Source organism: Protopterus annectens, chromosome 2.part0 (genome assembly GCF_019279795.1).
Source record: "Protopterus annectens isolate FY-2018-M chromosome 2.part0, PAN1.0, whole genome shotgun sequence".
Taxonomy (NCBI): domain Eukaryota; kingdom Metazoa; phylum Chordata; order Ceratodontiformes; family Protopteridae; genus Protopterus; species Protopterus annectens.
In genome coordinates this window covers 1563526371-1563598459 of record NC_056728.1, presented here as the reverse complement: position 1 = coordinate 1563598459, position 72089 = coordinate 1563526371, and positions in this window count along the sequence as shown.

Here is a 72089-nt window from a genome sequence, read left to right as displayed (position 1 = left end):
CGCCACAGTGGAACTCCGGTTCACAGCAGATTTTTATGGCGCCAAGTTGCCAGCCTGACACCCAACCTTCAGCGAAGGCACACCTATTCACAGATGTCTTTTGGAGGCCACTCGACCATGGGGGGAACATGCAGACTCCACACAGAAGGCACTCCAGCTGAGAATCAAACAGGAGAGTCTCTTGCTGTGAGGCAGCAACACTACCGCTGTACCAGCATTGACTGCAATTGCTAAAAACAAAAAAAACAAGCTTTACAAGAGACAGACCTGAAATACAGGACAAAATCACAGATATTCTGAAAATTCAGGGACAATCAAAAGTTGTGGGTATTACATTACAGCAGTCCCTCTCATGTAAAATGCCAGTACTACATATTTTATACTTCATAAAAGATAACCTGTTTACATAAAAATAAGGGGAGGGGGTGTACACTGAGAATTTTTTTTAATGGAAGTGGACATCTGACAGCCATCCTGATTCTTTTGTGAAAAATTCCTATCACATTTACAATTAAATGTATATATCTTCTGAGTCTAAAGGGAATATTATTCCATAACTGAATCTTGAAAAGTGTTATACAAGCAACAAACTGCATTTTTTTCTGTTACTAGCCTTTATTTTTGGTTTAAGATACTCTGATCTGGTGTCACTTCCCTGGCTTTATGTTGTAGCAATAGACTTCTAATCTGAACCGGATCAGGCACTGCTTTGTAGAACAGAAAGACGCCATGCCTAAATACCTTCTCAGTAACCAGTAGAAAAAAGGAATGTACTGAAAATTCCCAAAGACCATGGTGGTGGTGCTGTGGTAGCATTGTCGCCTCACAATAAGATGTTGCCCTGTTCGATTCTCAGCTAAAGCATCTCCTGTGTGGAGACATGCTTGAATGAGTGTACCTTCGTTGAAGGTTGTACATCAGGGCTGGCAACTCGGTATGTAAAAAAGTCTACTGCCAATCATTAGCGGACCAGAGTTTTGCTGTGGCGACCCCTAACCAGGAAAAGCCGAAAGATGCAACAACAACTGAAAATTTTCAAAGAATTTTTGAAAAGTTCAACTTTTCCAACTGTGTGATTTTTCATGTATGAAATCATAGTACCACTTTAAGTTGCTTTGGTGATGGCTTATTCAAAGTATGCAAAATATAGCCCTGTATTCCATAATGGGTTGGATCATTAAGATATAATGAGCAACAAGAATTTCCCCTGAAATGGCTAGTCATACCTTTTAAAATTAGATGGGCTGCAGAATATGTTAGTCTGATATTTTCAGATAGATACCTGTCAAAGTGTTAATTGTTGTCTACTATTTTCCCTAGATCTTTTAGAACTGTGCAATTTCTATGGTTTGATCCCTTATCTGTAATCATACCTGATGTCTGTTTTGCTGTGATTCATAATGTTAATTTTACTGGCATTAAATGCAAGATCATTAATATTGCATCAAATGTGCATTTTTTAACTAGATTGCAGAAATTCTGCATCTTCTGTTGAAGGAATTATGTAACCGACTTTGCACTCTTCTGCACAGCTAGTTATTTGTTGCCCATTTCCCACTTTTATATTCAAGAAGAATAGTCCAAAACCAAGTTGTTCCAGTAGACACCCCTATGGAACATGAGTGGTGACCCTGATCAGTATAATGACGAATCACCAACTTTAATTTGTTGTATTCTGTTTAATCAGTCCTTTACCTATTAGATTACATATGCATTGACACAACAAATTTAATTTGCCAGCTATTCCTTTATTCAGGAATGTGTTGATTGCATTAGCAAGATCAGCTTAAACAATATATATATATATATATATATATATATATATATATATATATATATATTGTCAATCCTACATCATGGCTGTTCTTAACTGTTTGAAGAATAACATACAAAATTTGAAAAGCAACCCCATACTGTTTCATATCTAACATAAATAGATCTCCTGTGACTGTTTTGGGTAAGTTCTATTATGAATCTCTTTCCATCCTGCTGCATAGAACATTGGTAAGGTTGACGGGTCCTAAATTGCTTTGATGTGATGTGACTCACTTAATTTGTGAATAGGTGAACATAAAACCTGGTAATATAGATCAGAGACTTGTCCACATACCACAACATTAACACTACTGACAAGACTTGGCTAGGCTTTCCTAGGTTCTACATGGGCAAGTTTGTGGTATGTCAATTGATTTAATGGAATTTGAGTTTTTACTTTTATTTGTGACATCAGTTGTCATGTCTATACATATGTAAGGGATGTCTCATCTTATTTACAATGCATATACATGAGGATACAACTCATATACATATACAACTCATACATAAAACGCATATACATATATAACTCATGTACACGTTTTTGATTATTCCAACATCTGCACTATTTTTGAAGGTGCATTCACTATTTTTTGTATTTGGATGACTGCATCATTTTTAGTGAATACATATTAAATTTGTAAGTTTTCATTTCTATTTTCTGGCATAGTTATATTATACTTTGATACTGATTTCAGCTTTTGAAAGCAAATTTAGTTCTTAGTAAGATCTGAAAGATGTATTAGAAAAAGTTAGGCAGAGCGTGCACTTTCTGTACTCTATACTTAGTTTTATGAATAGGGTACTTTTTGAAAACTAACTAGTACATTTTTCTGTTGTATATCTTATTTCATGATTCCACTATTTTTAATTTATTTGCAAGTGCTCTTACTGAACACTCATTCCTCTACATAACTATCTCTTACTCACTACCTTACTCATTAACTTGTCTATACTTTTCATTCTAATAATAATTCTAAACTACTTTCTGCTTATCCATACCCCTTAATTCATATATTTCTTTCACCATTCCCCTATGAAAAACTCAAAAACCCCTACCCCCAAAACTACAACTCCACATTTTCCCATAACTAAAACCCACTGCCAAAAAAAACAAACCCCAACCCAAAAAATCCAAAAAAAAAACAAAACCAAAACAACTAAAAACACAAAAAAACTACAAAAAGAAATATGAAACAAAACTACTATTCAAATAAACTCCAAATACAAAATCTAAAAACATCCAAAACAATCAGAATCCCACCTCCATCCACTCAACCACCAACCCCCCCACTACTCTCCCATCCTTGGTCAACTCCCAATAACCCACCTCTAAACCAATATAGCCTGTAAATAGCCACATACCTCTGAAACATAATACCCCATAACTGCACCCCAACATTAGACAATGGTCAACGACACCAAGTCTGCCACAATGAGATCTTTAACCAGACCAGGTAAATAAAGACTAGTACTTATGGGAAAGATAGTAAACATTAGCACAGATACAGAATACCTATAATCTCACAAAACAACTTAACATATAAGATAACCCTATATTACTAAATCTGAATACCAACTACTAAAAATACTAGCTCTAAAAAATCTACCAAATAACTAATTCTCACAATCATTAATTGTCACCAACACTCCTAACTCTACAATTCATTCTACATTAGAGAAACCACCTACATCATTAGCATACCATTGTCCACAGAATTGTATAACCTAACCCCTGTTGGCGTGTTAAGTCCAACTGGGATCAATGTCCCAGCACACCAACCACCCATCCTGTTAACCTACATGGATTCTAGATAATAATATCATCTACCAAACCAGATGGTAATTCACCAATACAAAAATATATACTATACTGGTCAGTACTCAAATAGTCATCACTAAGAATATCCTAATGATACAAAATTTCAAGTACTTTTAATATGATTACAGTCTATCAAATCCAAGAAAACTTTGAACCAAAAAAATTCTCAAAAGCTAAAAAACATGTAAAAACTCAAATAAAAAACTTTCACCCTGCCAATTAAAAGTAAAACAATTAAATTCATTCATTTAAAGCTTTGAACCTAAAGCCCCATCCCCATTTATAACTCAACTAGCACCTTCTACAACATAAGACACCAAAACCAAAATAACAACTAGAGACAAAGCGTAACATAAATGGTGCACTACCAAACTACATACAACCAAAATAAAAAAAAAAGAACTAGAAAAAAAACTACACCTACAAACAACAAAAAAATAGAAAACCTAATCAAAAAAAAAACAATAAAAAACACAAAAAAAAATCAAAAACATATCATAAACAGACTTCTCCAAATAAATAAATCAAAGCAACACATAAACATCAGAATACTCAATAACTACCCAACCCCAGGACAAACTTCCAACAAACAAACAACTCAACCCAACCTTCCCAGAAACCATAACCATATCTCCAAATAATCATTTCACATAAACTTAACTTCTAAACAACAAACCCTCCCTCCACTTCTATCATAACCACCAGCCACACTCTTCCTTCTACCAAACCCTCCCACCTTTATCTTCAAAACTTTCCAAAAACTGCCAAAGATCCACCCTTTGAGCTTCGATCTTCTTCTGGCTGAATACCTGCACCTATCTCAAGATGTCGTGAGCAACCTAACTCACTCCCCATTCCCTAATCGTAAAAAACCCTAATATATTCCCCTCAATAGAACCAATACAAAGGCCTCATCCACAACTACCCTAAATATTCCATCATACACTCCACAGAACAACTACTATACCTATACTATGCATACACAACCAACTAATGCCATATGCCAAAATAATCCCAAAAAAACTAATCAAGACTCTCCAACCCCAAACTACTCACAGACTCTCAACATGGATTCAGACCCCATCATTACAACCAAACTCCACTCCTCTCTTTTTTAAAAATATCCTACTTTACTCTTTAATAAAAAACTAAAAAAACCCTCCTTGTCTCTTGCTGGAAAGCCTTATATCTAATAAAACCAGTATGGTAAATACTCACTTTTTAACTACTAGTTATAAAACCCTGTATCTAGACTGGTAGACACAGTACTGTGAGAGACAAAACCAATACTCAGCTACACCCTCAGCAAAAAACACTAACAGTTACCACAAAGGTTCATTAATGTTCCTCCCCAGTTTTCTATCTCATAGTTCTTCATCCTTTCCTCTCCTCACAAATCATTTCATCATTCAAGACCTGCATCTTCAACAACAGATACTCATAATTATAATGACTAAATCCAATCTATAATCTCATGCTACCACCTGTCTTGCAAATCTGCCACCAACCCCATCCTAATTCCACAAATCCGAAAACCAAAACCAACCACTTTCTGAAAAAACAACTTCAAAACCCAACCAGATCTCTTCTCAAAAACCAATACTGAAAATCTCACTATAAAACCCTCAAAATCCAATCCAATAAAAAGACCATCATCTCCCCAGACATTGATGACCAAACTCAGTAATAATTATGCACAATCAATATCAAATAACAATATCAGTCAACAAGAAAACTGGAACCTCCTATAAAAATAAAAAAGCCCCTTTTTTCATACCTTATGGCCTGGCAGCCCTGCCCTCTTCTCCCCTTCCCTACTCCACACTCCCTACTCCTGTCCTCACCTCCCTTCCATCCTCACTATCAAATCTGGATCTCATCTCCTCTCCCAGCTATCTATACACAGGCCCACACCCCCAGCCACACCACTACCAGAACACCACAAAACACCCACCTGAAAAAGAAAAGGGATGACCCAATTCCCCCACCAGAAATGCCAGTCCCAACTCACTCTCCAGCAAACCAAAACAAAACAAGAATACCCTAAAAGCACTAAAAACTAAACTCTCTACTAAAATCTACTAAGCTGCTCCACCCAGCAACAGACCTTGTCTCAAAAACTAAATCTCTCATCAACCTGGTGGTGCACGCACTATTTGCCAACACACTGAAAAAATATGGAAATCACGCTTCAAATAACTCTCAACATCACGCTTGCAACTTCTAAGTCAAAACAAAATAAAACACTGGCTATGTCCTTGCTGGCTATGTCCTTTGCTCTGTGCAGACTAGCTCTGTGCCATTAACTAAAAAATAAAACAATAAGCTAAGATGATAAGTACTTTGTATACTGTATAAAAGTAATATGTATGTCTAACTCTATGTTATTATATTGCCTACACCGTATCTGCTAATATGTTTAATGTTTTACATGTTGTATTAATAGTAGAAATAGTAATGCTTGTGTGTGTGTGTGTATGTATATTTTTGTTGTTTTCTTTTCGTCATTCAGCTTATTTACTGTACCCAATCAATGTAACTCTGTTGTGGGAGCTTTCTCCCCAGGCCTGAAAAAAAAAGGACATGTATCCAGTCAGACCATCCCGGTTAACAAATGTAAAATAAATAAATAAATAAATAATAAATAAGTGCAGAATTTAATAGTATCATAAAACTAACCGAAAGCCTAAGCAATAGTATTTGTGTCATTGACAATAATGATCTACTCTGGTTTCAAAAATCCATAATTTATTCCATTATAATTTCCATTGTAAAAGTCTAGGAAGGATGCTTTGTTAATAATTCAGTTTGATTTTACTCTTAGGATAAAGACAATGGCATCAAAATCTGTGTTGATTATGAAGGGTATAACCATGGGTGGGGTTGGAAAGATCTCACATGTGGCAGTCTGATGTCTAAGATACTGCCCTCTTGTTATTGGAGTTCTTAGAATTTTTCCACATTTTTATTAAAATAATCAATTAATATTTGAGCATACTTATTTGATGTTGAATAGTTTTAATGTCTAGTTAATCAAAATCCCTCATGAAGTTTTACTTTTATTGACATTTGTATTCTGAGTTTAGTCAGGAAAATCTGTAGGGGCATTGATAATATACAGTAGCTTCCTATAATATTGTATTATATTATATTATATTATATTATATTACATTATATTATATTATATTATATTATATTATATTATACTAGATTACAATATAAGATGCAAGAGACTCAGGTATGCATTCATGACATGAGCATTGCTTATAAACTGGAATTTATGACAGCAGCACTGAAATTATATGGGAAATAAATGAGGGTTGGTAACAAACCAATTTGTCCAGGGACATCTTCAGAGGGGGGCTAGATAAATATAGTAGTGGGAATTAAGAGGGTAGAGGGGGATGAAAGGGTTAAATGGAAATGAGGGATGTCTTGGTGGAAATGAGGTAAGGGTAAGGAGGGGCTTAAGGGATTTACGCAAGTTTAACTGGGTAAGTAATCGCATTTTGGCCTGAACTTGCTACTGCAAGTAGCACATCTGTGACAACTTGTAGGTACTCTAGTGCAGGTAGACTTTAGACTGCTTTTGGTTTGTAGGTAACTTTCTTTTTCTTCTTCTCTGTTTGTTTGGGTTTGTGAATCATGGCTGGTCTTTGGTTGTAAATGCATGGTGTGAGTTGGTGTTTGTGTACATGAGTTTTGTGCCTGGCTTTGTTGGTCGGGGTGGAGATTTGATGTGGAGTGGTTACAAGGTCTTTCCTGGTGTCTGTGGTGCAGTTTGCTCATTGTTGATTTTTGGAGTGGGCTTTGGTAGTAGGATGAGGCCTTTCAGACAGGGTAATTCTGGTGACTGATATGTTTGGAGTACAGCTAGGGCTTGCATCGGTGGTTGTATTCCTGTGTAGCTGAAATGATAGGGTACAACTGGGGCATGCATCAGTGATTGCTTTCCTGTCTCAGTTGTATGAGCAAGGTACTTGTTGAGTTACTGTGGGTAGTTGGATTGTTTCTTTTGGTGAGGAGTTTCATTTTCTTATACTTTCAGTTGGGTTTGGGTTTCACTGTTGGGGACAGTTTACCATGCCCATTTTATGAGGTATTTTCATCAAGCTGAAGCTGTGAGTGGTTTTCACAGGCTCTGAGTGAGTTGGTTTGATGATTGTTGCCACGCAAGCGTGGTGACACTGACGGTCAGAGGAGTGAGGCCATCATGTCTCTCAGCTGTCCAGATTTCTGCAGTGTCCAGATTTTGACTCATATTTTGTTCAGTTCCTTGAAATTTGTGGGTTTTGAGGATTGAAGTTAATAAATGACAGACATTCAGTTTCAGTTAAATTGTATGAAGATACTCGTTGCTGGGGGTGCCATCATGTTGTGCTGTTGCCTTTCTAAGCTCATAAAGCAATATTTAAATGTGTCTCTATTTTTTCGGCCTTTGTACCCTCATTTTGTAAGGCCTTGTCTGGATTTCTTGCTCTAAGAGGTAGAGCGGTATGGTGGCCATACTTTTGGACTGTGCAGCTAGTGCAGGAGACCAGGGTTTCGACTCATGTGTTGTCCTGTTGGTCATGGAGTTGTGGCCTTTTTAGCAGAGTATTGGCAGATCTGGGAGGAATGGGGTTGGGATGTGTGGCAGATGGTTGGGAGGGAGGACTTCTTGGTTCTGGTGGGTCAATGCACAGGAGTGTCCTGTGCCTTCTCATCATGGATGTAGGGGAAAATTATAGTGATGGTGAGCACATGCACACTATGAAATTTTCTGAATGGTGGGTGCCTCTGTCTCCTCATTGTCTATAACTTTGTCTTGACTGAGTTTAGAGCCATGCCTCTCAGGTGTCCAGATTTTCATGGAGTGTCCAGATTTTTGCCTCATGTTTTAGTCTATTCTCCGTGGGATGTGTGGTTTTCTGGCAGATCATGGAGATGGTCTGAAGACTGCAGTGGTGACATGTTTTTGGGTTTCAGACTTTGAATCCTGCAGACAGGGTGTGTTGAAACAGGCCCTGTTGCTCAGGCAGCTTGGCAACTTTCTAGGTTTACAGGTGCAATATTGAAATATGTCCCTGTTTCAGACCTTTAATATGGAAGGCAGCAGTGGAGGTTGAAAGCTATTTGTAATTCTAACCACTAAAAGGATTTGTTTTACACTTTGAATGGGTAAAACTCTACTTGTTTAGAGTTCTGCTGACAGTGAATATCATCATTTTTGACTTTGTAGTGTGACTTTTCAACAGTTGTTTGTATTTGCCCCCATGTTGTTAGCTTTGTCTGATTTCTTCTAAGAGGTCAAGAGGTATTTTTGAGCTTTTATTTTATGTGAGTACATGAATATGCAAATTAGGTGAATAATTTTGGATTTATGTGTTTCTAGGGAAGGTGAAACCTGTGAATATGTAAATTAGGTGAATTTCTTAATTTTTTTTTTAATTCCATGTTTCAAGGGAAGCCCAGGATGAGATGGTTTTCACGGTGGTCTTCTGGCAGACTAGTGGCAAATCACTGAAGGTTGAAGGTACGTTCATAGGTTCATAGGTTCATAGGTGTGTACTAGGTTAATGGCCCTGGAGTCTTTACAAGCCTAGCCCAACAAATTGCCCTGGTGCTGTGCCACCCAATGTTAGTTCGCACTGCCTCTATCTAGTAAGGCAACTGGAGTGATCCCTGGGGTGAACTTTCTGTTACCCATCTACTTGTCGAGATTTCTCTTCCAGCAAGATGCTCTGCTTAACATGAGTGGGAAGCTTATTCTAGAGTACAGGCAGTCTCTGGGTGATGAACCTGTCCCTCCAGCATGTTCTGTTGATTGTGGTAATGAGATTGTCATCTCTGGAGCATGTGGCATAGGGGGATTGGGATTTCTTTAGGTATAGCATTTCAAGTAGGGCTGCATTGGACATGTCTTTGTAAGTCAAGCAGAGATCACCTCTTAAGAAGACGATAAGAAACAGAGAACAGCTGAAGTTTCTTGAGTCTGTTCATGTAGGACATGTGTTTAAGTCCTAGGATCCTTTTTGTGAGGTAGTTTTGTGGTCTCTCCAGCTGTTGTAGGTGTCTGGGCAGGTACATGCCTAATGGGGCATTATATTCGATGATTGGTCTAATCAGGGATGAGTAGAGAGGGATGATGACCTCTTCCTTCCTGGATGCGAAACCTTTGGTTATGAGATGTGCCACATAAAAGGACTTTCTGATCACAGTGGCAATGTGGTGGTCAAAGGTGAGGTTGATGTCAACCTGGGTGCCCAGATCTCTTATGGCCCCTTCAGTGTTTAGTGGGCTCCCATGAATCTGGTAATTAGTGAGAACTGAGTTTTTTCCGAAGGGAATGATAATGCATTTTTTGGCGTTACGCTTAAGGCCATGGTTTTGACACCAGTCATTGGTCTCAGTGAGGTCCTTTTGTAGGATGTCTGCATCACTTGTGGAGTTAATAATGAATCCTAGCTTGCAGTCATCAGTGAACTTGGTCAGCCATTGGCTCTCTGTGTTGGCCTGGACTTCTGAGAAGTAGATGCCAAACAGAAAAGGAAGGGCCCAGGACCAAGCCCTGTGGGACTCCATTCATGACTGGTCGACAGTCTGACCTGGAGTCTGCAACTTTCACTCTGTGGGTCCTGTCTGTGAGCCAACTTGCAGCCCACCTAGTGATATAAGATTGATGCCTAGCTTGGTGAGTTTATCAATGACACCTGAGTGGGGAATGGTATCGAAGGCCTTGGCCAGGTCAAGGTAGGCTGTATGTATTGCCTTACCCTCATCCACAGCCTTGTTGACTGCCTCGAAGAAGTCAACCAGGTTCAGCAGGCAGGATCTCCCCTTGACAAAGCCAAACTGCGTGGGGTCAAGAGTTTGGAGACTGCCTATATCTTTGTTAAGCAGTTCCATGATGATGCGCTCCATAGTTTTACATACCAGACTTGTCAGGCTAATGAGGCTATAGTTTCCAGTAGTTGATCTGCCTTTATGGAGAGGAATGACTGTAGCAGTGCACCATTTGTTAGGGACAAAGCCTGAGCCATTATGTAGTAATGACAAGCATCTTGTTTAGATTTAAGGTGTGAGACCTGTTATGCTACCAACTGTCTGTTGCTGAGAGGTATGTGTTTCCTCATATTTTGAAACATTCTCATAAATTGCGGCTTTTCTGAAGTATTGGAAAGTCATTGAGGGATGAAGTCAGATAAAAGTGATGGACATTTGAGTGCAGGCTGCATGATCATCGAAGATTCATGCTACTGAGGGACCTGCTATGCTATCAACCCTCTGAAAGGGCAATGTTTGAAGGCTGTCCCTTTTTTCCATTGTACCCCCCTGGTTGGTGGCTTTGTCCAGATGTATTGTCCTAGTAGGTTGAGAGGTACAATTTTATGGCTATTTTAGTAAGCAGACCTGGTTACTGTCCAGGAGTTGTAGAATGGGCAGATTTTCTCTCATACTTTACGTCTGTCCTTCATCAAGCTTGGGGGTGGGGTTCCTGTGTTTGAGTCCCTAGACCTGACAGCTTAATGCAGATGTTTAGGTTTGGTGTGGTGGTACTGTGTTTGCCTCATAGACACCAGGTTTGACTTCCATCCTTGACTGGGGGCTCTTTGGGAGGTAGTAGCAATACTTTCTAAATTGTCTCTGCAGGGTAGTATGGAAGGACATTTGTTTAATGGGTGTATAACAATATTATCTTGTTAAATTCCTTATAGAGCTCAGACATTCTGAATTACCATAAGAAAGTGATGTAACATACTTGGGTTGGTAGCTCACTTTACATTCTGCATGTTAATTGATGTGATGTAAACACATGGGTTCAGTTATGGCTGCTTGTGGCATAACGCCATCTTTTGTGGTTGTGTCTTCCCTAGCTGGCTTTGAAAAGATTTGTTGGGGGATATGGCAGTGCCTGGTTATTGAGGATAAGGGTGGTGGGTTAGTGTAACTGCTGTGTGGTTACTAACTGAGGTAGGCCCTTGGCAGCACCTAATGTTGTCATTAAGAAATTTTAGTCTATGTGTGTGCAGAGGATTCACAGCTTTCTTTTCTTTTGCAGATGGGTAAGCGCAGAGTGGGTATCAGTTGCTGACCAGAAGGGAGTAGATTTGGAAGGTGATGGATTCTGCTGGGCTGTATGTGCCAGTTGCTGGAGTAGTGCACAGTGAGGTCAAAGTGGAAGGTGATGGATTCTGCTGGGCTGTATGTGCCATTTGCTGGAGTGGTGCACAGTGAGGTCACAGATGGGGGAGCGCAGAGTGAGCAACACTCAGTGAACTGAAGGAAGTTGTTTTGGAAGGTAATGGATTCTGCTGGGGAGGGTATTCCTGTTGCTGGAGTGGTACACAATGAGGTCGAAGATAATTTACCTTTTTCAGTGCTCATTAAGACATGTCAGAGTTGCTGCAGTTTGGAGTAGTGTGGGGGCAAGTGAGGAGGATGAGGTATGTTGGGGCCAGGGTAAAGCAGGGTTGAGGATTATTTGGGGGAGTTTGGTGTTCCTACAGGTTGGGTGGAGTCACAACAATCATAAGATAATAGGAAGTTATTAAGCTACTGGCTCTAGAGCTCTTACAAGCTAGCCAAGTTCAACCTGTATTTCTACGTGCAGCACCTACTGCACTTGTTCAAGGGGATATGGTTGGAATCCCTGGGGTGAATTTGTGGCTACCCATCCAGTTGTTCAAATTGTGTTTGGAGAAGACCAATGAGGTGTTTTGTTTGACAAGAACTGGGAGTTTGTTCCAAAGGTGTGGTATCTTCTGGGAGACAACTCTGTTCTTCAAACAGTTCTGCTAATGTCACATATCAGGCTAAGGTCTTTAGAGCAAGTAACACATGTACCATTTGACTTGCTCTTTGGGCTGATAGGAGGTGGTTTGGTATATGTATGACATGAGTAGGTAGGGTTGAGAGCACTGTAGGTATGCAGGTGTTTTGGGGGATATGTGAGGAACTGGATATTTAATTGGCTATGCAGACGTTAGAAGGCTTAAGCAACGCATTGTTCTGGGATTCGTTGCAGATATAGGCCATGCTTTATTTACTTAACAGATGCAAAGGTAGCATATGGAAAGAAAAGCTTTAAGGGGAAAGCCAAGGACAAACAGTGGATTAAGGATGTTCTCCAGAGGTTGCATGTTGGCCAGTTTACTCAGGTCATTCATGGGTGAGGGTTACTAAGTTGGTGCATTGTTTTTACCATTGTGGGGCTTTTGAAGCATTTTGTTGGGATGGTCTTTTGGCTGATGGATGAGTTGTTTATGGGGATTTGCATTTGTTTACAAATGTGGCAGGAGGTGTTGGGTTGGGGGACATGATTTGGGGGGACTGGTTTGTGGGATGGCAGGGAGAAAGGATGATTGGGTGATGTTGAATATTTGGAGTTTCAATTTAATCTGGCGTAGGTGGTTTAGCAGGAGTTGTTGGGGATTAGGATTCATTTTCATCTGTTTAATATGGCAGTGGTATGAGTTGTGTTCATGCTGGCTGCTAGATGAGGTGTGTCAGGTAGCATTAGGATTAAAGACTTGCTGCAGGCATTTGGAGCACCTTTTATAAAGAAGGCTTATGGTAGCACATTGACAGATTATTTAAATTTGTGTTGTAGCTGTCTGTGGAAAGGAGTTTGGTGGTAATATTTAGTTATTTGTCAGGCTTAACAAGGTAAAGAAGTTCAGTAAGTCAAGGAGGATTTAGCTGTGCCTAGTATAGTTGTGCAGGTGACAAGGTTATGTGAACTTACGAAGCCCGGTTCAGTGGTTCATTGGTTGGAAGGGTTGGGGTAAGTTTGATTGCATGAAGATTGGCATACATTGGCTATTAACAAGATAGGTTTTGTTGCAGGGCTGGCATTGGAAAATGGAGGTGCATTGGGCTCCATTTCATGTGGCATTTATTTTATGGATGTATTGAAGTCATTCAGAAGGTGGTTTGTTGGTCATCAAATGTTATGATAGTCATTAAATGTATTCTTGCTTATACTGAGTGATGGCAGGATTGCTATTAGATTGATTTTGGAAAGGAAATCTCATTTTGGTCATTATATATAGTGGGTGGTTAACTAGGTCTGCAGTTAGGCATGATGGTATGCAATTGCCCTTGCATGGTTTCATGTGGCATTGGGTCTAAGTGTTCTGGTGGTACATTTGTCAGGTAATGACCTGGGAATCATTACAAAGCTATGATTGTTAGTTAGCATAAGTGAGACTTTAGTTAATATACAGGGGTGATGTAAGGATTGGGTTATTACTTTTGCATTGCAGAGTGATCACTGGTTTAATTTTGGCTTCTTTGGCTATTTATGTGACAGGGTTTTGGGAGGTGATGGTATTGATCCAGTTTGGTTAGAGAGGAATGTTGATTTAATGCCTTTTAATGAGTGGTTAGGTTGTTGGAAATTTGTTAGGAGAGGGAAGGAACAGCTTGGTCAGTCTGGTGGGTGGAGAAGAGGGGCAGGCTTGCCCAATTCTGTTCCCCCTCTGGTCTTGGATGTTCATTTCAGTGACTTGGGAAAGGGAAGTGAACAGTTGGACACTGCTTGATGAGTAAAATAAGGGGGCGGAGGTAAGGATGCTGCTTATTTGGTTGGATGTGTAACTCAATAAATGGTAAATAAAGTGAGTGATGGGACGCTGCTTCATGAGTAAAGTAAACGAGTGGAGGTTGGACACTGCTTACTGGGTCAGGATGAGCGAGGTCACGCTGTCCTGGTTAACATTACATCACTATTTATGCTGTAATTAATATCAACTATACTATGTTTCAGTTGTAATTAATAAATATTGGTTAACAAAGTTATGTTTATAGAAGTTTAATAATGGTTATCAAATGTCATTTGGTGTGATGTGTTTATTGAAGGGGACTGGGACAACTGCAATGTGAGAAGTGTTTTGGAAGTTCTTTTTTGAGGCACTTAGTATAATGATACACAGGATATAAGTACATAATACTTTAAAATGATTGAAATCTGATGTATGGCATTTGCTCCAGTGTATTTTCATGTCAGGATACATGCTGCTTTCCTGGGGGATTCCTGTCAGTTATAAATGAAACATACAGAAGCACTCTGTTAGCATTGGAGTCAGATGACATTGTAATGTTAAGTGCTTGCAGTACTGCTATGAATATGTTAATGACATAGTGCAGGTTATTACTTATAACATCACAACTTTAACTGGCTGAATTTGGACTTGTAGTATGTATATATGAATATGTGTGCTGTGTTAACACACATGTTTTTGCACTCAGTTCGATTTATTTGTGATGAAAGCAGACATGCTTTCACTTCTGTGTTGTTTGGCTGATAAGTGGATCAAAGTTTAGGTATATGACTTTGGCATGTTGTTTTAGGTAAATGAATTATAAAGCATCAGGGACTCAGACAGAGGAAGGACAGTTTTAGCCATGAAGAGAACAGCAACCTCATGGCAGCCCTTAGATATATGACCAATGCTTTTTTGGAAAACAGGGGGTCCAAACAAGTTGAGATGGCAAAGTCACGGAACCAGATTGTTATGGATCGAAATGCTTTTGGTGGAATTGACTGCACAATCACATTTTGCAAGGAAAAAGTCCAGTGATATCGTAGGATGTGCAAGGTCGAAGGCAAAGCAGGATACAATTGCCAGTAGATGTACTTGGGCGCCCTCCAACAATCATTCCATTAACACTTGATCAGAAATTCCTCCTGTCTATTTGTGAGGAAGATTATGAGACAAATGAGAACAGCTCTGAAATAATCAGCAGTGGTGAGGACACTGGCTCTTATTCATATCTGCAGTATCAAAAGACATCTGCTCGAGAAAGTTGGTTTCACAATAGTAGCATATACATATGTACACAAAAGAAGGATACATTGCAATGACTAAATGTAATGCATGGCAATTACTATTAACAGGGGAACCCTCCAGTACTATCTGGGTATTGATGAACACAGCATGCATGGTAACTGTCTTCCAAAATACATTACACAGCATTCAGTAGTGTACTCCACCATTGGAGTAGCTGTGAAGTTAATTAATTCTTTACAGGAGCAACAACAGAAATAAACACTTCCACTATACCAATACATTTTGAGAATATCTGCAGCAAATGCATGATGATGATGATGATGATGCTGATGATGATCATAACATACTTATATTTATTAGACAGTTTGAGGACAGTGGCATGCAGTCACCAAGTTTAATGGTAGGATCTTAAATCCCACAACGTGTTAGTAACATTGCAGGAAGTGACACTGGATCAGAAAGTCAAGCACATGCCAACATTACACTACAGGCTGTACAGGATGAAAACCCATGCATCACTACAAAAGTATCTCCAAACCTCCTGGAGCACCTTATGAATGATGGCAGAAATTCAGATGCAGCAGTGTCAAGAGTGACACCTTTGCAAATGGGTGCCAAGTGCAGGCATTTTTCACAGCTACCCCAAGAAACACTTAAAGCATTGTCTGCCTAGAAACAAATGTCTCCAGCAGCAAATGTGCCCACGTACTTACTTTTCACCCAAACTACCCTCCTATATAAAATCACCATCACTTGACAGCAGTATACACAGTCCCCATATATGACTAATGATAAGAGTCCTCCCTCATGATTGCCAGCATTCCATGGGAATGGTAGAGAGAAAGGATAATGCCATGATCACACTGATCCTTGCTGCAGTTACACACCAAGCAGTCATGTTGCCACCATTTGTACACTGGTGAAAAATTACCATACTCAAATAGGAGTTTGTTTTGTAAAAGGAGAAGGACAGGGTACTGTCCAGACACATGGAGGCATATCACTTTGCAATGCAATTGCTTTGCATGAAAGTAGTGGTAGACTGAGGAGAGCAAACACAATAGAATTTGTTCAGAACAAGTCAGCATTTATCAACATGTAGTACGACCTCTCATTCAAGGTCCTGGTTCCACAGCACTGTGAGATCACTGTTTGTAAGATCACCTGCTTAAGTAGGTCATGACCTCACAGCAAGTCAACATCCAGCTCACATGACAGCTCCTCCTCAGGATCACATGCAGCCTCACTTAACTTATCTTTAGAAATTGTTGTGTGTGACACATTTGACCTAACATTGCGGTGATTCAGGCTACATCAGTCATGCAATTACAACTGCAGTTCTACACAGAGATGTCAATGTTTGACTGTAAAGGTAATGAGGTTTTAATAAAAAAAAATGCAGAATTCATGAGTGCAGACAGTAATGTTTTACTAAGCATCTGCATATGTTTTAATTTCAATAATAATATTGCTTACAAGTAAACAAAATATTTGGAAAGAAAGATATGTCATACCATTCAAATTGCACTGATAGACACCATTAGGGCCCTACCATTATCATGACTTTCAATTCAGCAACATTACAGCTGGCAAACACCCATAACCTGCAACTTAAAAAATAAAAAAAGGGTATGTGATTATTCTGCCATTATAGTAACACTGTTCCACTTCACCCTCACAACTGCACAAATGATCAGTCCCTGAGGGCACAACTTATTATGTATGAGAAAATGAATAATCTGATGTGAGTAAATTAAGAAATAGATAATTTGTCATTTGTAACATGTAACAACCTGAGGAAACATTGCGTAATACTAACAGCCTGTGAAACATTTTCCATTAAAGTGCAAAGTAGGAAATCATGCTAAATAATGAAATAACATTTTATATTCTGTTTACAACCTCATTAGAATCAGTACATGCATAATGAAGTACACCACCTAAGCAGAAAGTTTTGTGCAAATCAGATAAAAATGCAATTATTCCTGACATCATACCATATGACATCACTGAATAGGTGTCAGTGAGCACTTAAGCATGACATTTAACAATAATAATATGAATCCGTGGAATAAATAACATTAACTAAAGATGTCAGGGAATTTCTGATGAGCATTGACAGTAGATTATGCACTACACAGCATAGCTCACATATAACACTGCATGTATCATGGACAGATGCAGTCTGTAAAATGACTCAGGGGGCTCCAACACCCAAACACCTACTACCCTGATACTAATCCATCCCATATCTGGGGAGTTAAGACATAATATTGTCATATCCTGGGTGTTATTGACTAGACTTGTAAAGGCTCTTCTGACATTAGCCTAGTAATCACCTATGAACATATGAACCTATAAATGTCATGGTCCACAGTTTTGGCATAGATGCCACCTATTTACCTCCACCAGTAGTGTGCTGTGCATGAGCAAGCCACATGAGGTCTCTTACTACTGCTGCCAGCTGGTCATTATTAGTCTAAGTGGGACTAGAAATGGGAGCTGCAGTGACAGCATGGGTCACTTCACCACCAGAATGGCCCATGACCATCATGCATAGTCTGTGCTCGGTACTGTGGTGACACTGAGAAATAGATGTACTGATTCACACATGCCAAGAGTACATCCAAAATCTGTTGAAGTTTCCTTGAAGCAGATGCATGTGAAATATACAACATGCCCCCTGTCTGCCCGTGGAAGGACCCTGTGGCAGGTATAGTGAGGGCTATACATACCTTAGTATCTACAGAGATAGAAAGGCACACATCCCACTGGTACTCTTATGGGGGTCATATATGTTCACTAGGCCCTTATAATAATCCTGCCACTCTGAATCTGTCAAGCATTTCCTCAATATATTAATATGTTATTCTCTGCCTTCTTGGCCCCTGAGTGCTGCTGGGTACAAGCAGTTTTGGCTTAGACAAGGCAAGCAACTCACACCTGGAAAATAGTAGGCTAGCAGCAAAAGATGGCATCACTGCAGACTGAAAAGTAAATAGAAAAATCACAATTTCATCTTTTAATACAAATCTGCACAGAAGATGGAAATGCATCAGTTTATGACTGGGAATCGCAAACAGGTATGAGATGTTCTTTTTAGCATCTGTGGTTTCACATCATTTCTCATCTTTATTTCTGCATTTGCATCAGTACATTCATGGCCATTATGCATTGGCATGAATGACTTCTATGGATCATGCCTTTGATGAGCTTGTTTGCAAACCACACCAATTACCTGTTTGCATGGCATGATGACTATGAATACCACCCATAGTCTTAAGAGGCAACAGGTACTAGGTGTTTGTAGAAGTTGTAGAAGTAAGTAAATGGTAACAATAAAACTTATTATAGGTTCATAAGCCAATAATACAATATCAGTCTACAGACGCTTGCAAGCCTAGCCAATAACCAGAGGTAAGAAGCAAACCCTGTACTTAGCATCTGGGAGGTAAAGACTTTAACCATTATACCAACTCAACCTTGATTAAGTGTTGCAGTTTGAGTTAGGGCAGGATAATTCCTAAACAGTGTGAGATAAGCAGAGTGAGTGAATGTTCACAGGGATAGACAGTGCATTACAATAGGATCATAGGATCATAGGAAGTTACTAGGCTTTTGGCCGTGAGGCCCTTATAAGCCTAGTCAAGAGTTTAGCCTATGTTTAGACATGTCAGCACCTGATGCCCCTGTCCATCAGGGACATGGGTGGAATTCCAGGGGTGTATTTTCTGTTTGCCATCCAGTTATATAGGTTGCCCTTAAAAAGGGGTAAAGAGGTTCTCTGCTTGACATGGACAGGCAGTCTATTCCACAGATGGGGGAGTCTCTGGGAGACAAATCTGTCCCACCAACAAGTCCTGTTGATGTCACAGACCAGTTTGAGGCCACGCATGTGGGTTACTTGAGTGGAGCTTGACTTGCAGATATGCAGCAGTCCTATCAAGGCAGGGTCTGAGATCACCTTGTATGCCAGACAGAGGTCACCTCTGAGGAGTCTGTATGAAACAGAGTAGAGGGCTAGGGCTTTTAGCCTATCTGTGTGTGGTAGATGTCTGAGGCCCTGGATTCTCCTGGTGAGGAACCTCTGTGGTCTCTCCAGCTGCTGCACTTTGTAAGGTACATGCCGAAAGGGGCATTGTACTCAATAATGAGCCTTATAAGGGAATAATATGGGGATTTTATGGCTTTCTTGTCCCTGGATGAGATACCCTTATTTATGAGGTGGGCCATGTAGAAGGCTTTTCATACAATGGAAGCAAAATGGTGGTCAGAAGTCAGGTTGTTATCAACCTGGCTGCCCAAATCCCTCACACTGATTGCGTGCTTAGGACATTGTTATTAATGTGATAATTTGTGGGGATATTACTCTCCCCAAAGGGGATGATGACACATTTTTTTGGTATTCATCTTGAGGCCATGTTTCTGGCACCAGTCATTTGTCTGGGTGAGACCCGCTTGGAGGATATCCACATCACTAGGGGAATTGATGACAGCACTCAACTTGCAGTCATCTGCAAACTTGGTCAGGCATTGCCCACTGGTTTTGGCCTGTACCTCAGAAAAGTATATCCCAAATAACAGAGGCCCCAAGATTGAACCCTGGGGTATGCCACTTGTTACAGGTCTACTGCTTGAGGTGGCTTCCCCTATTTTGACTAGGTGGGTTCTATCAGTGAGCCAGTTTGCTACCTATCTGGTAACATATGGATTGATGTCTAATTGAGAAAGTTTATCTATTATGCCTGAGTGGGGAATAGTGTTGAAGGTTTGGCCAGGTCAAGGTAGGTGATGTGCACCACTATCCCCCCGTCCATGGCTTTGGTGACTGTCTCAGAAGAAGTCAACCAAATTTAACAGAAATGACCAACCCTTGATGAAACCAAACTGTGTGGGATCGAGTTTTTGGAGGTTGCCAATGTCCTTGTTAATGAGGTCCATGATAATCTGCTCCATGGCCTTGCAGATCAGGCTAGTTAGGTTGATGCGTCTATAATTTCTTGGATCGGTGGATGTACCGCTTTTATACAAAGGGATGACAGTGGCTGCCCTCCACTCAGCTGGGATGAAGCCAGCACTCAGGCTTTGGTTGAATAGAGTGCTTAATGGTGCTGCAAGTTCCTGCCTGAGTTCATGTAGGATGCAACCTGGGATGTTATCAGGTCCCATGGAGGCTGTATTTTTTGCCTTTGAGAGAGCAGTGATCACCTGTATCCTAGCTATAAGGGGAAGGGGGAAGGTACTGGGGATGTCCAGATTTACTGATGGGGGAACAGAGGGGTGAAGTTTTTGCTGAATCTGTCAGCCAGCAAGTTTGCTATATCTACGGCATTTGTATATGTGGTGTCCTTGACCACCAGTTCTAAACAGATCTGGGTGCTTCCTTTGAGGTTGCAGACATATGTAAAGAAGGCCTTATGACTGTCTCTAGTAGATGTGGTCAATTTGGACTCGAAGTTTGCTTTTGAGGATTTCACTACTACTCATTTGTTTGTTCAGGCCAAAGTGACATTGCTTCCAACTGGGCACCTGCTCCTTCTTGATCTTGGACAGCAATTTTTTTCTTTTGTTATAGAGTTTATTTATTGCAGATATCCACCAAAGAGGTTTACTCCTCCTTATGGATAATGATTTAGTCCTGTTGGGTATTCCTGATTCCATGCATCTATATAAATGCTCATATAGTGCTTTGGTGTAGTTTTGGATATTGGTGCCAGTTCCTAGAGAGGGGGAGAGGGCTGTGAAGCTGTTTATACCATCCCTTAGGAGGCTGTATTTAGTTCTGGAGAAGTTTTTATGTCTGACCTTAACTAGAGGGGGTTTGGGGAGACAGTGACATTAAAAATGACCACTTTATGGTTGGATCTTACCAGGGAGGATGATACTGTAGGGATGCTGCAGTGGTTTCTCATGTTGGTTAATACCAAGTCCAAGATATTATTACCTGTTGGGGGGTATCAACTAGCTGTTACAAAGCATTTGCATTGGCAAAATCGAGGAATCTCTGAGAATTTGTGTTTTGTCACGAGTAGTTCTTCCAATCTATGCCTGGGTAGTTAAAGTCACCAAGGATCAGGGTAAATGGTTGAATATTGATAGATTTGAACAAGTCCAGATAAGCAGATTGGGCATCTTAAGTCAGATTTGGGGGTCAGTAGCTAGCTATGATTTGAATAAGGGTCTTGTCAATGGTTAACTGCACCTGGAGTGTCTCCTGTGCATCATACTGTTTGACTAGCCTGGAGGTGTGTATGTCTTTAATATATATTGAACTTCCACCTCCTTTGGCTTTACAGCCCACAGTTTGGGGTATGGATGTATGATAGGATGAGTAACCAGGTAAGGCTGGGGTGCTTTCCATAGCTTTGTACCAGGTTTCTGTGACTGCACAGATGTCAGCATTTTCCTGGGTTAAGAATGCTTGCAATGAGTGCGGTTTCATGTATAGACTCCTAGCATTTAGCAGCATAACCTTTCATTTGTTTTGTTGAAATTTTTATGTTGGTAGTTTTAACCTCATCACTTTTCCTAAAAAAGGCACTATGGGGGAGGCAACAGCCTTTGCCAGAAGCCTGAAGCCCAGGTGAGACAGATGCAGGCCATCTCTAGCAAAGCATTGTCATCTGTCGATCATATCTTCCCAGGCTGTCAGGTAATAGATCCCCCTGGAATGACACCAGAAACTAAGCCAATTGTTAAAGTCAATAAAGAAATTTTGAAAGACATTAAGAAGAGTCACCTTATAAAACCTTTAATATAAAGGGAATCTCATCTATAAAAATAGAGACAGTATTAATATTTTATTCAACTTGAGGAGACTGACTGTCAATAGAAAAAAGGCGATGTGATGCATGTTAATGGGCCAATAAAGGACTTACAATGCAGCCTGCTTAAGCTTTTATCTGATGCTAACAAGTTACTGATGAAGTATACATTGCTGAAATAATTTTATAGTGTCACTGTTGAGTAGTACTCCCATGCAGATTAAGCTAATTTGTAACATTTTAACAACAAGTTTCTGGCATAAGTTATAGGTGTAAGGAATTTAACAATGCTAGATAACATACGGAGCCCACACAACTGCAATTAAAGCAGCAAATGCTTACATTGCATGAGCTGCAGCAGTTAAACTGAAGCCATGTTTGACCACCAGAGTACTGTAAATGCAGTTACGCAAATCTACAGATTTTAGTAGAACTCATACCAAAATTGATTGTAGCACTTACATCTATCAATGGCAAATTATAATTAATCACTCATATACAAAACCAGAAGGCTCATCAGTAGATAACAGTGCATAGTTCTGTCTGTTTTCTGTTCTACTGAAAGATTAGATACACTTATATTTAAATTCTGCAGAGAAATCTTCACAGCCTTATCAAAGAATTAGTATCAGATGCAGAGATAATGCCTTAATCAGATTAATCCTATATTTCAGATATGAGGACATACTAAGGCTAGAACTGTGAGCTGTTAACATGATTTACAGCTTAAATAGAGAGCATTTTTGATGATCTGTGTAGATTATGCACGTCCAAGCTGCTGATTACAATGATACAGTCATAAAGGAGTGTATGTGGCATAAAACAAGGACAAGGTTTTCCCACTCATAGCTCTTATGCATGTTGTAGCAGTTAGAAATGCTAACAATGTTAGGGCTTTATTTCTATAGCAAGGTCTTCAGCACCACTTCAGCGACAAAAAGCTCATCAGGTTTAGTTATAATACAAGCACTTAATCTTCCATCGCATGAACATCCTGAAAAATGAATTAATCAAAAGTTTTATTTGAAACAAAGGACGTGGAATGAGTTGTCATTTGACCACATGATCCACTTGGTATAAAAGCTGAAAGAAACTTCTCTGATGGCTTGGTGGTTAACTACTGTAACTATGGTGTATAGGGTCCTGGGTTTGAGACCTGCATGGCTGTTTATTTTTAACTACCTATCTATATCAAATAAAGCTCCACATTAGCACTCTTCAAGAAAAATCTTGATGATTGGATGGGAAATGGGAAATTCACCCTGGGGATCACCTCTGTGGCTCTGCTCAACAGTGGCACAGGAAAATAATTTTCTTGGGTGGCAAAAGCCAGGGTACCTTTTTGGCTGGGCTTGTTTAGGCCCCAGGGCCGATAGCCTAGTACCTACCTATGAAATAGAAAAAGTGTTAACTGAATCTTTGCTGTAAAATTTTAAGCATTTAAAGGTTCATCACTTGCAAATTAGCTAATCCATCCAGAAATATCACCTTGCTTTATGCCTTGTTTACTGCACTTTAAATACTTGGATTACTTCTTTATACGTTTTCATGCTTCTTGATCTTTAGAGGCCAACATTTTATTGCCGTGTTTTAGCTATAGCTGGCAATTATTTTCATATTTCTATTTCTTCTACTGTTTTGTAATTTGACACCTTGACTAGGACATATAGCTGCTCTTTCCATCATGCCCTGTATCTTTCCATTAATGAGTCTTCATTTAGCTGTCTCAGTGACCCAGAGGCAGAGATCTGTCTGTGTCACTGGCATGTCAGTTTTAGAATGGCATGTTGGAAGGGTTCGAACTTAAAAAGGCTCACGTATTGGTGCAGATATCAAAAAGTAGAAATAAAAGTTAAGGCTTGGAATGTGCAGTTCCTCAGAGTTTTATTATTCAAAACATTAAAACCAAATGGTCTAGCAGTTTTGTTCCTACTAATGGGACTTCTTCAGAACCATTATCACAAGCTAAAAAACTGTATTTAAATAGTCAAAGTAATGGCTGCATGGACACATGCTGGTGTGGTTTGATATGTTGGAAGGGTTGAATGGGACAGGGAACAATGAGTGGCCATTGGTCAGGTCTCCTTTCCTGAGGGGTGAGTGCAGTGTCCACCATTACAGCACATGTTCTGGTGATTGTCACAGACCTTGCAGGCTGCAATATGTAAAGAAGGGGCATGGAAAACATACAGTGAATGACATGCAGGCGTGTGCATCACACACACTCATGTCACTGCAAGTTATTGCCTCTTATAGGGATTCTGGACAGCCATCACTGAAAGATGCGTTTAGCACATACTTATCTCCATATTTATTTATTTATTTATTTATTTATTTATTTATTTATTTATCTATCATTTGTTTACCAGGAAAGTCCAACTGAGCCCACCGAGTGCCCATTTTCAGCAGAGGCCTGGGTAGAAAAGTTCCAGTTTATATCCCAAAAAGCATTTTGGAAATATTATACATAAGATTATTGCAAAAGACATTTTACATTACAAATTTATAACGACATATTACATTAAATGTAATACAGCAATACAATATTTTTGAAAAATAGTCACCATAAAACGCTGTCAAAAATGGCAATGTCCAGCTGATACAATCCAAACGGATAAGCCGATACTTCTTGATACACACTCACTGCTCTTAATCACTGAAATATGGTCAAAGGCAAGACGCCTCGAGCACTCCTCCTCTGCAGGGAAGTATAAATGTCCAGTCACCAGAATAAATTCCACTTTACTGCTCCAACACAGGAAATCGCAGTCACCAAACTCCGGTTAGGTAAAAACACAGCTTTATTTACAAAAAGTGGCGCTTTGCGTTAGGCTTTCAAACTTTACAAAGCTACTACTGGTAAAAATCATTTAAATAATCCTTCCTGCTCGATGATAGGTAGGTTCATTATCAGAGCTTAAAGCGCCACTGACAAACATACAACAGATTTATTCCACAGCAACTATATGTACAGGTATATATAATATGTATATGCAGTACATGAATACTTTTTCTTAAAACAGTGTTTCATACTTTAAAACATGTAGGATAGTACATACTATACAAATATAATAAAATTTGTTAAAACATAAGGACTACAAAAACATATACATATCCTTGTCTCTAAAATGTATATAAAAGACATCTATGCAGATACACTCAAATTTCATTTAGGTCTATAAATTCTTCTGCCCTTCAAGACTGATTTAATATGAACTTTATCATTAATACCAGGTGAGTCATCAGCTCTACATCTGATGATCCACCTGAGTTCACATTCAAGTGTGCTGTTACAATTTGTGTTGGTGTTAAAGTAATACGTATACCCAGTAACTGGATGTACAAATGTTTCTTCTTCATTAATAAAGTTACAGTGTTTGCACGTACCACAGGGTATTGTGTTCTTATTCATTCCTAATATAGGTAGTTTATTCCGTCCTAACTTCGGTTTACACAGTAATCTCTTTAAGTTAGGTTTATTCCTGAAGGTGATCCTAGGTCTCGGTCCCACTATCCTAGCAATCTCACTGTCAGACAGCAGGATGTCCCAACTCTTACCAAACATAGCTCTAACCTCCTTTGTGTCTCTAGTATACGACATAATAGGCCTAACTTCCATCATTTTAGGTTCTGAGGTTTCTTCGATGTAACCAGTATTGTCAGAAAAGTATGGTCTAGCCTTAGTTGTCCGTAACTGATTAACTTCCGCTATAACCTTTTCTATTAACTCTCGATCATACCCCCTTTCCACAAACCTTTTCCTTAATTCTTCTATTTCTTTATAATAATATTCATCCATAGGGTTATACCTGGATGCTCTTATGAATTGACCTTTTAGTATGTTATAAAAAATATATGCAGGATGCATACTTCCTCTATTAAGTAGTGTATTTCGATGGCATAACTTGCGATGGACAGATGTATTTAAAAGTCCATTATCGAGTTTAAAAATATCTACATCAAGATAGGAGACCCTATCCCTAGAATGATTCATGGTGAATTTTAAAAATTCTGTAGAAGAATTCATAAGGCCCATAAAGCTGTTCAACATATCTATGTCTCCAAACCAGAGAAAGAAGAGGTCATCCACGAATCTACGGTATAGCCCCACAAATTCCTTAAACATGGTTGACCTATGGAGAAAACGATTCTCCCAAGCAGCAATGACTAGGTTGGCGTAGCTATTGGCACGTGATGTGCCCATAGCCACGCCATCCTTTTGTAAATAGACTTGTTGACCATGAACGAATACATTGTTCGATAGTATCATCTCAAGATATAGAGTAATCAACTCTATTTTATCTGCCTGAAAATCAGAATGTTGACGTAAATATTCTTGAATATAAGCAATGCCCAAATCATTGGGTATCACCGTAAATAGACTAACAATGTCCATTGTAACCAAAAAATATTGTTTCTCATCCCCCATACCATTGGTGTATGTATACAGGTCTAGTAAAAATTGTTTACTATCTCTTAATATGTATTCATTTCTGTCAACCAATGGTCTCAAGGTTGACTCTACATAGATGGATATTGGCTCTGTAACCCATCCTTGCCCGGCTACGATCGGTCTCAAGGGTGGGTCTGTACAACAGTATGTATCTTGGTTAGCCCCTGTATAACTGGAATAATTGGATTTTCCACTTTGAAGTAATAGTATAATTCCTCAGTAATACTTGAGGACATAAGAAGATCATCTAGCGTGTAATACACATCAAATACTTTCTGTGCAACTATCCCCTGGTCAATTCTAACATAGAACTTGTCATCACTCAATAGTTGGGTCATTCGTTCGTTATAGTCAGTTGTATCCATCAAAACAATAGGGCCCCCCTTGTCAGCTGGTCTAATTGTAAGTGTGTCATCCACTCTCAGACCCTTTAATGCTTGTCTTTGTTTGTAGTTCAAATTCTGTCTATACTTCATACGTTTATTTGTATTAAAATAGTTATGTATGTCATTTTCCATAACTTTACCAAACACATCTATCACCGGGTGCAGTGGGGGTATGTAGGTACTATTAGATTTAAACCGTGGTACTTGATTATCATTTTCATTTACACCAAAATCTAACTTCAATTGTATCTTCCTCATAAACATTTTGGTATCAATCACTAAATCTGCTACATCATCACCACAGGTGGGTATGAAACTGAGGCCTTTATTCAAGACATACTCTTCATCCTCATTTAAAGCTCTACTAGAGAGGTTAACTATTAGTGTGGAGTTCTCTCCCACATCTTTTTCAATGTAGGCCCATTGTAATCCTCTGTTGACCCCTTCCTTTTGTGTCTGCCTGCTTGTTGAGCGTTGTCGCTCCATATATTGCCCTTGTGCAATCGGGAAAGGGACATTAACTTTCTGTGTTAATTCATTATTAGGTTTACTCCCTAAAATAACTTTCGGTCTAACTACCATCTGATGAGAGTTCTCTGTGTTCTGTTCATCAGATGATACACCCACTACATCCTCCCTTCTCTCTACTGATATTACTGGGCTCTGTATGTTCCTAGATATGAAAGTATTACTCTCTACCTCCAGTGGAATAACTCTCCCTTCTAGTTGTTGTTCCTGTACTTCTTTTGTCATATCTACATTAACTGACTGTGGGGTATTAGTATTGACTACTTGTGTGGTACTCTTGTAAGTGGTTATATCCTTAGGATAATTCCTTCCTGAGTGTACCACAGATGTTTGTTCTGGCCCCCTCCTGGTATGGGAAAAGGAACTACCACGGTGGTTCAGTGCTGTGTATGGACCACTCCTATTCTGTTCCCTGGGCCAAGTAAATACTTGGTTACTGGAGAAATCCCTCACATCCCGACAGATTTTCACTTTTTTCTGTTCAATCAAGCGTTTCTCAAGTAAAGAAACGTCATCAATCACTCGTTCCACTCTATTATACATTTGTTCATTAATACATTTCTTATTTACATTCAGGAAGCATTCATTAACTTGATTCTTCAACATTTCTTCCTCAGGTGTATGGTAATCAATTAATAATTTCATGTAACTATAACTTAAATCAATGGTTAATTGCTGCCATTTAAAAAGGAGGTCAGGGAACCTATTCCCTGAAGTGGGCATTTTTAAAATACGAAGCCCACGAGGTACAATTTTCTTTACAAGGCATGCTTCAAAATATTGTCATTGTACCTGCAGCTTTTTAAGCTTCATAAAAGCAACTTCTAGTTCTTGTAAGTCCTCCGTTATATTTATAGAAGAGTCAGTAGTTTCCATGTTATCAGCTGTTTGCAAATTCGGTTGATAGTCCAAGAGAGCGTTCACATCTCCGGTTAAACAAGCTTGAAAACGGGAAACACCCTTGCTGGTTGTTTCCTTCTCCATTCTCTTATAGGGATTCTGGACAGCCATCACTGAAAGATGCTTTTAGCACATACTTATCTCCATATTTATTTATTTATTTATTTATTTATCTATCATTTGTTTACCAGGAAAGTCCAACTGAGCCCACCGAGTGCCCATTTTCAGCAGAGGCCTGGGTAGAAAAGTTCCAGTTTATATCCCAAAAAGCATTTTAGAAATATTATAGATAAGATTATTGCAAAAGACATTTTACATTACAAATTTATAACGACATATTACATTAAATGTAATACAGCAATACAATATTTTTGTTTACATTTTCTGCATGAACAGTGATCTTGAAATGAAGGAGATGGATAGGAGATGTTTAGAAGGATGTGTTTATCTGTCATATTTAAAAAATCTGAGTGTCCAGCAGAGTAAAAGTAGATATATGTTAAATGTGTTATTACATAGATACAGGAAAGGTCAGAAGGTAGTCTACCTTTGAGAAAAATTAGATTATATGGCAAAATAGTTGTTATAAGAAAACCAGATAAGAATGACAGGCTAGAGGTGGAGGGAGAAGGGGCATGTGTGGTAGGGAGAGGGGAATTTTACTGCTGGGGTCATGTTAGAGCCCTTACTCTCTGACCCTAGGTTTTAGCAGACATAAGATTCTTCCTTAAAAAAAGTCAGGAGGCCCAGTCATGGAATGAAGCTGTGCAAAGACTCAGTGCAGGTAGGAAAGGGGCAGGATAAGAAACCAGAGGGTAGTAAATACTCGGTGATGAATGAAAAGATACAAAAAAATAAGTAGGCAAGAAAATAAATAGTGTATTTATTTTAGGGTCCCATCAGTTCTTTATATTTTTTACTCTTCCCATCTTCTAATGGTAAATGCAGTTGTAAGTGTTTACCCATAGCCCACAGCCATTTGTGCACATCCATTTGTATTTATCTGAAGGCATTAGGCTTTCTGCTTTACTAGTCTTCCTTTTTTTATTTTGTTTTATTTCACATAAACAACTACATTTCTCTTTAAGTTACGCCTAATTCCCTTTATTGTGTTAGTCTACTTATCCATAGTGCCTAAGCAATTAAGGCCCACATCCCTAACACAAATAGATGGCATGATGGCATGCCTTCACAAAATGTATTTGTGGAATTTACTGAGGCATCGGGCATCTTGGCTGCTATTTTATGAATATGCCATGTCATTTTAACCTTTACTGCTTGTTATTGCAATTAAAAAATGCACTGAAAAGTCAAGCCATCTAAATGACTTTAATGCTCTGGTAGAAAGATATGAGAACATTCTATAGCAGCCTCTAATTTTAATATACACACACACACACATATATATATATATATATATATATATATATATATATATATAAATATATATGCGTGTGTATGTGTGTTTGTGTGTGTATATATATATATATATATATATATATATATATATATATATATATATATACATATATATATATATATATATATATATATATATATATATATATATATATGTGTGTGTGTGTGTGTGTGTGTGTGTGTATAATAAACTGGGCAACTCCTCTAGAAGGTCTGATTGGCTTTCTGATGAGAAGCACTGGAAATCTGAGCAAAGATGTCACAAAACCTTTCACTAGCTCCCTCCAAGAACCACATGCTTTCTATAGCATAATTAACCAGACTTGTTTAATTAATAGAACAATGATGATCCAGAGATAAGCTGAATGTAAAAAAATACCACTGCTGTTGAAGGGTCCTTTTTTTTAAAACAAGAAACATTGTTATGAAATTATCACATATGACATAAGGCAATCATATATTTATATAAATGAATACAAACCATATTAACATCATTTTAGTTGCAAACATTATACATCACAAACCATATTGACATAACTGTAGTTGCAAACATTATACATCACTTATAATCTATCCAGTCATTTGGCAAGCATTACATAGCTCATTCATATCCTGTCTTCTTTTAAACCTTGTTCCTTCTTTTCATATATTGTTCCCACATTTCCCATTTTTCTTATGTACTTTGGTGCTACCCTTTTCTAAAGATCACAATTCCAGTTATTTTATCTCTGTTACTGTATTCACTAATTCTAGTAAAGTTGGTTTAGAATTTTATTTCTATTTTCTAGTAATTGCTTTTTTGGGCAGCCACCATAATTAGACCCAACACTGCCTTACTATTTCAATGCAATTTTGATTTTGTATCACAGTTCAAAAAATAACTTCCTTAGTTACACCAATTTGTTCACCCAGTATCTCTGGCAGAGCAATCTACATGGAATCTTTAAAGTCTGTCAACTCATTACACTCCCAAAAAATATGTCCCAGTTACTTCTTTCTTCCCCATCACACCTCCAACATTTGCTGTCTACCTAATGAAAAATTCTTTGGAGTCTACTTGGGGCTTAAAATACATATGTAAACACTTCCAAGCAAAGATCGTAAATCTTCTAGACTTTGTTGCATATTTGGGAGACATACATATACTCCCCATTGTTTCTTTGTGAATTGCTTACCAAGTCTCTCTTCCCAATCCTTTCTAACCTCCTAAGATTGCTTCTTATAGTTATCATGCAATATTTTGTATTCTCTACTAATTATTTATTTTAAACAGCAGCTTCACTTCAAGATTCTACTAAAGGCTTTACCAGTGCTTGTCTTTTGCTCAGGATCTCCCTATTTCTTTCTCTTTGCCTATACACTGATATCAATCCTTGAACGGAAGGCAATCTTTGTCCTGCAGTCCACATAAATTCTTGGCCTCTTTGCGTTCTATTACGCAGAGAAACCATTTGACAGAGTAAGCTGGGATTTTATGAGTAGGGCAGTTTAAACATTTATATTCCTTGACACAATGATAAGGTTAATTAGGAGGATATGTGTGGGAATGGGGGTGAAAATTAATGTGTGGGGAGGTCCTTTCTGATGAGTTCTATTTGAACAGAGGAACCAGGCAGGGATGTCCTCTTTTCCATTTATTATTTACATTATATTTAGCATCACTGGCAAAGAAAATAAGGGACTCAGAAATTCAAAGATATAATTTGTGCAGTAATCGAGAAAAGTTGACTTCATTTGCAGATATTTTTTTTAACTGATGCAACCAGAAAAGGACATGCCAGTATTGTAGCATTCTGAGAAAGTTTCAAGTCTTCTTGACATACAAAATTAATGAAGTTAAATACAGACAATAATTTTAAACTATGTACCCACACACAAACTGGTTCAGTGATATCCAAATTTACGGGGACATGATAAAATAAAGTACTTAGGAGTATGAGTTTAAAGAGATTCTGTTATAGCAGCTAAGGGTATGTGTGAAGAGACTAAAAGGATAATACAAAACACTTAAACACTGGAATTTCTGTTTAATGAATATAGATAGCAGGATACAAGCAACATGTTTTTAGTTCCTTTAGTTTTATACACAGGTCAGACATATTTTTATCAACAAGAGGAGAAGTAGTGGTTAGCAGTTAATACATAGTTGAAGGATTTTGCCTGGGGGGAAGAGGGCAACGGTCAAGTGGGATAAATTGATCATTCCAGTAGAACAAGATGGTTTGGCTTTCCTGATTTGAAAGGGTATTTAGAACTATACAGTTAATGCTCCTGTACATAACACAAGCAGAAACCTATAATTCAAAGTGGATATGGATGATGATGAAATGGAGAAGCTCAAGAAATAAAGAGAGACTGGGATTTTGCATGCATATCGCTAGGAAGAATAACAATAACCATGCATAATATTATATTCATAAAATAGCAGAAAGCATTCTAAAAAGTAAGCCAAAATGGGAATGGAGAAAGGATATTTTACTAATAGGGATGACTGCAATTTGGGGTGCAGAGAACAAGCAAGAGGGGGCTAGACTTTACTGGAGAAAACTGGAAAATGAACCAAGGTGTTGGGATCAAATAATTAGAGAGGGGAAGGTAATAGAATGGGAAGAGACCAATAACACATTTGGACTGCAGGTGAGAGATTGCCTTTCCTATCAATGACTGATAGAGTATAGGCAAAGATAAAGGAATAAGGATATCCCAAGTGAAGAACTTGCTTTGATTTTAGTGGAATCTAGAAGAGATAATTAGTAGGTCATATAAAATATTGCATTATAACTATATGAATCAATCAGAGGAGGTTTGAAAGGATTGGGAAGAGAGACTGGATAAGCAATTCACAAACAAACAATGGAAGAATATATGTATGTCCACCAAATATGCAACAAACTCTAGAAGATTTAGGAAACAAACAATGGAAGAATATATGTATGTCCACCAAATATGCAACAAACTCTAGAAGATTTAGGAGTTTTGCTTATAAGTATTTGCATAGGTATTTTTATAGCCCAAGCAGAATCCAAAATTTTCCAATAGTAGATTGCAAAGGTTGAAAGATAGAATTGGGGACATAATTTTAGGGAGTGTAATGAGATACCAGACTTTAAAAGTTCCCTGCAGACTAATCTGTTAAAAATACTGGGTGAGCAAATTGGCGCAACTAAGGAATTTGTTTTTTTTGAGCTGTGATACAGAATCAGAATTTCCTAGACATAGTAAGGCCTTGCTGAGTTTAATTTTGGTGGGTGCCAAAAAAGCATTTACTAGAAAATGGAAACCAATATTTAAACCAACCTTACTAGATGTAATAAATGTAGTAAGAGATATAAAAGAACTGGAACTGGGATCTTTAGATTAGTATTCTATCTTTAGATATTAGTATTGTATAAGTGGACGGTGATAATATCATTTGAGTGAGAGAGAAGGGTATAGGATTAGTTCTATTTAGACTGCTTGTTTTTAACTGGTGTATCTTATAGCTTTATAAGTTAGGAATACAGGGAATGCATGAGAGGGGTAATGTGGTGGCTGGGGCAGTTAGAAAAAGAGAAAGATGAGAAGTGGTGTTTAAGGGGGCGGGATGTGAAGAGGAGTGTACCAATTCAAGTGCAGGAGAGAAAGCTTATAAGGATGTAATGGTTTCAGTGAAGGAAGGGGAAAAGTTGTTGATAGGAAATAAGACATTTGTGCTTTAATAGAGATCTTAACCTGGTGATGAGCATTAATGTGTCCAGGACAATTAATTTATTGTTTGAGATGGATTTTATAGTTTGCACATTTGTTAGTCATTTTTACTTGTGTAGGGATGGTGTTCCAGAGCTTGGAAATGTAACAGGAGTATAGTGAGTCCAGTGATTATTTGTTTTAGTAGTACTTAGTAGAAACTTAGCACCAGAGCAGAAGTCCCTTGTGGGAGTGTAGGGCAATAATATGTTTTTTAATGCAGGGCATTGCTCAAGGACCTATAACAGTTTGCATGCCATAACTAGCTGAGAGTATGTTATGTAGTTGTTAAGCTTTATCTAGTTCAGATGCTTTAAGGCTTGGCAGTGGTGAGATCAGTGTGACGTACTGGTAGTAAATGTATCTAATTTGTTGTAACAGGAGGCTTGTTTTGATTTTAGTACAGAACTTAGGATTGTAAGGGCTGGTAAGGCATATAAGAGGGTTGGAAGCAAATAGGATGAGACTATGGGGTTTTCTTGCTTGGTCTGTGAAGAACTGTTTGGTCCTGTAAAGTAAGCTGCAAAGTTTCTGGTGCACCTTTTTAATTGTTTGAAGAATATGTTTATCAAATTTAAGATTGTCATCTACTACAATGCCCGGTACTTCAGTATGAGGTACTACCTCAGTTTTAGTATTATTTGCAGATGCAATGAAGAAAGATTACTTTTGAATGAGATAATGTTTTGGGGTAAAGAGCATTGGTTTTGTTTTATTGGGATTGAGGAGCAGGTTTGAATTTTTCACCCAGGTTTTGATTGAAGAAAAATAAATTTGGGTGATTTCTGGTAGTTTGGATATTGTGGGGCTGTACATATTAAAGCTGAATCATCCACATATTACACAGTATTTGCTTGGTCTTTGGCAGTGCAAAGCTTGCTTATAAAAAATATTAAGCCAAAGGTGTTTTAGTATAGAGCCCTGATGGACACCTATGCTAAATGGGAGAGAGGAGGAGAGGTCCTGTTGCCATTTGACTGCTTCTTGCCTTCCAAATAGATAACTAAGGATCCATGTAAGGAAGGACTGACAGAGACCTATAGAAGGGAGATCAGTGAATAAATGTTGGTGTGATACAGGGTCAAAGGCTTTTGGATAAGTCTAGGAACATGGCTGACCCTAGGTTACCATTGTTCTTAAGTTGGTTTATAGTGTTGGTGAAGTAAAGGTGAGTGATGGTTATGTTGTGGTGGGGTATGAAACCATGGGGCATTTCAGACAGTAAATTATTTGAATTTAAGTGATGTAAAAGCTGAGCATTACTACATTTTTAAGAATTTTGATGGAGTGGAAAATATTGCATTTGGCATGTATTTATTACTCTCTGTTATGTGCCATATTTGTGTAAAGGTATAATAAAGGATTTATTTCCAGCTGGAATAAACATATTTTCTGAATATAGATGTATTAATTAAGAGAAAGAATAGAAAAGCAATTGCATTTTCAGCCATTTTTAAGTAGCCTGAGGGGATTTAATCAGCAGCTCGGGTGGCTGGTTTTAGCTTATGTAGGAGTTTTTAATGATGGCGCTAGGTACTGGGCTGAAGTCAAATAGCTGAGAACTTTAGTAGAGGCTGCTGGTACTGACATAGTAGTGGATTTGTTAATGTTTGTGAGGGACAATATAACCTGTATAAAATAGTTGTTAAACTGTGTCGAAATTGAATCAGTAGTATTTTTGGAAGTAAGGGTGGAGGTGGTAGTTGGCCTGGATGTAGAAGTTTGTTTATAGATGTCCAGAAGAGTTTTGGGTTGTTTTAATTTTTATTTTGGAAGAAGTTATAAAAGGTTTGCTTGTCATGTCTTATTTGGTATTTTGTCCTATTCCTCAGTTGCCTAAAAAGTTGAAATTTATTTTGTGTTCTATTTTTGAGCCATTTTCTAGGCTTTGTTACACTGTAGCATCAATTTCTTAGTTTCTTTTGCTAGCCATGGTGCAGGATTAGATTTGACACATTTGGTACATACTGGGGCACAATTATTGAGAATTTTTAGGAATATCTCATTGAAGTGTGCAACAGCAAAGACTGAGGGCATAAAGTTTAGTATTTTCCAGTTATATTGTAAATTTTTGATAAAGTTTCTTTGTCACTTTCCACTTTAATAAAACAACCACACACTTTTGATGACCTTTATTCTTGAACATAATAAATGCATGAACATTATTAAACATAAATTCATTTCAATGGAGAATGAAACATTAAATGATCATCCGTAAGGGCAGAGTACCACCACTCACCCTTGGAATAAGCAGCGTCCCCCATTTGCTCACTTATCCTCACACTTTCAAGGCAGCATTCTTCCACTCACCTTCAACCCAACACCTCTTTCCAAACCAAACCACCAAGTTCAAACAGCATCCACTGACACTCTTCCACTGCTCCAAAGTTCTTCCACAAATTATCCACCAGAGGGTGAACAGAAGAGGGGCAAGCCTGTCCCTCTTCTCCACCTGATCCCCAATCACAAACCCCCACATCCTTGCAAATACCATAACCAATGAGGGAGGCATGGGAGGGCAGCAAAATCATGCCAACATGTGGATATTCTCAGTCAATTCCCCACCTCAAAAGATTTAAAGACCCTCCCTCTCCCTACCTCACTTCCACCCTCCCTTCCTCCAACACTTACCTGACCCTTTCTTGCCTAATCCCTTCTAGCTTATTTAACCAAACATTCTACCTACCTTCCTTTAACACCCATTTCCACCCCCTCAAAGATGTCCCATAACAAATTTGTGTGTTCCAAACTTTATTTGTCATGTTCCACTTTAAAAAACAACCACACACCAAAAAGAGTTTTGACAACCTTTATTCTTGAACATAACAAATGCATCAACTTTATTAAACATAACTTAATTTCAATGGAGAGTGAAACATCAAATGATCATCCGTAAGGGCAGAGTACCATCACTCATCCTTGGAATAAGTAGCATCCCCCATTTGCTCACTTATCCTCACACTTTCAAGGCAGCTTTCTTCCACTCACCTTCAACCCAACACCTCTTTCCAAACCAAACCACCAAGTCCAAACAGCATCCACTGACACTTTTCCACTGCTCCAAAGTCCTTCCACAAATTATCCACCAGAGGGGGAACAGAAGAGGGGCAAGCCTGTCCCTCTTCTCCACCTGATCCCCAATCACAAAACCCCACATCCTTGCAAATACCATAACCAATGAGGGAGGCATTGAAGGGCAACAAAATCATGCCAACATGTGGATATCCTCAGTCAATTCCCCACCTCAAAAGACTTAAAGACCCTCCCTCTCCCTACCTCACTTCCACACTCCCTTGCTCCAACACTTACCTGACCCTTTCTTGCCTAATCCCTTCTAGCTTATTTAACCAAACATTCTACCTACCTTCCTTTAACACCCATTTCCACCCCCTCAAAGATGTCCCATAACAAATTTGTGTGTTCCAAATTTTATTTGTCATGTTCCACTTTAAAAAAACAACCACACACCAAAAAGACTTTTGACAACCTTTATTCTTGAATCAACTTTATTAAACATAACGTTATTTCAATGGAGAGTGAAACATTAAATGATCATCGGTAAGGGCGGTGTACCACTACTCACCCTTGGAATAATCAGAGTCCCCATTTGCATGCTTATCCTTACACTTTTAAGGCAGCATTCGTCTGCTCACCTTCAACCCAACACCTCTTTGAAAACCAAACCACCAAGTCCAAACAGCATCCACTGATGCTATTCCACCACTCCAAAGTCCTTCCACAAATTATCCACCAGAGGGGGAACAGAAGAGGGGCAAGCTATCCCTCATCTCTGCCCACCAGCCCAAAAGGCTGTTCCCCCTCACTTCCTCCAATCCATAAACAAACCCTCCAAAAACAACCCAAGATTCACATTAAATAAGTCAAGACCAAAATAACTAAGGTGAACTCCATCTGCCATGAACCACATAAGGATCCTTATCAGTGAACTCATTGTGCTGTATAGTACTCACCCCCATTCCCCCCAACTGCTTTGACAGTGCAAAGTTTACAAATTTCCGTGCCATCTCTACTGCTGAAAAATTTCTAGCCTCCCTCCACACTAATTAAGGAATAATCTCTGACCACACCAAACATAAGGATGGATAAAGCTTCCTCAAAGCCAATACATCCTCACATATTTGATAAACTAACTGCCTCTTTGGTGTCGTGTACAACTCATTACCTCCTAAGTGTACTAACACAATTTGAGGCAACCCCAGTTAAATCTGTCACATCGTAAATACCTGTAGCAACTGACTCCACTTCAGCCCTCTAATGCCATGCCAGATTACCTTTGAACCGAACTGATGTAATCCCACATCAGTTCCATTGGACCTAACCGCCACCTGCCTTGCAGCCCAATACACATAAGAGTGGCCCAAGATGATAATCTTTCTCCCTGAAAAAAAAAATTAAGCATGGAATAAGAAAACAACCACCCTCATCTACTATAACCCAAAAATGTGCTGGAAGACCAGTGCCCCACCCTTTAAATAACCTCAGTTGAGCTACCCCTTTTTGCCAGATCTGATGCCCTCCCCATACAAAAAGAATGAGTAGAAAATTTATCTCCCTCCAGGCCCATACTACAAAGGGCTCTTCTCATGACCAAATTCAACTGCTCCCCCCGTTAACACCCTACCTCCTACTGACCTGAAAACTATGGCATGTGATCTCCCTTCTTTAACTAAACTCAGTCACCAGACCCATGCTACTGGGCACATCTCCACCTGCCTATCTTCCCCTAGCACTACTGTTGTCCTCTCCCGCTTGATCAGACTTTGATGACCGTAACCTAATATGAACTGCCCCTGGCACCAACATAACATCCTCCCATACCAATGACCCCAACAGCTCCGAAACCCGAAAAGCTCCAAAATACATCCAAACACTCAGCATTCCCCAAAATCGTAATCTTCCGAATCACCAAAAATCTTATCCAGATCCTGCAACAACACCTTTAAAATTCCCTTCGTCAATGGCCATCGCCTATCCATATTCAGTCCTTCCTCCCTGACCCATCCTTTCAACACTCAACCAACTGTCCAAGATTTAGGAAACTCCTCCAGTCTTGCCATCCAAGCAAACATTCCAATAGCAGCCAAAACCACTCTCACCAACCTCACTGGCCTCCTCTGAGCTCTCATCACTGCTAAGTATCACAGCAGAAATTCCTCCAACTACACACAATCCTCCTCTGATAGTTGAGCAACAAAGTTATCAAAATAATGCTAAACCCTACCATAAGCCTTCCTGGTGGACATCGCTCATGACTGCTGAATCAACCTGTGGATCACTGTTGACCAATTCACCAAACCTTCTCTGGTACCACCATGGGGACCCCTGCTGCCATTGGAGCCACCTGCCAAAACCTGGAAAACTGAAAATGAGACAGGCTGTCAGCAGTCTCATTCTTCACCCCTGGGACATGCACCCCTGTAAAAGGAAAATTAATCAACAAGCTCTGCAGTGCTAGTTTATGCAATACCCTCACTAATCATTCAGATTTAGCCATCTTAGTTTGTAAAATTCTCACAACTACAATATTGTCAAGAGTTAAAAACCACCCTCCTGCCTCTCAAACAATCCTGCCACACCACCAATGGTGCCCAGATTGGCATCAGTTCCAAAAAGGCAACATCCTACTTCCATTCCTCTGGCCACTGGGGCAGCCGTGGCACTGCAAACCATTGGCCTGCAAAGAATGGTCCCATACCCAGGCCCCCAGCTGCATCCATAAACAGTTGCAAGTCATCCTGGCCTACCCAGTCTGTTTGCCAAAGCGTGACTACATTAAATTGATGTAAAAACTGTAACCACAAAGTTAAAGCCTCACATGTTAGCTTACTAACTCTCACCCAATGGTGCTTACCATTACCCCCTTTCAAAAGAAAGGCCACCGATCTGCAAAATGTCCAACCCGGATGCACTGCCTTACAAGCAAAATTCAACAAGTCCAACAGCTCCATAGCATCCCCTCACCAGAACCTTGTCCCTAGACCTCATCCATGCTATTCTCTCTTGTAGCCTTGCTACCTTCTCTCTCAGCAGGTGAAACAATCCTAGACCCACTTCCACACTCAACCCCAAAAAATCTAAAACCTTTGTTGGGCCCTCCAACTTATAAGTAGCTGATGGTACACCCAACTTATCACACATCCCCAAAAACTCCCACAATGCCACAGCCGCCCCTTCCTTCCCTTCACCCACTAACAAGAAGTCATCTAAGTTATACACTGTGCTTTGTTTCTTCACCCGCTGCTGACATATCCAATGTAGGGCCAAGCTAAACTTCTCAAAAGTGGAACAAACTACGGCATATCCCATGGGCATAGCTGTGTCAAAATAAAACTGATCTCCCACTAGCATGGCCAACAAAGGCTGATCTTCCTCCCACACTGGTAAAAGGCAAAAGGTGGACTCAATGTCCACCTTCACCAGCCAAGGGTCCTCAAAATTTCTAATTATGTGGACCAGATCATCCAATGATGCATAAGTAACCTTAACCTCCTCCCCGGGATAAAATCATTGACAGACTTACCTTCTGGATAAGATAAATGGTGTATCAAGTGGATCTCACATGGTCTCTTTTTGGGAACCAAACCCAAAGGGGACACCTTGAAATGGGTAAATGGAGGTCTATCAAATGGGCCTAGTAGCCTGCCCACCTGACGCTCCTTCTCAACCAACTCGCCCAAAAATGTCTTCCTTCCCCCACACTGACTTCAGATTCTTTCCGATCTTACCATCCCCAACCAAGCTTGACTTAATCAAAAATCACCTTGTAAAACCCTCAATCAGTTCCCAGGCCACTGTTGTCTGCAGATACCATGACAGTAGGTCCCACAGGACATTCACTTTAATAGGTGAATGATTCCACCGGGCATCCCCTTGCCCCCTGAAAGGACCCTCCCCTCTGGGCATGAAAATTGTCCCTGCCCTGTAACCCTTGAAACCCCTTGTAAGCCCCACCTAACCCTCTCTGCCCAGGGAAGGATGACGTCTGACCCCCAAGTGGACTCTCACCCCTACCGCATTGCACCACTGAGTGACCACCCATACACTTCGAACAAGCATGGGAGAATCTGCATGCTGTCCAAGCACATCTCCCCGAGTTGAAAGCCCAACAACGTCTGTTACCCCGTTCTGTGAATTTATTACCTTTATTGTCCCAACCAGAAATGTCCATCATGGTGAACAGTCAGATATCAAGGTGTCTCACCTCGCATCACATAGCCCTATCGACTGCCTTCCTCTTGCAGAATTTCTGGTCATACAAAATACAAGCGTTGCCTGTCTGTAACCTTTGAACCTCCCATATTGTCAAAAAATAAGCCGAAAGTGGGAGGGCCAAAGTACTATCCTTTTCCAACCATACTGCCATGTAATATATAAACCCCAGAGCCCAATTCTTCAACATTCTCTGCCAAAGCTTCCCCATACACCTGCAACCTAGGGCTATCAAGGCTGCCAGTAAGTCTTTCCCATTCTCCGTCTTGGCTTCCAGCAGGTACTGAACCCCATCTGCATTAACTAACTCAAAAATGTCCACATACCCACCCTTCCAAATCTTCTCCTTTACTGTAAGAGGTATGTGGGGAGTCAAAAGGACTGCTGCACCCACCTGTCCCCAGTGCCTGTATGGCCAGCCAATCCCCTGGTTGTGACCCAAAGGTTGACCCTACCTCCTCTAAACTGGGGTTGATGTCTTCCTCTAGTAATAAAAGCCTACTACCCATGCTAAAGTCTTGTCCCACCAATGTCTGAAGGCCTACACTGCCACCCCAGGAATCCTGGGAACACATTGGCAATCCACTAACCCTGTCACCCTATCTCTGGCTTCCCCCCTCTGCTACTTCAACTTCAACCTTCCTCCCAACAAGGACTGTAGGATCATTACCTGTCAGAGCAGCAAGTGTTGACTCAGGTGTTACAACTTCTGTTGACCTCTCCTCAGTTGGGTGCTGCTGGCATGGACTCTTGCCTCTGGCCGCTTGTTTACCCTTTGCTGCTTGTCACCTTTTCCGAGTGTTAGGACCCTGCATGCTGGTCTTTGCTGTGTCCCCATTCAGTATATCCCAGAACAGATCATCTGCTTGGGCTATGATGCACGCACACCTCTGCTGCAATGCCTGGATACCTGCCATGTTGCTTGTTGGCACCTGAAACAGTCAGCCACACAGACATCAAGGAGTAAAAGAAAAATAAAATGTACTCCCAAAAATTATTTCTGTCAAGTCTTGAACCCAGGACCTTATGCACAACAGTCACAGCAACATACCAGTCCCCATATGAGCTGTCTAACACTAACTTGTATTGCTAGACCCAGTGACTGCAGTGCATTAATGACTGAGAGAGACCCAAAAAGAAATAAACACTATGATTGGGGGCAGACATGAGGGCATGTAAATGAAAGCTACCCAAAGAGTCGCAATAGCCACCCCCTCAATAACATACTCTGATAAAACACCACATTAGCTACACTCCCTTTTAGATGTGCTACTCTTTTGCCTGATGCTACTAATACCTATAAACTGGCTCACCCACCTCTGCACACGGAAACCTTTCCAGGTACAGAGTGTGTGCGAATATTTCCACAACTCAGGCTAAAACAGTAGTTTCATGAATGTTAGACTTACCTTAATTTCAAAGAGGGTCCTGCTCCTCTACCCGGTCCTAAAATTAAAAGGGGGGCATCACACTCATGCACCACAGCTCTCCTGTTGTTTTTTTTTTTTTGCTTCCCTGGTCATTTATCTTCAGCCTGTCCACATGTGTGGCAAAGACCATTACTGGCCTTGGAGAAGTTCACAGAAACCATCACAGCAACCTTCCTCAGCCCACTGCCACCAACGAGCATCGGACAAGCCACATGGTGGGCCAATGGTGCATCTGCCCAACAAATGCATCGACCACTAGCCACCAGACCAAGCCAATTCAGGCCCAAAGGATTCTGCAGACATGCAGACACAATGAAAGCCACCAACAAAAACAGAAAAGCATCAGGCATGCCACATGCTGGGTCAGCAGGCATCCTGGGTCTGAAAACAACCCCCCAGGAACATGGACTCAATGTCCAACTTCACCAGTGAAGGGTCCTCAAAATTCCTAATTTTGCAGACCGCATCATCCAGTGATGCATAAGTAACCATAAACTCCTCCCCTGGGATAAAATCACTGACAGACTGGAATCATATAGATGTTAGCAACATAAGCAATTTTTCCTATTACCATGGTGTTCAACGTGTGCTTTTTTCTATATGAAAATCTATATAATTTAAAAAAAATAATCATATCTTTTACTCCTATTGTTCTCTGCATTCATTCTTTCCAAATGTTATTCTTAATATATGTATATATTTTCATTGAACTCAACACCTCCTATCATACCTTCAAAACCAAATCCTTTACTTTTCTCCTTATTTAAACTTAAACCAATTTTTTTAAAAAAATGATACTTCATTTTTCATTTACTTTTTGCATCCATACTTTACTTTTAACAATTAATACAATACCAGCCACATAATTATACATTATTGGCAATTGTACTTCCTTAATCATTTTGTATCCATCACTACTTGACATTTTGTTAACTTCCTTCACTATTACATTCATAACTAATTAGAAAATTACACTACTAGCTGGGCAGCCCTGCTTTATTCCACATTCTATTTTTATTTCTTCCAAAATCCAGTAATTTACATTTAGTTTCACATAGTTCCTTTCATAAACAAATTTTATTACTTATAATATTTTAACTTACATTATATGCCTACAAAAGTCTCCATAATGATTTATATTGAATGCTATCATAAGCTTTAGTTATATCCCCTATCAGAACATTTGCTTCTACATTTTTATTTATACTCTCATCAATTATTTCTCCTATTATCCATAACTCTTGACTTCCTTTTCCTTTTCTTCCAAATATATTTTGGTCATATATTCTATCCATTTTTTCTGTAACATTTTTGTTATTATTCTCATAAAAATGTATAATCTGTATTATTCAATGTTATAGGTTTTCCTTTTTTAAATATACATTTTAAAACTCCTGTACATATCTCTTTCTCTTTAATTCCAGTTTCTAACCATTCATTCATAACTTCGATAAAAATATTTTTTTGCCACTCTTTCATTTCTTTATACATACCATATTCAATTCCATCCAGCCTTGTTGCAGAATTCATGTTAATATCCTTTAGAATTTCATTCAACTTTTTCATGGTTATTTTTTGTTCTAAATACCCATTATCTTCCTTATTTAATTTTTCACCTTTATAATTTTTTTCTATGTTTTCTTCTCTATTAACAAACAATTCCAATACATATTCTTTAATTATTTCATATATTCCTTCTTGCTGTCTTATTTGCTTACCTTCCTTATTTTTTAATTATCTTATTATTTTCCTTCTTTTACTGAAATATGTTGCTACCTCTTCTTTCTTTCCTTGTAAACAATATTTTTGCTTATATAGCAAGTTGTTAATTTTAATTTGATTAATTCTATATATTTTTCTTTTTTTATAAAAGGAATTTTTCTTCTCAAATAAGTCTTTAAATGTTTCTTGACTTAATATGCTATATCTCTCTTTTTTCTTCTTTTCTTCCTTATACATTCTAAAAAAACTTTTTTATGTTTTTCTTTAAAATTAAACCACCAAACAGTCCAATTATCATAAAACTCCCTCATACTCCCATGATTTTTCCATAATTCCACAATTTTTTTTTCTTCTAAATCTAATTCATTTTTGATAATTCTCTTTATTCCTTTTCCTATTCTTATATATTCTTCATTTTTCTGTACTTGAGTCCATACTGCCACATAATCTGAAAATCCAGCATACTTAACTCCTTTTTTTATAACTTTGAAACTATCAGATTTAAAAAAAAATAATCAATTGCTGTCCTAATTTCATTCCTTTTATAGATCCAGTGGTTATTCTCCCATATACCTAACTTTCCACTTCTCATAATTTCTTTAGCCATTTTAACACCACAATTGTTCTTATTTTTCTTTTAAATTACATTTAAAATCACCCACCACTATAATGTCCATATTTACAGAAACATATTCAAGAATATTTTTAAACATTTCTCTCTTTTTTCTTACATATGCATATAAAGCTATAATTCTATACAAATATTTTTCCATCTCACATCTATTACTGTAGTTCAGCCTAGTTCTACTATGGTTACATCTAATATTTGAATGCTTTCTTGACATAATATACCTATGCCCGAGCATGTTTCTTTCCCCATGTTCCAAACTACCACACCATTCCAAAATTTTTCAGTGTGTGTTCTATCTTCCTATGTTAATAATCTGATATCTTCTAAAACAATAATATGTGCATCTACTGCAGCACACCATTGTACTATACCTATTCTCCTTTTAAGATTTTTCATTCTGTTCACATTTACAGTTAGTATAATAAAATGTTTACCCCTTTCCTTTCTTATTTTCTCTAAGCATTATATTTTTGAATTTTCTTTTCCTTTCTTTAACTCTATATATAAATAATAACTGTGAGCATTCATTGACATACTCAGCAGTTGCATCTTACCATACCTGAACACATCCCAAGGTTTCATCTCAGAGAGAGGTATATCAGCCATTGACATCACAGAAAGAAGCATATCTGATAGGTCATGAACACACTTGAAGGGATTAAATCACTGCCTACTGCAATGGTTATGACTCCCCTGTGATACCTAACAAAATTGTGCCCGTTACTGTGCCTCGTCTACAGCTTTTGCCTAAGCCACTCCTGTCTGTCACAACTGTCTGACAGGCAGACCTAACCAGACTCAAACTCCTGCTGATCATATTCCACACTCTACATTGCTGTGCAGTAATTGCGTCTGCACAGCAGACAGTAATGGGAGTTGTCATAAAGATTACACATCAAAGTGTGAAGTAAGAAAAGCTTTTGATGCTCATTTACCCAATACAAATTATTCTGAGGGATCAAAGGGATGTAGTAATGTTACTGTCCACAGAAATGTTGTTTAGCCATATCATTGTTGGTTGGGTAAGGTACTCTTGTCCAATATTATTGTTATGTACAGGTTCAATCCCAGATTTGAACCGCTGCCTATTTGGGTAGACATGTTACACAAGTCAGTATTAACTGCAAGCACCATAGGAGAACTTTCACTGCAAACATCAAAGAAACACCTATTTTATTGGCATGCAATCCCGAATGTATCAAAACAGTTTTGCTAGAAATACAATGTTATATGTATCACATCATTGCACTTGTATTATGTTGTCCTTGGCTAGAGACAAACAGCAAATAAAAAACAATGCAATTGTCAGTGACAAAATGAACAGAAAAAGACCTCTCTTACTATACATATACACACCAGATATGTAGGTGATACCACACTTACCTACATATACATTCACACACACACACACACACACACACACACACACACACACACACACACACACACACACACACACACACACACACACACACACACACTCTGACACAACTGAGTAAATGGAGTAATGTCTGGGTTTGAACCAACTACCTTACTAAAATCACAAGTTAGAGGATATGATATGAATTGCAAGATTGTTGCACACAAGATATTTGGGTTCTCTATCAGAAGCCTGAAATTGTGGCTTTGCTATTGTTAGCCCTGTGGTGTTAGGTCACATGTATGCAGTAGTGACAAAAATTAGGTGTGTTTTCAGGATTTTGAGTTTCAGGATTTTGGGTTTTCAGGATTTTGAGTTTTCAGGCTTTTGGTTTCAGGATTTTGATTTTCAAGCTTATAGTGTTTCAGGCTTCTGATAGGGAACCGATATTTGCTTGTATGCATGACAGCTCACATTTGAAAGTATGACATCATCATTGGCTTCATAGGGTGATATGTGTGTGTGCTATAGAGACTGGAAGTGGTGGGACAGCACACTACCATTGAAAAGTTACACTATCTATGGGTGAAGCCATTCCTACTTAGACTGAGAGAAATGCACACATTCACAGTAGTCACCCATTCCAGAGCTCAGTCCACCTACCTATGCAGTTACACAATCTAGAGTACACATTATCAGCCACAGGCCATATTCACCTGGCACTGGACACACACATGCATTCACACTAGTTCAACACTGTCAGATTCAAAACACCTATCTATTTAGTTATACATTGCCGAGTACACAGTACAGAGTACACAGTATCACCCATGAGTGCCACAGGGCATGTCTGACTTCAACACTCAGAGTGCACTTTTGTGAAGATTACCTCGTCAGTGCATTGCATTGAAGATGTTTGTTACAAAAGTGGAAGAAACTGTAATGTATGCATTAGTGGAAGTGTACACATCAGATGCATTGATGAAGCTGGGCCTATGTAGCATTAACACACACTCACAGACACACAAGTAAGTCACTGCTATATTCATACACTTCCTTATCTAAATATGCAATCTAGAGTACATTGCATCAATCACAAGCACTACAGGAGAAGTCTGACTTTAAATGTTGGATGCTTTAGTTTTGAAAGGCTTACCGAATAAGTGTATTGCAGAGAAGCTAGTGTGCATCACAGGTTTGGGTGAAAAGGAATGTGCCTTGACAAGAAGTAATAGCAACGTCTTGATCACAAGTAATTACATACTACTCAGATAACTCATCTATCCTGCCATTCATATACACTGCAGTAGTGTGAGTGCCATGCAGCTGTTTCACAATGCAGAGTATTGATGACATTCACACTTGTGAAGCATTAAACTGCCAACCGGGTATTCCTCAGTGTTCAGCTCAGGATGCATGCACGCAATCAGCAATGATTTGGTGTGTGATTTTTAATATTTCCACATGCCTGGACAATGTGCAATGTAAATACAAACATACAGGTCAAAATTATGATAGTTCACTGATTATTACAACTGAGTAAGAATGTATGAAAAGGTCCCACCCCACTGTGTATCATTTTGAAGTCTAAATGTGTTGAAGGGCAGACATATCTTTATATAATCTAGTGTTTATACAGCATCACAATTGACTCCTCATATCTTGAATATAACAACCCACTAGAATATACCAAAGTAATACAAGCTACTCACAATACTTTCTTTTTGTCAAAATCATTTCTTAAGAGCAAGCTGACAAGCTTATTTGTGTGGTTGATGGCAAAGTATTAGTGCATGTGTGATTACATTTTGAGGTTTTGATCTTAGAACAAGAATTAATAGTAGTTGTACCAAATGTCTTATACTTATTTATGGGACTGTATAAGTATTTATGGACTGATTATGAAACACATAAGGGACCAAACATGTTAATGCTGGTGGAATTTCATACTATGAAATCACCATGAAGCAAGGAAGTTTTTGTGCATATTATATAGCAGTAGTTACAACTGCAACATTCCATGTGGAATACATTCAGCAGTGCAGCCTGTTCAACATATGATAATAACTGTCTCCTCATAGTAACATCAGCCAGTCTATCCATAGTGCAGTCAGAAGCACGTTATTACTAGGGACAGCAGATTAATGTGGTCTAAGGCAAAAACTCACCAATTTCTGCCATAAGATGTGAACTGCCATTTACTGCCAGTTACTATTGCTGCTAGGTTCAGGAATCGTGCAAATGCAGAGGACAAAAAATAATAAAACAGAAGGGTGGAAGAAACAGAGAAATGGTGAGAGGGAGAAAGACATAAAACATTTTTGTTTATGGGCCATTTCTGGTCATCTTTGTTATATGTTGCTCTTAAGCTTTTTATCAGAATTACTTTGTGATGCTACGTACAATAAAATGTTTCTAATATGGACCAAGCAAGGGTAGGAGAGGAGAAACATGAGTAGGGCATAAGGAGGATAAGAGAGGGTTAATAGCATGTATAGCCAACAGTTACACACATAATAGTAATATATAAAAAAAAAACATGAAATAATTGTTTGACATACTTTTGGATTCGAACCCTTGACACTGCAAAAAGCAGTCCGCAGAATTATCCCGGCACCCCACATAGGAACTCATATTTTGCAAAGTTAAATTACATTTGAAGGGACAGTGACAGATTTAATCTAGAGAAATGTAGATGTCAGGCTTCATCATGGTAATGACCACTGTAACACCCCATAAGGTATACATTGCATCCAGCAACCTAAGAAATACACTACAGTGACTGTTTCACAATAGTGCTCTCAGTCTGTATTTCAATAGCTTGCAAAGGTCAAGCACATTTGCATGAAGATAACCGCAATAGTGTAGCTGATGTTAAAAATGGACCAGTTTTTGAAAGATGAGAAAAGCCATTTATCATCACTTAGCATTGGTGGATGATGCCAAGCTTTGCTAAATGATGAGGACAAAAACTGAAGGCTTTTTTCATGAGCCATTTCTGGGTATATGTATTGTGTATGATTAAACATGTGAAAAAGGGGTAGATAGGATAGTGGTGAAAATGAAGGGCAAGCAGAGGGCCGGGCACAGGTTGAATGATAAAAAAATGTGCAGGATGGTGCTGGGAGATCACCATAGCTATCTACTTCTTCACAACTTAAAGGTATACCTGTAACAAGAATTTGATGAATTTGGATAGACATTACATCAGGGCTGAGTAACAATAACAAAATAATGTTGTATGGCCAATTGGACTAAATCAAGTGTATCAAGCAGGCAGACAGGTAAGGTGGAAAGCTATGTATGAGACCTAATTTTTTTTGTAGTACAGGTGCCCTTTTTTGTTGTTGTTAGAGAGAGGACTTTTGGGGGAGGTTTTAGGAAGATATACCAGACATACAAGACAGACAGGGCTGTTGAGAGACACAAATGATTGGAGGATATCATGACTGAGGACAGGTATAGGGCATCAGAGGCACATCCATGTCCAGCTTCAGCACAGTGAGCATCTAGTCCTCACCCTGAGAACTGTCATTACCATCTACTGTTGCACATCCCTTTGGTCAGTCCTGGACAGGCCATCAGATTTGTAATTTGACAGAGACACTTTTCAACTCTGCCAAATCAGGCACTGAGGCCCCTCTCCATGATGTCCTTTACTAATATTTTCATCTCCTGTTGGGTGCAAAATCACTACATCCAGGACTACTTCAGATAGGAATGACTGCACCAGCAGCCGGGGCAGAGCTACCTGACACAATTAGAGCAGGTAGTACATGACCTGTGGAGGCTTTGCTGAAAGACTGTGACACAGATATGCTGAGTGTCTGTTCTGCCTGTGTTGGTGCTGCCAGAGCCACTTGTGGAGATATGATGGGGTAAACCCCAGTGGTCAGTCTAGCTCCCTGCGCTGATGGTCATTTGTGTTGCATCAGCAATGTTTCAACACTGAATAAAGAAATATATAGAGAGATAGAGTTGGAGACAGAAAACATAGATAATAACATCAATGTCATTTTAGATTAATAGTTTATGATATGAGCAAATATAATGCATAACTTAAGGCATTAATGTATAATGAGACATCCATATGGAACAGTTAAGTGACTATGCCATATTGGTTATATGCATTCCAAATCAATGTACCCAGTTACAAATATGGGATGTTAAAGCTATTTAATATTACAATGAATAATTTTTATGTAATATCCTGCAATAAAGGCTAATTGCTGCTGAGGGAAATTGAACCCGCACACAGCTAAGCTGATTTACTAATTGGCTAATGCAGTGATCAAGAGCAATTGGACCAGGCATGTATGCATCATATGATGGTTAGCTTTGCCTACTTTAGTTCATATGCACTTATGCCCTGAAATTTGGAAGATGCATACCTGATCCATACTTACTCTGTGTCAGTCATTCCTGATGTGCCTCCTTCTTAACAATGCCCACAGCAGCTGCTCAGAACAGGAAAAGAGAAGAATAAAATGCGTCATTCATAACTGTGTTGCCTGGCCAGTGCATGGTATTGTACTGGATGCTGATTGGTCACTATACGTACACAACATAGGAGTGTTCACAGTTCTAAATTCTGACCCCCATTGGCATGGGAGCTCCTGCTTGTGCCTCTTGTGTCACTATAATGGTGACAACATTGTTCCCCAGTGTGTGGAATGCCATTTGCACTGCAGACAGCCATGGCAAAGACATGTCAAGCCTCAGCCTTGTTCTGAAATGCAGTATAGTCCTTCTGCAGAAGCCAATGGCTGTAGCACTTTATAAGTAGAGTCAAAGAGACCTTGGACTCCTCTTCACACCACCTTTGGGCTCTAAATGGAGCAACTTCCTCACCTTCATTGCCATATCTTCTGAAGGCCACCGAGAAATATAGCAATGAATTGGTGCCCAATTCAGTTCTCATGTGTACTAGCCTGAGCTCAATGATAGACAACCTTGTTAGCTGTATTTGCACAACTGAAACCACAAAAGTAGTTTGGCAGAGAAATTGGGAACAATTCCTTCAAAATACACTAGAGCTGTGAAATATGGCAGTGAAACTTGGTCATGTGAGATTCTTGTGTATTCCACTCTAAAAGTTATCAGAATGCTTTATGACGTTGGTTATAATCAGTGTTGTTTACAGGTAAAATCTTATGAATTGGTACATAATAGGTTGGTAGAATATACAAAATGTAAACTTTGAGTAATACTAACACCTGAAAATCAAACCTATGATTAAAAAGAAGGGTAAAACACTAACTGTTGCTCGTTAACTCTAAATGCCACAGGAAAATTGACATTTTTGAAGTTGCAAGTGGAGTTGCACCAATTTCAACATGAGTAAATATCTATCCAAAACATGTCTGAATCTGTGTGATTTTCACTTTTCATGCTACTAGTTATATGTTAAAGGCAGATTTTTTATGTAAATGAAGTTCATGTACATTGATTTGCATGAGCTTAGTAAAACATGTTGGGGTAGGTGCCATATATACTTTACATGACATACTGTGCTACACACATAATTATATGTGATGAGTCATGCTTTTCAAGTAATTATTGTGTGCATTATACATATGCAAGCGTCATTTAAATTAACCATCATCATCTTAACACATATTATTGTTGACTTAATTAGCAATCACCACACATAGTTGTGTTATAAGTTGTTTAATAGTCAGTTTTAATTCATGTTCAATTCCAAACAAAAATTATGTGACCCTGCATTTTCTGAACTTCTCAGTAAATCTATCTGTAGTCTGGATTTGAACCCTGTATTACGTTTGCTGTTTTTTCAAACTTATTGCATTGGCACCTTGAGCCACAAGGAAAGGTAAATCATAGGCCTAGTTTCTTCATTCAGTATAGTCCAGATTGCTGACTTCAGCACACTGGTACTAGTCCTATCTGTGTTACTGATGGCAGTCCAAATTACATTTCAGATTTTTTGCCTTGGAGATTGAGCTGTCATTCACTGCTGGTGACAGCTGACAGTCACTGAGACACAATGCCAAGCACTGCACAAAGGATAAAGAAAAAATTCAAGAGAACAAGAAAAATGTGTATATGAGAGGATTGTTCAACTCTTATGCTCCTACACTATGAAAATGTGAACATTAAGGATCCCTGTTTTTACACAGACAGCAACCCTCCAGATTTGAAACTTGATATTATGGCATTAACATGAAACTGTAGGACGATTAACAGTATGTGCCAGATATAGAGATGGTTTTATGAGACAGAGAAAGTGGAGCACATATACTTACGTTTTGACATTCTAATACTTTACTTTTATGAAGAAATACATCCATTTTATCAAGTTGTCCTTTGTTATTTCACAGTTGATATCTGTGGTTTTAATATTTGCAATACTTAACCTAACAAATCATGTCACAGTGATGACAAATGTATGAAATGCTAAAGTGTGTTCTTCCCTTCATTTTGTGAACAGTAAATATTTTGATACATTTATAAAGTGATGGTATTATGCTTTGTGTGTGTTTAGATATGGCACATTTATCTCTTAAGCATAAATTCAGAAATAAGTTAAAATGTTTTCTCTGGTAACCATTTGAAATGTCAGGAATCAATAGAGTCTCAAAATATGGAAAATGAATGCCTGAAAGAACAGACTTACATATATTAAAGCCAAGATGTTATTTCTCGGAATATTTCCTTTTCTCTGAGGTATGGCAACTTCTGAGTTGGCATATATAAGTCTGAGGGGCTTGTCACTCCTGCAAAAAGATGTTTAAAGGAGAAGAGCGATTTTCAAGAATCCCTCTTTACCTGTGTTTTCTGTCTTTTTTTTCCCTTTGGAATACAGCCATGAACACACACTTAGAAGAAAATGTTAAGGGTTGCTACTGCTGTTATTAATCTATATGTGCAACGGGCTTTAATACAAAGTACTCCTGCTGTGTTGACCTAGAAAAAGAAGGGTCTTCACACCCCATTTGACTTATCAGGGACTTCATGATACAGAAATTATAAAGCTCTACAGGGTGGATAGGGATGCTTTAGAGGCTATATGCAACCTCTGCTGCCCTCACCTAAGGTCCAAGGAAATTGTGAAAAAATCTATCCCAGTGGAAACCAAGGTATGAGTCGCATTACATATACTAGCTGCAGACACTTTACAAATATCCACAAGTAATATTGTATGGTACTTGTTTTCTTTTCTAAGTCAAAGTAATCTCATATTTCTTTTGTAAATGTATTCTCCCTGTCAACACCCTGCAAGTGTACATCAAAGTAGGAGTGTTAAAATACTCAATTATTTGTGCACTACTGCTGAGTCACATTTGCAAGAGTATTGAAATTAAGTCCAAGATGGAGCATGACATCTACATGTGCATTTTATACATTCCTGAATCCCTCTGCCATGTTGAATTGCTTGATAACCATGTTTTTCATTAACTTATGTCTTCATTAGCATAGTCTGGTGCTTACCCTTGTATTGAAGGTGGGTGTGGCTTGCAGTGCGGTTTAACAAATACCAGTTAGCTTACTCACAGCTGTGGGATACGCACATGCTCTTATCACTAAATGTAGGTGTTCGTGAATCTGAGCCACTGTCTTGCTGCTACCATCCTCATCATTAATGGTATTGTTAATAGTTGAATCAGGAATAAAAGGTTGGTTAGTATCCATTGATTCCAGTCTGACCCTCTGTTGATCTTCATTTTTTGTTTCCTCAAATGTAGTTTGTTGTCACTGATCCCATATAAAGTCCATTTTCATTCTAATCACTTTAAAAATTAATCTCAGAGTCAGTTGAATTTGTGGTACACAAGTTCTCCAGAATTCTTTTTTTTTTTTTTTAAGTAAACTGTACTTGCTGTGCAATGTTCATATGCTCATTCTGGATTAGGGTTCCTCTATCTTAAAACCATTCCAAACAATTCCTTTATGCATTTAATTTTCATTTGAAGATGTTTCTCAAGACACCTGCTTATCTTCTTTCATTTTGAAGGCATTGTATAACTGCAAACAAGTCTTTTTTCAACTCTGCTTGGTTTCCTGTGATAAAAAATATTACTAATATAATGGAAAATAGTCACGTTGTCTAGCTTCAGCTTGGCTCAGTGTCTAGCTACTAGTCTATAGCACACATCTGGGCTGTACAAACATCCATCCATCCATCCATCCATCCATCCAAAACCCCCTGTTTCCCATTTTTGCACATGGGGTTGGGGTGTCACATCAATAATGACCACCATCTGCACCTAGTGTTCACACTGCTGGGTAGCTAGCCCTGCCATGGTTGTTCTTCTATACCAACATCTTTGTGTTAAAACTGAAAGATGCTCTGTCTACCCTCCCAAGTGAAAGCGAATTCCCCCCTTCTTCTGTCATTAGTTGGAATCAGAAAGAAAGATGTTTGCCAAGTCTGTCAATGAATGCTAATGCCCAGTGACAGATTCAAGCTGCTCCACAATAACAATTGTCTTAGGAACTTCTGATACAATTGGTAATGCCACTTTATTCAAAGCTTAGTAATCAATAATTATTCACCATGCTCTATCAGGTTTTTCTCTGCAGCCATAATGGGCTGTTGTAAGGGTTACCTGTCAGCTGAAGGATAGACATTCACAATAAGTCCTAGATGATTTTCAACATTTCTTCAAATTCATAATGCTGCACAATAGGAGAATATACATGGGTACACACTTTATTCCACTCCAAACTATAGATTTTACTGCATTAACAGGTAGAGTGTGACCCAAACTGAAATGTTTCAGCCTTACCTTACAGAAAATTTATGCCTAAGATATTCTCAACTTCAGGAGGTAATAATTTAGTTATTTATATTTTAAATCCATCATCAAATGTTACTTCTAGTCTTAACAGCTCTTGCCTTTGCACATCTACAACAATCTATCTCCACAAGCCATCCACAACATCCTTCCTTTTTCATGTTTTTATTTCATTTATATTCAAATAAAAAACAAAATATAACAATACAGATTATTGACCTATTAAAGATAAAGTATAACAATGCAATTTAAAAAAAAAACAGAAACAAACTATTTACAGTATATACAAAATGCATGAGAATAAATTATAAATAAATTACTCAGATAGTTAATATTTTAAATATCTAATATAAAAGTGAATTTATAAAGAAAAGATTCAATGAGGGCAAAGATTTTTTTGCCAAGGGTTATCCTTAACTTTATTAGGAAAAATGTTATTCTTTTTGATTGCTATTTCTTTGTTAGCAGTGTCTTTTAAAGATACAATTAATTATTCAAATTGAAGAGGCAATGATTTCTTCCAGTTTCTTGTGATGATCTTTCTGGCTGCAGCAAGAATTGTCCAAGTTAAGTAAAAATATTTTTCAGATTTTTAATCTCTATAAATAAATAGAATAATCTCCATTGTAAGAATAAAAGAATCAGACCATAAAGGTTTAAAAAATCTTGTATCTTTCCCCAAAATTCAAATAGCATTGAACAATAAGAAAAAAAAAACGTGGGACCAGTTGGCATTACAAAGTTTTTTACATCTCCTACATTCAATTATAGATTTTTGATTGAGCTTTGCTACTATGTTAGGAGTATAAAACACGTAAAACACTAAACTGAGAAAAAGAAAATAAAGTGGCAAAACGCAGACCAATCCAAAAAGATTTAATATAAACGTTAGCGCTTTCATGCACCACACCTTAGTGCACTTCTTCAGACAAAACAGCATTAAAAAAACCCAAATAAATAGGTTGCCCTATTAAGAAACCATAATTGATAATTAACCAACAATTAGTACAATTAAAAAACTTACCCTAACTTTTAAAGCAACCTTCTATTCTAAAAAAAATCTCATCAAAATGTATACAACAGACAAAATTCCATCTTGTTTAAAATTCCTTGGTTTAAATACAATTTAACTTCAATTTAAATCATATAAAAATAAAAGTATTGCTTAACCACATACACAATATTATAATTAATAACAGAATACTAGAAGAGTTAATTGGAATACATTTAACGTTCTAAAGCTTTTAGTTTAAGTAAACACTTAATTGAACAAATGTCATTAATGCCCAGATATACATAGGCATTAGTTTTTAGTTGTCATAATAATTCTTGTTCTTCCAATTTTAAGTGCCAAGGTCCCCCTCTGGGATTTTTAGGAACTTGTTGGACAATTATAAACTTAAAACTGTGTGCATTATATTCTAAAATGTGCCTTGCCAAGGCATTATGTTAGGAGTAAAAAAAGAAAAAAAACTCTGAAAATGAATTTCTAAGTAAATAATCTCCACTTCAAACAGCAGCAGGTTTTGGAAACCGAAAGAATAAGCTTTTTTTTATTTTGCGCAGTAAAAGTAGTTAGATGTTCTTTTGTGATACAATTCCCATAATTTATCATTCAAATTACTATAATCAGTCCTAATATTGAGAACATTGCTGAAATAAAATTATTAATTTTGCAATCTTTATCATTTAGAATTTTAGCAACCATGGAAAGTCTTTGCTTATAGTATTAGAAATATGAAGACATTTATTATGAATTAAAATAATCATTTTTTTATAAATTTGTTGAATTTCTATCTATATTAATTTTGATATGTAAAGATTCAAAAGATTTAAGATTTATACCATAAAAGCATTGATGCCAACAAAATAATTGTTTTCTTTCACAAATATGAAGTATGTGAATTGGAATATCATTCATTTTTTATTAAAGAAATGAAATAAGAGTCTCAAACCAAAACTTGTAATTTAAATTATTTAAAATTATTTTTGTAAAGTTCTTTAGCAATTTATTAATATCATCAGATTTTGTAGGAGGATAAATAGTAAATTGAATATCATTACAAATAAATATCCAGAAGTGATTATAAAATTTGAGATTATTAAGATTTAAACTTTTTAATTTGTTCATATTAAGCATTTGATAATGTAAAAATGTAAAGTCCATAATATTCATATTATAAGTTGTGTTATTGTTTTTGAATAGGTATCTATATTAGGAAAGTTAATGCCACTCGATTTCCAAGGTCTAATATGATGATTTATGCTTAGCTCAGGTCTACTTGGATATCATAAAAATATAATAGTAATGTATTAATTTTTGTTTCTTTTAGGTGGAAGAATAACACAATAATTTATGAATAACATTTTTAGAAATAATATTATTTTAATTATTTGTAATATATCTTCAAATGTAATAACATTTTTGTTCCAATGAGTAATTAATTAGTTATTAATAATATGATCTTTTCATAGTTAAATTTATAGTTTCTTCAGTTGTCTTTAATATATTTATACCTAAGTAAAGTAAATTATAGAAATTGTCTGAACTTGTTCTATAAGTCCTTTCAATTCTATTAAAGTATCATTAGAATTTTGTAGAGTTAATAAAATATCATTGGAAAAAAAGCATTTTTTTTTATTATATTTTGAATTTATGTCTAAACCTTTAGTCTTTGAGTTAGAATTAATTAGAATTGCAAATATTTCTATTGCAAGGTCAAATAATAGAGGAGAGAGAGGACAGCCTTGCTTAGTTCCTCTTGTTACTTTTATGAAGTTAGAGGTGAAGGGACCTAATTTTACATATGCTTTATTATTATTATTATTATTATTATTATTATTATTATTATTATATATGGATTTTTGCATTGAAATAAACTGAGAGAAATCAAATTGAAATAATATTTTGAATTAAAAAAATTCAGTCCAGGGAGTTAAATGCTTTTTCAGTATCTAAATCGATAAAAAGGGGTTCTTGTTTTCTAATATTCATACCATCCACTATAATAATAAATATTTTGATATTATCAGATGCTTGTCCTTTATAAATAAAGCCAGATTCATCTAAGCCAATTAAACTTGGACAAATTATTTTCACTGTTAGCTAAAATGGACCTAAAAATGTTATAATCTATATTTAATTCAGGAACTTGGTCTATACAAGGAACATAGTTCTGGATTCTTGCCTTCTTTTTTAATAGGTGAAATTAAAGATAATTCCAAAGATGGAGGGAGATTTTCATGGCTCTAATTCTGACATAATAAATTAATTTCCTAGAGTTTTGTCAGATTTTTATAGTTTTTTTTTTTTTACTTTTAGATTTGCTTCCTGGATTGTTGCTGGTCTTAATAAGTTTATTTTTTGAGAGGGAGTGATTTTTAAGAGTTATTTATCCAGTAGTGTTCAAAAATCTATTTCTTCATTTGTAACATTTTGTTTAGGAAAATATAATAAGATCTGATGGTGTTTAATATATCTCCAATGTCAGTATGTGCTTGGTTTGTTACTGGGTTGTTTATTTCATTGATATTATTATTGTTAGTTTGAAATCTGATTCTCTTTACAACATTTTTTAAATGTTTTGGAGATATTAAGTAAAAAGTTATTTTTAATTTTTCTATTGCTAGTTCAGTTTTGTGATATATCAACTCTGTAAATGTATTTTAAGATGTACTATTTCTTTTTTATTAGAAAAATAATTATTTTCTCCTTTTTATATACACTTTTAATTTAGTTTGAATGTCTGAAAATTCTTTATTCCAATTTTTTCATTTATGTTTGCACCAAGATATTGAGCAACCATAAATATAACCTTTAAAAGAATCTAAAATCATAATTAGATTAGAATCTGGAGTATTGCTAAAGATCATAAAGCTATATATTTCTTTAATTAGCCAAGTTTTATATTCATTAATTTTTGTAATGTATGCAGGAGGTCTTATTATATCAGCTGAATTTTTATAATCTATTTCTAATTTCAAAATTAAAGCATTATCATCAGAAAAAGAACAAAGAATCACATTCAAAGTAATTATTTTAGAAATAATATCTTGCGAAACAAAACTTTAATAAATTCTCGAGTATCAAAATTGTATGAAAAATTAGTAAAATTGAAAGAGTTTTTAATCTTTAAAATTAAACACATCTTTAATGTTAAAAGACTGAAAGATCTAGCAATGGGAAGTAATTTGAACTTTCTATAAGAATTAGATTCAGTGTTATATATTATACACTTGAAATCTCATCCTATAACTAAATGCCTTTTATAATTATTTGTAATGAAATCAAGATGTTTTAGCTAATTTATTTCCCATACCTGGAAACTAATATAAATTCACAAGAGTCCAAATTCTATTCTTCCACTTTAAAATAATTAAAGTAAACAAACCTTGTTCTTCATATTTATATATATGAGGCATTTGAATATTTTTCAAATGAATAGCTACACTTATTCTCTTAGATTTAAAAGAAGGCTGTGTTAAGACTAAATATTTTTTGGAATACCAGTTATTACCATTATTTTCATTAGTAAAATGTGTTTCTTAAAGAAATATTATATGTGGGTTATCCCATTCAAGAAATGTTATTAAATTTGCCCTTTTGGGATTGTTTAAATCATTAACATTTAGATATACTAATGTTAGAGCCATAGTATTCTATAAAAATGAATAGATTGAAAATTATTTTAAAAAGTAATACTGCGATGAAAGAAATATAAATAATTAATTGTATGCATGTGAAAATATTATAAATAAAACAAAAGATCTCAGGTAAAGAAAAAAAGACTTTTAAATAAAAAGAAATAAAATTGAAAAAATAGTATCTATACATGCAATACTCATTTTCCCAGTCTTTAAGAGACAAAAAATCTCAAGACCCACTATCTTTAGCTTAACTAAGAAAAGAAAAAAATGTCAGTCCTAATACAGGAACTCTGCAGTACCTATATAATGGATGGGAAATCTTAATATATTAAAGATTAGTAAAAAATTAAACATAATAGTAAAAAAAGCTGAATGATTATATAACAATCTTAAAATAAACTGAATAAAACAAAGGAAATAAAGCTAATTTCATTCTTTCTTCTCTTCTTACCTCCCTCTCTTCTTTATCATTCATTCTCCCTTCTTTTCCCCTCTTCATTCTCTTTATTAATCTATTACAATCATTGCATAGATTCTACTTAAAAGGAACAAAATAACTATTTCCATCAAAAATAGAACTAAAACTATCCAATACAAGAACTATAGATATGATGAATATCTAACGCTTTATTCCTCTTTCAACATCACCTCCTTTTAATTCCAAGTATTTTCCTGATTAAAAAGGACAAGTATTAACTGCTAAATAGTTTTGTAAGCATATACAGAATAAATATTTGATAAATATTCTTAATATTTTCTACATAGACATGAATGGATAAATAATAGCACAATGCTTATGCCAGACATAAATGTCATCTTATAAGAATAAATTCTTATAAACCCAGTTTCATGAAGTTGTGTAAATTAGTAATAAATCAAAGAGGTTGTTAAGACTGACAAACAAAAAAAACTATAAGTAGATTTAAAATTCTCCCATAGAGTAAATTAACTTGGTCTAAATTGCAAAATTACTTCCATATCTTTGTCCACAACCCTTCAATCATTGCCTACCTCATAAACAAAAGTAATAGGACTTTGGGCATTGATAAGAACACCTCTCCCTATACCCTCTTCATTACTGAGAAGATTTACTTAAAAACAATTTTAAGCATGTAATAGCATCAGCTGACCCTCTTAATCAATTAATTTAATTGCCAATGTTTCTTTTGCCACTCTAGAAGACAGGATAAAGGGGAGCATCTTTTCTATATCCAGATGCTTAAAAATAATTTAGGCATTGTACTGAATACAATCTAGATAAAAAAATCTACTTTCTTTTTCCTTTTTTCTTCCTTTCCTCATTCCTCTTCTTTCCCTCTTCTTTTCCCATCACTTTTCATGAAAGACAGTTATTGTCAACATATCACTGAGGAAACCTAATCAAAATTATTGACCATTTATATAACCTTCTGTTGTAGTATTCCTGCTAAAGTCCAGCTTTACCAGAGCTCTAGCAATAACTGAAGCATGTTCAAGAAATATTTGGATAAGTTCAAATGAAATAACCTTCCTCGACGAATGGTAACAAGCACTGACCATACTTTGTCTTTTCTGTTAAAATGTGTCTATTTCTGTGTAAGTAAGTTGCAATCCCCATCTGCTGCACTTACGTTATTGTAACATTTCTGTAAGGACTATAGTTGAAGCCTTATGAAAAAGAAGGTAATGTATTGTTATTGTAGCAAACAGTGACCACCATCCTAAAGGCAAAAGCTTGCAGATTCTGCTAAAATAGATCTTCTTCTCTGTATGTGATAGAAAGCTAGCAAATGCTCATTGCCACATTAACATTGTTAAAATCATCTGTATAAAGAAGAAATTACTGCACATATTAAAGAAAAGTCAGTGCATCAAATGTAATCATAAGCTATAATTTTCAAAGTTTACTATTATGCTATACTCCACCAAAAATGGCTATTATAGATCCTACATAAATTCTTTTGGCTAGAAAGTATACATGTATGTGTGTATATATATATATATATATATATATATATATATATATATATATATATATATATATATATAGGTCTATATTAGAACATCGAAGTTTCACAACTTCGAATATCCTAATATCGATCCCTATTCAGTGAACGCTGAAAATAGTGAAGCTGCAGAACACCAAATTTCTTCCTAGGGAAGGAATTCGGTTGGCCATTCCTGTGGCTTTGCTATTTTCAGCACTGTGGTGAAAAGTTACTGGTCGGGATCAGGTAAGTGTGCGATTGTGTGGATGTGAGGGTTAGGGCACGGGGTAGGTGAGTTAGGCTTAGGGTGCGGGTCAAGTAAGTGTGCGATTGTGTGGACCTGAGGGTTAGGGTGGGGTAGGTGAGTTAGGGTTAGGGCACGGGTGAGGTGAGTGTGTGATAGTGAGGGACATTAGGGTTAAGGTTTGGGTTAAGGTAAGTGGATAGCTAGTGATGTATGTACAGTTTAGTGTAGGGTTAGATGTAGGATTTTAGGTGTATGTGTGTGGATTGCTGTTTGTTTGGTGTGCTTGTGTTGCGTGTATGTGTGTCGGAACAGTGACTTTTTTCCCTGGGAAAAAATTTGCTGTTCTGCATGTTTGATATTGTCAGCATTCGCTGAATAGGGGTCAATATTAGAACATTCAGCATTTTAAAAAATCAATGTTTTAATATAGACCAATATATATATATATATATATATATATATATATATATATATATATATATATATATGGACAAACAGAGATCCTGGTCCACATCATCGACACGTCAGTTGTGCAACAACATAATTCGTTGACAATGTAATTCATCGACATTTACTATGCGGCTATATTCGAAATTGCCAAACAGTGAGAGGGAAAATATTGTATCCACGAAGGAGTGTTTGAAAGATATTACAATGTCTGATACTGATTTACCTGGTCTGGGTGAAATAGGAAGCCTATATGAAACAACAACATCATAAAAGAGTAAAGCAATGCTTCACATTGATGGGTATTTGTATTACCTTGAACGAAGCAGGAATGAAAAAAGATACTGGTGTTGCAAAGAGAAATTAACCAGCCATTGTAAAGGTAAAGCGGTAACTAAATTAGTAAGTAGCGGTGACTAACTCCTGATATCTGCACCACATCAGCACAGTGGTGACCCGAGAGAGATAGAGAGATATAGGGTGTGTAGTGATGTTAAAGTTAGAGCACAACTTAGCAGAGATATGCCGTGTGTTTTGCTAGAGGATAGTTTAGCATCTACTTCTTTAGATGCAGTGCATAATGTACCACGGAGAAGAGCACTTTTACAATGTATTGCAAGAGTATGCCGTAAATATCATCTCACCCCTAGAAGTAGGGAATTGAATTTATTGAATTTAGATGTAAGCAGGTAAAACCTAAAGGATGGTACATTCATTGCTAAACGGATCACTGATACTTCCGGTAATACAGTGGTATATGCATTCAGCACTGTTAACAATTTGTATGATCTTAGTAAGGCTACTATATGGATGATGGATGGGACATATTTCCATAGTGGTCTTACATGCAGACAATTGTATAGTATTCATGATCTATTAAAGCTAGGGTCGTATAGCAAGGTAGTACCGCTATGTTATGCACTAATGAGCTCTAAATCTTTAAAATGTTATAACTATCTTTGGAATGCCTTATTCAGTCTACTGCCCTAGAACGGTTTTGTCAAAAGTGTGAAATATATACTATGTGATTTTGAGATTGCAGCTCTGAAAAGTATACGCTTGAACTTTGATGATGTGCAGTCCAAGGGGTATTTGTTCCACTTTGGGCAGAATGTATAGCGAAAGGTTCAGCAGGTTGGTTTGAGTTCACTGTAAAACAGTAATATGTGATTTTAGCTATGTATTAAATCATTGATGACATTGGCGTTCCTGCCTGAGGATCAAGTTGTGGCAACATTCAATAAGCTCAAAGAAAGGGTACCTGACGAGGGTACAGAATTAGTTAAGTACTTTATTGACTATTACATCTATGGTAGGCTGCGTAAGTTTAGCACTCGTACGTCTGGTACTGTCTGCTTTCCACCACTATTCCCGATAAAACTTTGGAACGTGTCTGAGTTGAATTAACTTTTCCTACCACTGGCACAAAACTAGGCAGAAGCTTGGCACAGGCGATTGAAGTGTCTAGTGGGTGCAAGAATGACCAATTTAGATGTAATCATAAGGGCGCTATGTAGGGAGCAGGACCATATAGATGAGTTACATGTGCGCATGGTTACCGGAGTACCTTCCTCACCAAAGAAAAGGAGACTGATTGAGAGACATGATAGATTCCATTGTATACTATCTAATAGGGAAGAGTACACCCCTTTGGATTTCGTTTTCAGCATTGCCCGTCTACTTAAAATGTAACCTACATATGCATACTGTTATAATGTGCTAAAGTAATGTGCTAAAGTGAAATATTGTAAAAGTGATATATTTTATTATGGATGAGTGTTTAAGTTTCTGTTCTGGATAAGCGGTGACTTATGCGCTACACCTCTGTGTTTTGAATGAGCAGTGACGTGTGGTGGACTTACTTTAGTTGTATGTATACGTTTATATTATGATTACGTACACATATTGTCTGTTTGTTGGGGTACTTCAACTGTTTAATGGATATCAGCGTTGGGGTGTTTGCTGCGTACACTATTGGTGAAATGGATGTCATAGAGTAGCACATCAATGTTTTGAAGTGTCGAAGAACTGACCGTCGATATTTTGATGTATTGAACAACTGACGTGTCGATGATATGGACCGGGACCTCCGTCTGTCGATGTTTTGCACATTTGATCTTTTAACGGTAACCCATATATATATATATATATATATATATATATATATATATATATATATATATTTAACATGTTTTATATTGACTTTTCTGTCTCTAAACAAGATATTAATATTTACAAATAAAGAATCTATACCTTATTTTAATATAACCAAAACAAACCTGTCAGAGAAGGGAAAAATAACCTATCAATTTCATGGCATAAAAAAGAAAGCATAAAATCACAGTGAAGGTCAGGTTTTCAACCAATATTTAAGAAAGTTCACATGCTTAGTATTAAAAAAGCTAAAACAGATTAAACATGAAATCATTTTTAAGGAAAAATAATATATCAAGACAAAACAAGGGCATTTGCTCTGAATATCAAAAATTCAGCTGAGAAGAAAGTATATGAAAATCTAATCATTATTTGTACCATTAAAAAGTTGCTTATCAGTGAAGACTGTTCATATAAATTTAATCAGACATAGTCAAAGAGCATCAGTTTTAACACTAAACTATTTAGGGTAAATTATATTATGATATACCTCCTAAAATATTAAAATTCATTAGTAAATATAAAGAAAAAGGTTGTTAATTGTTAGAAACAAAATATAAATTGTAAAAAGTATTTCACGGGAAATAGCTGGGGGAAAAGAAAATTGTGTTACTCAAAAGGGACTAACTTTATGCACCACAGAGCAAAAAATATTAACTAAATGAATCCACCAATCTATATAAATTTTCACATGATTCAAAGTATGTAAAACAAAGACACACCATTTCCATAAAGACAGATGAACAAGAATACAAAAGTATTTGTTGTAAAATGCCAAAGCTGTTGCAATTCAAATAAACAAATAAGAGAAACCATTCAATTTTGTTACTCTACTGATGGAGAATAAGGAGGCTAATTCAAAGTGCTCTGATTCTGAAATTACCAGAAAGAAAGAAAAAAAACTATGGGCGGGATTCACGATGGCTTGCACGGAGTCTAAGAGTCGTGTAAGACTCCATGCAGCCATCGCGATCCAGGAACAGCCCAAAATACCGTGTAAGAGACCAGCTAAAACGTCTCTTACACGGGCAGGGCGTGGATATGCTAATTACCTCACTTGCAGCTGAAAGGCATGCAAATGAGGTAGATTAGCAATCCACGAAGCTGAAACCAGCCTGTGTAAGAGTCGTGTTAGGTGCAGAAATGTACTCAGTTGACAACTGAGTACGTTACTGCAAATAACACAATGAAGCCATGACAGCTCCAAATAAAGTGTGCATATGTATCAGGCAGCATGCCAATGGCCAAATATGTGGCCATTGACACGGTAACCCGATGCAAACATGAAATAAAATATTTTTTTTTTTCGGCGATCGGCGAGGTTTAAACGCAGCGCAGCCCCGCGCAAACGGGCTGTGCTAAATAAGACATAAAAATAAAGGTTTTATGCAATGCATGGATTTGCAATGCAGGGACTAGCAGACCAAAAACAACATGGCCACCGTTTAGTGGTTGCTAAGGGGGGAAGCTGAGTGTAAGACACGTAACTAAGCATTAGTAGGCAATCCTATGTAAATGAGTGGTAGGATAGTGAATCACACTGTCACATAGCAAATGAGCACATTCCGTGTAGTGTAAGAGTTAGATAAGGGGAGTAACAGAGTAGGAGATAGGTGACATCACAGGGGGGAATGTCAGAAAGAAATCAAGCTCATTGGAGCAAAGTGGTATGTGAAAGATGTCAGTCACACAGCATAGAAAGAGGAGTGTCAACAGATAAGCATGGGAAAGTCAAGAAATGGAAGGTGTACACTGTGGCCAACACCAAAGTTTCTTGCTGTGCGTGCATGCACGCGTGTGCATGCTGGGAGGCACGAGTAAGACAGAGTGTGCACCTGTAAGGCAGAGTAAGCATGTAGGTGCCTGTTTAAAGATCTGTAAACCTGTTTGCACTGGTGTGAGTGCGTTTTAACCCGAATAAGCAGATTCTAGTCCGTGTAAGCATGTGTGCGCATGTGGTAGCCACTGTGAATATGTTTTCGCTGGTATGCGCGCTGCTCCCACCTGAGGAAACAGAGAGGAAAAAGGAAGCAGAAGAAATAGTAGGAAACTAGCAGAGAATACTGGTAGAGCTAGCAGATGAAAACAATTAGAAGCAGGCAATTACACAGGCAGAATACTAGCCCAGCCCAGCACTTAAAACACTGCAAACAGCATTGCAGTATGTTTCTCTCAAGAGACACTGCAAGACAGGAGTAAGCTACTAGAAGTGAAAACTGAAAAAGCTGCACTCAGACCAAACATGCTAGGGGCTGCCATAGCTGTTATAAGGAGACATAGGAGACTTGCTGAGGGTGGTGACAATGCAAATGCTGCCAGACAACCCACAGTGAGGAGATGGAGAAGAGTGTACAGGCCCAGGGTCACCTACTAGGGGTTACATGAGCTGGAGATAGTGGAGCACTATAGAGTGGACAGAGACCTCCTGCAGCAAATTGTTGAGCTGTAGGGGCTGCCATAGCTGTTATAAGGAGACATAGGAGACTTGCTGAGGGTGGTGACAATGCAAATGCTGCCAGACAACCTACAGTGAGGCGATGGAGAAGAGTGTACAGGCCCAGGGTCACCTACTAGGGGTTACATGAGCTGGAGATAGTGGAGCGCTATAGAGTGGACAGAGACCTCCTGCAGCAAATTGTTGAGCTGTGCAGGCCACGTCTCACATGCAGAACCAACAGAGGGGAACCCATCCCAGTGGAAACCAAGGTATGTGTTGGCCTACGAATACTAGCAACAGGTACCTTCCAGAGACCAACTGGTGATATGATGGGGATATCACAGGCATCAGCCTCCAGGGTACTGCATCAGTTCCAGGATGCCATGTCAGCACATCTCGGTGAGCATGTATATTTCCCCAATTCCCGTGAGGTATTGGTCAGCAATATGCGTCTCTTCCATCAAATAGCGGAATACCCAGAGGTAGTGGGTGCAATAGACTGCACGCACATATGCATCAAAGCACAAGCCGGTGAGTGGGGTAGGGCCTACATTAACCACAAGGGCTTCCCCTCCATCAACTGCCAGGTCATGTGTGATGCCCAGGGCATAATAATGAATGTGTGTGCTGGCTGCCCTGGAAGCTACCATGATTCCCATATCTGGCATTTGATGCAGCTGTACCAGACATTTACCAATGGGGACATCCCACATGGTCACTTAGTGGGGGATGCTGGATATGCACTGGAGTCGTGGCTGATGACACCCATCAGAAATGCACACACACCTGAACAAGAACGCCATAATGAGGCACATGCACAAACACAAAATGTAATAGAGCGTGTGTTTGGGCTGCTCAAGTCACGGTTCCGGTGCCTGGACACATCTGGTGGAGCCTTGCAGTACTCACCAACTACATGTACCCAAATTGTCATGGTATGTGCTATGCTACATAATATGATTCTGGGAAAACAGCTGCAGCAGGACCAGCATAGGGCTGGGACAAACAGCCCCCCACCATTGCCAAGGCCATCACAGGCAGAGCGTGACTCGGAGGAGGAACAACCTCAGCCTGCCCCAGTAGGCAGAAGGAGGCATGCCCAGTATGCCCTGGCCTTGGCAAAGAGGCAACGCATAGCACATACACTGGCTCAGTAGGAACCCTGGGAATGATACCCCTCTCTGACTCAGTCATATAGTAACAGGGATGCCTAACATGACACAACCAGCTCTCAAACATGTACAGGGAGTGTAGTATGTGCATCCAACATAGGCAGCCCTGCAGCACCACCTGTGGCATGATTGCCATGTGTTAAGCAATGTAACACCATCTAGTATCTGCAAACATGAAGACCCTACCTATCATCTCACCCTCACCAAGCATGATGCCACACTATGAAGACAACAAGATCAAGTACAATAATTGGCTGAAGTATTGCTGTTAGCAAGGGGAAACAAATGGCTGACAGCCTGGGATGACATGCTGAGCAAGACATGTTGCCCCACCTGCTAGGGATGGCACGCACTCAGCACACCTGGCTGTGTGGATACTGGCAAAGGCTGTTGTCACCCCCACTGTGCCTTGAATAGGTAAGGCAGGAAACACAAACCCACCACCATAGGTAGCACAAGGGATAACAACCTGTACGTAATGCTACCCAACGCCAGAAGTCTAACCTGCAAGGTGCATGCAGACCAAACCCACCACAGCATGGAGAATGGTAATATCTGTTCTGCAACAGAAACCTGGGTCAAGGCCCAGAAGAGCACCCTAATACTACCAGGTTATGCCTCATACCATGCTCTACAGCTCCAAAACATGGTACACACTACAATAGGAGTGTGGCTATCAGTAATTGTCAAGGATAACCACACCCCCAGGTTGGTACCACAGCAGGAAGCAGCATGGACTATCCACGGGCAAGTAACAGTGGCTCAAACTGCGTCCTTGTCTGTAGCCTGCTTCAGACCACCTCACAAACCCAGGAAACCCAACCAGCCTTCAACAAATGTCTCAACAAATACCAAACAAGGCACACACAAAGTATGACATAGGTGGTAATCCATTATGTACGGAAGAAGTAATCAGGGACCTAGGGACACAAGTGGACGGTAACCCGTCATGTGACATTCACATTGCCAAGGTGGCCAGGAAGACCTGCTATATTGCCCACCTTAATATGAAAGGATGCACATGTAGATCAAGAGAGGTCACTGTGCCCCCATACTCTTCCCTTATCAGGCCCATACGTGACAACAATGCCCCAGTTCGGATGTACCTTACCTTACACCTGCAGCAGTTAGAAAGACCCCAAATGTACCTGCCCAAGAGGATAAAGGGTCCAAACATTTGTCATCTGCTGCCTGGCTGAAGAAACCACAGCCCAATTCACAAGCATACTGCCCAGTCAGAGGCGATGTATGCCTGATGTACAAGGCCATGTCCAATCCAGAATGAATGGACATGCTCCACTGCAGAAACTCCAAATCCAGCAGACACCACAGTGAGATATCTGAACCTCCACACATAGATAAATAGGATGTGCTGGAGGGACAGATCCATAACCCAGAGGCTCCTTACACTCTGGAACAGAATCCCAGTCCATGATAGGCTGAGCTCCATACTCATACTCAACAAGAGAAATCTGGTAAAGTGCATGGGAGATAGTAGGTGTACACTGGGGGCCATCCCTGTGTCACATCTATTAAAGTAAACCCTAAATGGGCATAATATGCACATTGCAAGGGGTGTCGAAACTCACACACAGTCTGTCCATGCTCAAACATGGCCAGGGCAGATAGCCTAGTATGAACCTATGAACCTATGATGATACAAATTGTGCAGGACACAAAGGATTATCACACAGCTGTCTTAACTGATGGTAGGAACCATGGTGATAATCCACAGATATGCTCTGCAGTACTCTAACATCACAAACAATACACAAAACCCACACACATTGCCAACATCCAACTTAACAGATACTTTGCAAACTCCCCACCAGCACCATACTGCCAAATATCTATCCCAGTAGAGTGCTGGCCCCCTGACATTGCAGATGCTGAGGTAACAGCCAGCATCTACAAAGCACACCACACAGCATCAATGGTACCAGATGGTGTCCTGGGTTGTGTCCAACAAGTACTTTAAGAAGAATGGAACACCAAATAGCACTACTGCGCACTCACAGTCTTACCACAGGATATGTACCCAAAGAGCAGTGTACAGCAACAGTGGTCCCTCACCACAAAGGTGGTGCCTGAATGGATGCTGCAAACTATCACCCCTCAACCCTGACTATCTAGGTTGGCAAAGTAATGGAGAGGATGATCATGGACCCCAGGAATAACAAGATTGGGTACCTACAGACATTGGACCCTACCCAGTGTGGCTTTCAAAGGGCAGCTCCTGCCCCTTACACATGTCTGACTCATGTGAAATGTGCACCAAGGCCATTGATGTGGGGAATGTGGTTCACACAGCCTATCTGGACCTTGCTAAACCCTTCCATACAATACCCTAGTTGGTCAGTACAGATAAGCTCACCAGCCTAACTATAAACCCCTATCCAAGTAGATGGGTTGCAAACCAGCTCAAGGACAGAACTGACCTGGTCAGACATGCTGCAGCCATGTCAGACTGCAAACCAGGTACAACTGGCATCCCACAAGGCATGGTCCTGGGATCTCTCTTGTATGCTACATATGTCACATAGGTACAGGCCAACATGGAAGGACTCTGTCTGAACAGGTTCGCAGAAGACTACAAAGTTCCCACCATATCTGACCCTCCAGCTGACACAAGCATCCTACAAAAGGCACACATAGAAACAGACAAGTGGTGCCACCGCCATGTCAACAAGCTAAATGCAGAATAGTGTATAGTCATCCCCTGTGGAAACACAGTACGTGGCCAGAAATTACCACATAGGTGTTAACCCATTAAGTACATCAGGAGCAATAAGAGACCTGGGGACACAAGGTGATAGATATCCTGCATGTGACAACCATGTGTCTGTAGTGGTTACAGAAACATACCATATACCCACCTAATCATGAAGGTAAGCACAGCTAGGTCAGGGTAGGTCAATGTGCCTCTCCAGTCATCCATCAGCAGCCTCACAATTGCGTACAATGGCCCTTGTGGGATGTACCTTAGCAGACACCTGCATCAACTGGAAAGACCCCACAAATACCCCACCAGGAGGATCTCAGAGCTGTAACAGATGCCATGTGTCACCTGATTAAAAAAAACTGCAGCTCCACGCAGTGCCATACCGCCTGGCTGGAGGTGATCTGTGCCTGATGTATAAAGCCATGACCAAGCTGGTATCAATGGACATTTGGCACCATGTAAAATCTGAATGCTGGTGACCTATGCAGATGACAGGCCTGAACCCCAGCACAGACATAAACAGGACATGCTGTACCGATTGGTCCATAACCCAGAAGCTCACTCCACTCATGACTAAACTCCCAGTACAGGTTATCCAGGGAGTCCCTCATTGACTGTCATCCAGAGGAATCACGATGACTGGATGGGAGATGGTAGGTGTACCCTGGATATCACCTGTATGTCATGGATAGACAGAGGCACAGCACACTAACCTTGACATATGTCATGGCAAACACCAGTAAATGTGTGTTGAAGGACAAACACTGTCTGACTAGCATTACAAATGGCCTAGGGCACATGGCCATTGTTTGTCACTGTCCACACAAGTTGTGGAATACATTAACAATGTCGGACAATCATGTTCTATGCTGTCCATATTTGAACAAAATGCAACATGGTCATATCTGCACAACTGGCCCTCAACCAGTCTGGTGTGCTCACTATAAATATTACAAGCAGTGATTGGACTGAAACCGATGATGCTGTCCACCACAGTGAAAGTACTGAACCAGTACACTATACGACAATACACTGTTTGGTCAGTATGAAAGGATGTTGACAACTGTATGCAAACTATCTCATGGCAACCCTGCAGGCACAGCATAATGTCTGATAGGTTGAGACACAAAGAAGTTGGGCAGTAAGAACACAACCTGACGTCCAACACTCAACTGTACATGTGAAATATAGATGAAGTCCACACACAAACACAAGTGTGATGGACCACAGATCCCAACATAAGGAAAGTTCACACTGGGCATGCTTGCACACTTAGATAAATGAGACGTGTCACTCAAGAAGCCATAGAAACTGTGAACTGGGCATGCTCACACACTTACTTCATGTCACAGTTCAGCAGTTGCACACACATATCTGGCATTTGTATGTGTTAACACAGGAACCTCCTACAATACAGAAATCTGCCCAGTGCACACAGTGAAATTACAACAGAGACATAAGGAAAGTACTGGATCCCACTCATATGCAAACATCTGCCACAGTACACAAGTTGTTCATAGAGATAGGGAAAGCTATGGCAATAAAGACCCACAAACAGTATATGAGCAACAGATACT